This window comes from Phascolarctos cinereus, unplaced genomic scaffold, assembly GCF_003287225.1.
Source record: "Phascolarctos cinereus isolate Bilbo 61053 unplaced genomic scaffold, phaCin_HiC Scaffold_9;HRSCAF=440, whole genome shotgun sequence".
Classification (NCBI taxonomy): Eukaryota; Metazoa; Chordata; class Mammalia; order Diprotodontia; family Phascolarctidae; genus Phascolarctos; species Phascolarctos cinereus.
The window spans coordinates 11,705,015-11,777,103 of record NW_027556402.1 but is presented as its reverse complement, the minus strand read 5'-3'; positions in this window follow the sequence as shown (position 1 = coordinate 11,777,103).

Genomic DNA, 72,089 nt, shown 5'->3' with positions numbered 1-72,089 from the left:
AGCCAAATATAGAGATTAATCTAACTTGGCACTCTAAATTTGAGTACTTTGTCATATGAAATATGAGAAGAGAATACTTCAAGCTTTTCTTTTTATTTTCTCTCTTTCCGATTCCCCCCTCTCACCATGATGCTTTCATATTGTTTGGGCCTCTCTTCCATTACACACCATCACTACAGAAGTGAATGGAAGCTATCCAGGACTGAATGAGGGCCATGATGCCTTTTAACTCTTTCATGGATAGTTAACTATTGCCAAAAAAATTGATTATGGAGTGGTTAAGTTGACAATAGGCCTTTCTGTAAGGCTTCCTCCACAGACATCGGACAAGTGCTTACATCCTGATCATATTTGAGTCCTCTGCTAAAATTCTATTATTTGTGCCTTACTGAAGGAGTAGTAATACTCAAGAGTGGCAAAATACAAATGATTTTTTATCAATAACCAATGAACTCAGGTAGTTCCCAAACAGGCATTTATGTGGGTATGCCACCACCACCACCACCACTTACAAAAGACAGGGAATTTATGGAAGACTTTGTATAGAAAGACAGGATGAACAAAAGACTTTCATCTTGGTTTTAGCTGTAGTAGTGACTATTGCCTGAATCTGCCCAGTCAAATTATATACTAGTCAAAAATATCTACAATGTCTCCATGACTCTCTGTGGCATACCCAAGAGCCATATGAATTAAGTTGCTCAGTGGTTCAGTTATGTCCATCTCTTCGTGATCCCATTTGGAGTTTTCTTGGAAAGATAATGGAGGGTTTGCTATTTCACTCTCCAGCTCATTTTACAGATGAAAAAATAAACTGAGGCAAACAGAGGTAAGTGACTTGCCCAGGATGAATCTTCCTGACTTTGGACCTAGCACTCTGTCCACTGAAGCATCCCCTAGCTCTCTGAATAAAAGGGCTGCCAAGTAGTATTGGCTTATTACATTAATAAAAAACCTGGATTGAGACAATTGAGATTGAAAACTTCCTGTATTGGGTATTATTTCACAGGGATATTCTCAGGGTTTTACTCTCATGAAAACATAAGCTCCCCTACTTAATCTTCATCAACTTTAACAAAACTTATTCATCATGTTGTAGTTACTGTTACGGAGATGCTGCCACAGTGTGGACCAAGGCCCTTCACAAGAGCAAAGATTGCACCTGATGGTCATTCCTCTAATGATGGCTTTCTGAACTTATTTAGGCTGGCATTAGGACAATGACACATGCTTAGGTGCCCTAACTGTACTAACGCCCTCTAGCTTTCAGGTCCTATGCCCTGCTGACATTGTCTTTGAGGCCCAGGGTAACTTTCATGCCACCTTGAGGCCCTTAAAAAGAGTTCATGGCCATAATACAAAGCACTTTTTTTCCTACAAAAATGGGACCAATTTTCTATTGACTGGGGTGGGGTGGGGAGATCAGCATTAGACAGTCGGGTTGTTGAAGTTGAATATAAAGGAGTTTACTGCAGTTAATTCAGTCTTATTTTTCTTACACTCAGGCTGGGTTCATAGATTATCCTACAGGCATAAGTTATTTTGATTGACTAAACTGGTCAAATCCATTAAACTCCTTGCCATCCTCACCAAATAAAAAAGCTAGTTTCATCTTTGTTTATTTATTTGGCTGATAGGTGTGGAGAACACCAAGCAGAGAAGAGATTTACTTGCTTAGCCAGATAATCCAATCAATAGTTAAACTGGTTTGTACTCATACACACCACCTGGGATAATTTTAATCTTTAGAATTTTTTTTTTAACACTTGTCCTCTGATACGGCAATTAATAATGTTATGGACAAGGTAGCTATATAATGAAAATGTCCCTGCCTTGAATTTGTCACTGGGATTGGTTTGTAGACCTTAGGCCAGAACTTAGGTAGAGCTGAAATGAAATCTTCTGCTCAAAAGACCATGTTTCATGTTTGACACTCAACTCTGGATTCCTGCATTAGTTGTATTTATTATGGGGTACTTTAAGGTAATCATAATTGTGCTAATATCACTTGACCTCCTTCCCACACACACAACCAGTGCCAACTCTACTAATACACCAAGCAGAAAGCAGAAATCAAATGGCAAAGTATAGAGTGTCCCAAAAGTCTTAGTGCCATTTTGAGCTTTAATAAGTAGCAGTACAAATGCTACAAACTTAGAACAATATCATTTGAAAATTAAATTATTTATATTCTTTTTACCATTATTTACTTTTGTGAATTTTGGATAATGTATTCTTTTAATTTTTAGTGTAACAACTCAGGGTATCCTTTCATTATGCATATGAGTATTTCTGGGGAAGAGGACAGCTAGATCATGAAATGGATACAGTACTGGGCCTGGAGTCATCTTCCTGAGTTCAAATCTGTCCTCAGACACTTAGTAGCTGTGTGACCCTGGGCAAATCACTTAACCATGTTTGCCTCAGTTTCCTCACCTGTAAAATGAGGTGGATAAGTAAATCACAAATCACTCCAGTATCTTTACCAAGAAAACCCCAAATGGGGTTAGAAAGACTCAGATACAACTGAAATGACTGAACAACAATAACAACAACAACAGTTTCTGGATGTCACTTTCTCAGGCCAATAGGTTCGCCCCCTCAGTCACCTGACCTATCTTTATTAGATTATTTGTTTTTGTGGCTTCAAATCAAAACCCTGATATGTGATCAATACCCATTCTTTGGAATCCCTTAAGGCTAAGACTACAAATACAACCCTTTATTCACTGAAGAATATCTAATGAAAGTTCTACAAAGTTTGAAATTTGGCTAAAATGACGTACAGCACAATGCAGTGTTTATTTTAAAGTGTAATAAGAAACATAAATAATAAGAAGTTATAAAAAAAAACTAATTTTCTTGTGTTTGTAGCATTCACTTTTTTGAAGTTATTAAACTTTAAAACTGCACTAAGACTTTTGGGACACTGTATTTAATTGTGACATACTAGCAAAGGGAAAAAGAAAGGAAAAATCAAGCAAAAGAAACATGTTCAGTCCCCTTCAACACCACACAGAAATGAGTGCTCTCTCTTTACCAATTCATGCCCCAGTTGGAAAGAATTTAATATCTTCTCCCTGAGCAAATGCTAGAAAACTCACACTCATAGGGTAGGGAGAGTTTATGCTTCAGAGCTGCCTAAGACAAGAAGATCTTGCTGTTTTTTGGTTCCATGTCCCACAATTCCTTGGAATTCCAGGAACTCTCTTGTTGTCATTATCCTATTCCTCATTTACTCCCTCTGAGGCTTAAAGAGTTTAGTCCTTGGTGAAAATTTCAGATTTGATTTTTGATTAAGAATCTCCAAACAGGAATATGCCAGTGAAAGTCAAAGATTAAAAATAAATTAAAGAATCCTAGAATCCCAGAGTTTGAAGCTTCTCTGAGTTTATCCTAGTCTAATTGTTATCATTTTACTAATGTAGGAACTATCTAACATCCAGAATGGTTGATTGGCTTTTTCAGGGCCATAGCACTAATAATTAAGAAGGCCAGGATTAAAAACATGATCTTCTATTTCCAAATCAATCCTCTTCTCACAATAACACACTGAATATCCTGGTTATAAAAAAAAAAGGAAAAAAAATCACATAAATTTGTTTTATATCACAAATATTTAAGAAAATTCCAATTTTTTAAAACTGTTTCTTATAAAATTTAGCAACCAGAACTGATGTCTTATTTGGGAAGGGTAAGTGGGAAGTATTATGTCCTTTGATATGAACACGTCCCTTCTTGTGAGATAACTCATAAATATTCTGCCTATAGATGCTAATCTGTCTAGTACTGAAACAAAATTCCCATAACAATCCAGATTCAGAGAGACTAAGAAGAGAAATTCAGACAAGTCCAAGACAAAAATGAACATAGATGAATGAAAAAAAAAAGATTTGGATCGATGGTGGATCTGTGATCTGAAAGACATGAAATCTCCATCTAATTTTAGTGTATGTTCTGCCAAAGCAAACAAGATACTCTATCCAAAAGGACAAAGTTGACGTTCTTGCCTGTAATTCAATAAATTCTTCATAGAGCGTCTAGCTAGCACCCTGGAAGACTTCTGTTTCTTTTAATACTTATTTGATACAAGATCATGTTGAGTTGCCCAGGGTTACAGAGCTAGTAAATGTCTGAGGCCGGATTTGAACGCAGGAAAACGAGTCTTCCTTATTCTATGCACTATGGTGCCACCTAGCTCCTCTGCTGCATCACTGTATATCCATATGTTATTCTTCAGCTCTTGTTAGGTGATTGATCCATCTCTATTTTTGTTCCTAAAAATCTATGATGATGATGATGTCTTGAGAAGGATGAAGGTCATGTTCAGTAATATGCTACATCAACTTATGCCTACTACATGTGTTTCTTTCCCTTCTCCTTTGGGTGGCCTGCCATTCCAATGCTTCGGAGATTATGGGAATACCATGATATACAAGCATATAGCATCACCTGGAAAATACTGATGTTGAAAACATAGGCCTTTTGGTCTAGTAGCATCTTGAAAACTTCGTGGAATTTTAAAATCTGATACAGTGTAGTCTCTGCTGAGTTCTAGAATCAAATAATCAGCCATCTGCTATGCTAATCTAATATAAATGGATTGGGCTTGCTTCAGCAGCAAAAATTACTAAAATTAGAAAGATTAATGCTAAAATTAGAACAATAGAGAGACCTTTGCATGAAGATGGCAAACTCATTAAATGTTTCATAGCTTTTTATAATACTACATGCCTGTTGACAGAGAAGTGTAGGACTAATATGAAGAATGAAACATCTTGCTTTGACCAACGGCAGCCAGGTAGTATAATGAACAGAGCACTTGCCTGGAAGCAAGAAGACTCATTTTCCTGAGTTAAAATCTAGCCTCAGACACTTACTAGCTCTGTGACCCTGGGAAAGTCACTTAACCCTGTTTGCTTCAGTTCCTTATATCTAAAATGAACCGGAGAAGGAAATGGCAAACCACCCCAGTATCTTCACCAAGAAAATTCCAAATAGAGTCACAAAGAATCAGACATGACCGAACAACAAATTTTGGCCAAGGCCAGTATGAAAATTTGTTTTGCTTTACTATGCTTACTATATTTTTAACAAGGAATTTGTTTTTCTTTTTTCTTTTACTTTTTGGGGAAAGAAAAATTACTTCTTGAAAATTGAAAGTAAATTTTAATTTAAAAATTAAAAATATATACTAACTTAATGAGATGATCACTTAACTGTGTGTAGAAAGTATATTCAAACAAAGTGGGTTGGGGCAGGTTGAAATTAAGTAGAAGGGGAAATTGTAAATTGTGTCTATAGAGAGGAGGAAATGGATGGTATGTGGAAATCCCAATGTCACAGACAAAGAGGGGAAAAGATTAACTTCCTCATAAACATTTAATAAGGACCAGCTTGGCGCAACATACTGTTCTTAGCATAGGGGACTTTTTTCAGGGGGAGGGGGGAAGGATGAACCTGACTGTGATTCCATTAGCCTGAGACACTCCCAGCAGGGTATTAGGGAAAGATTGCTTCCTCTGAAATGAGAAGCCCAGACTTTGAATCTCAACTGTCCCATTTCATATCTATGCAAACTCAGTCAAGTTTTTAATCACTTTTGCCCTCTCTTGGCCTCTGCAAAATGAAGGGAAGAATGGACTGCAAGGCCCTTAACGTCTCTTCTAACTCCAACCAATTTCAGTAATGTATATTAGCCACTCCAATGGAACTTGTAGTTTTAGAAGATGTCCTGGGGGTACAGAAAGGTTTAAAAGCTTTCACCTTCGTCACATAGAAAGAGGCAGGTTGTCCCCAAGTTTTCCTGACTCCCAGGCTCTATCCACTGCTCCCTCAAATGTTGGGTTGCTAGGGGATAGGGACTGACTTATGATTTCAGTAGGAAAGGAGACTATTGGATAAAGAAACTCTCTGCCAGTGTGGCCCAGAAGTATCTACAAAGCTTATAGTTTTAAAGACTAGTACTGAAAAGCTCAGTGACTTCCCTGAGGTCACCCAGCTAGAATGTGTCAGAGTCAAGACCTGATATGAGATCTTCCTGGCTCTGAGGCTTGCTATCCATTCATTGTATTCCACTGCCTTTCACTAGAAGAAATAAAAAGATAAACCAGCTGATGATATCTCTGTTTTCAAGAAGTTTAAAGAACACTACACACACACACACACACACACACACACACACACACACACACACACACACAGTGAGAGTCCCAAACGTCTTAAAGCCCTTGAGCTTAAAACTTCCTTAAGACTTTTTTTTAATACTTTTATGCACATATATACATTAATTCTTGCATACATATATGCATGCATACATACATTTTTATGTGAGAAGCAGTAATATAGATAATACTTTGCTTGGAGTTAGCAGACTTGAATTCAAATCCAGCCTCTGACACATACTGACTGTGACCCTGGACAATTCACTTTACTTCTCAGGAGTCCAAGAAACTCTCAATGACTAAAAAGTGTAGAACAATAGCTGATCTTCATGGGTAAAAAGATTTTCCTCATTCGTGTTCCCTACATCAGTGAAATCACGGGTCTGATAAAAACACAAATACAGACACTCACAAAAGATTTATTTCCTCAGATTGCTTTTATTTAAACCTGTGATTGTGTCTTAGACCATGAAATGTTTAGATTACAAAAGAAAATTGCTGTTTGCATAAACATTTTTCACAACTCCCTTTGTTTAAATCCATGGGTGTTTTGAAGTGATTAAAAAAAAAATCTCATACATTTTAAAGCTCTACTTATTATTGTATTTTGAAACAAATTCATTTTCCCCCCAAAGGAAACTGGATTCATTCTGAAGCACTTTAATGCCTAGCACATGCAGCCAGGATACAAATGTATAAAGCTCAAAAGACAGTGGCATTATTTGGTTCAAGTCATTGAAAAGGATTCCATTGAAAGGCCAGAGGTAGGAAGTTGTTCATGTCATATCTTAACAATTTCTGTTTTTAAAATCAAATGGTTTGCCCCTCATTTACAGAGCCATAGTCTGCTCCTTTAAGAATTTTTTTCCTCTGTTAGCTATATTTACTAATGTTTCAAGAATGACATTTCAAAAGGTCAAAACACATATACTTTCTAATCAATGCCCTCTCTGTGCCTCTAAGCTGTACTCATGGCTTCCTACTGTTGGCTGTTTCTATCTATAGTAAACATGTTTCCATGTCTCCTTCACTGTTAGGCAGAAACATTCCACTTTCCACGAAGCTTTCAGACAGGGTTTAGAATGAAAGTCGTATGAGCATGGCAGAGAAACCATGGATTGATTTCAAACTCATAGGCCCTTTATCTGTTGTGGGCTTTGGCATAGGCTGTATAGAATAAACATCTTTTTGGCATATTCACTTCTCAGAGTCCCTGTAGTGCATAGGAGTCCCAGATACCATCAACTACTGTCAGAGGACAAGAGTCTAGCCAAGCTCCCAGTAACCTGAGAGCTCCCATGGGCTTTGGGTCATTCTGTAATGCTCCAGCTGGACTTGTCCACCTCAGCACGACAATGCATGACCCAGAAATCAGCTGGGGTCACTCTTTTTTATGTATTTTTTGCTCTATCAACTCAAGACTTACCAACTGAGAATATTCACTTTCTTCAGAACTTGTTAAAATAGAAATGTAATTGCCTCATGTGTTCCAAAAAGCCTAGAGCCTTTCGTCAGGTTATCCTCTTGTCCAGTTAAGGAATAAATGGAAATTTGGTTCCACATATCCCAAGTATCACTTAAAGACTAGAAACAGCCATCATATAGCTGTCCATCAGGACAGCAGGGGACTAAAATCAGATTCAGGACAGAAAAAAAGAAGGGATTAGAAATATCGAGTTGGAATTTGATGGAGATTTCACTAATGCATTAAATAAAATATATTAAGCAAAAACATCAGCCATCTGTATTTTCACAACTATGCTGGCAAGGAAAGACCTTCACCAATGCCAAGAAGACTCAGTTTCAATGAGTCTTACTAGCCTTTTGCCTTTGATTCCCTGAAGCAGGGAAAGGAAGCATCTAGTATGAGTCTATGTGAATGCCTATGCACCCACCCTTGCTCTGATATTTCACAGAATCAGAGCCCAATTTTGTAACTGAAAACAAAGACTTAGTTATTTGTTCAGGACCCTGACATCTGACACTTGGAGGCAGAGCCAGTGGAGGAGAGAGAACAGCTGCTGCTCAGCTAATGCATCTGAAATCCCTTCACCCTCAGCCTTGTGCAGAATCAAGTCCTTTGAGTACAACAGAATGCATCCTGGGAGTTTTCAGCAAAAGTGGTTGGGAAAGGAAGTGGACCTCCTGACTAGCCTGGAAACATTCAGGTCCAAGCCAAGATTACAGGATTTTCATGTCCTTTAAGCCATCCACATCTGAGCTTCAGGGATTTTCCATCAGCTGTGTATCAATCAGGAAAGCATAGTCATATTTCATGTTTATGAATGCTTTGTCCATCAATTTATTGGACACCAATTGAAAAAATAACACAAATTTTACATAAAAAACATTGTAATTACACAGCTAGTATATTGTTATAAAGACGATGTTGATATGAATTGTGATTTCATTACCATAGGCAATCAATTCCCAGGTGAGGGACCGTCCTCTAAAAATGGAGGTCAGCACCTTCTCTGCAACTTAGAGTCTTAAACAATTACCTATGGAATTAGGTGGCAGAGTAGATAGAATGTTGAACTTGGAGTCAAGAAGACCTGAGTTCAACTCTTGCCTTAGACACTTACTAGCTATGAGATTCTGGCCAAGTCTCCTAATCTTCCTCAGACTCAGTTTGCTCATCTGTAAAATGGTAGCATCTACCTCACAGGGTTGTTGTGCATATGAAATGAGATAATGAGATAATAGTGGTAAAATTCCTTAGATTTGAACAGTCCAAGACCAAGTCACTCCTCCTATTAGTCTTGGACGCTCAACGTTCACTCTTGTGCAGTGGGACAAAATGCCTGCTTTGGGGAACTGAATATGAATATCAGGGTATAAGTCCATCTGCTATGGGATTGTTGAAGGCTTCTTTGGAACTCCTCCAGTGGAAGACAGTACAACAGATATAATATGTACCTTATCTTGTTCTGAAGTAGGTTTAAGTCTCTTCATTTTGGAAGTTTTTCATGCCATATAACTTGGAGGTCATGAGTATTTTATGTGACACTATTGCTCTTAAATAGGAATCCATGTTTTATCCAGGCAGTTGTGGGTAAGAGGTAGCTCATGACTCCACTATTACAGAGATCCAATCTCTATCTCTTCTCATGGCATCCTCTTCTGAATGAGTTGCTAAGCTGTGGTCTGTAAGTCAGTCTTCTTCCTTGCAGTTCTGCTCTAGACTGCCAGTGATAATCCTCTTTTGAATCCATTTGGCTCTCTTCTCTGTTGCCAAAAGTCATGCTTCTTGAAACTAACATTGACTCTTTTGGTTTGCATCACTCTCCCTATTTCCTTAAGGATGTGGTATCTCCTGCTGGGCCGTCAATTCCAGTGTATCACACTGTGACCAATGGGTGGAGGGAGGACAGCAAAATCTGTAACCCTACTGTGCTCTGGTAAAAGGCCAGACTTCACACTCCACAAAACTGCTTCCTGCCTCAAATGTCTCAGGACTTGCAAACTTAGCTTTTTAAACAATACAATGAATGAGGCCCATCTTCAGCAAATAAATGTAAAGCTAGCCTTCCGATTTCATGGAAACAACTTTTTTCACACTTCATGAATGGATAATATCCAAAGTTTCTTCTTAGATTGGAAAAGAAAAAAAATACCTTGAAACAAATATGCTTAGTTAAGCCTAAAAATTTTATGTGTGAAAATGCATGTCTCATTCTGGAGTCCAGCACCTGTCTGTCAGGAGGTGGGTTGTATATTTTATCATCAGTCCTCTAAAATCATGATTGTTCACTGCACCGAATGGGATTTGTGTATTTCAAAGGTGTTTTTCTTTACTGCATCATTGTTATTACTAAACTTATGATCTAGGTGGTATTGACATCACCCGTAACTGTTCATATGAGTCTTCTCAGGTTTCTCTGAAACTTTCCTTTTCATAATTTCTTCCTGCCCAAAACAATATTCCATTACACTCATATAACATAATTTGTTTAGTCATCTTTCCATTTGTGGGTACTTCCATAGTTTCCCATTCTTTTCTATAATAACAAGAGCTGCTACAAGTGTTTTTTGTACAAATGTACCTGTTTCCTCTTTTTTTGATCTTTTTTGGCTTATAAAACTTAGTAGCGATATTGCTGGGTCAAAAAGTGTGCACCGATTAATGATATTTAGAGCCTGATTCCAAATTTCTCTCTGCACTAGACCAATTCATGGCTCTAACAATAGTGTGCTGATGTGTGTCTATCTTCTCACATTCCTTTCAGTAATTGTGTGTGTGACACAGTTTTTGGTCTCAGTTTCTTCTTATTCCTCTTGCACATTCCCAATGTGTTGACTTGGCTTCTTAATGTAACTCTGATATAGCTCAACTTCATGTAATTGATTGTTCTGGTCAAAGGCCTACTACAAGGTACTTTGCTTCCTAGGTGTTGTCTGGCCTTTTCTCTTGCTGTGGCTTAGGCATGGGCTCATTGGGTACTGTCTTGGCTCTTTTTCCTGATGTGTTTTAAGCAAGGACTGCCTGAACTCTGGTTTGAGCATGAACTGTCTGAATACTGGGTCAGTTATGGGCTACCTTGGTGCTTTTCTACCCTTGTCTACTCCTCAGTCTCAGGTGATAGAGGCTTATATGCAATATTGTCTAGGCATTGTTAGTCAGTCAATGAACATTTTTTGAGAACCTGCTAGGTGCCAGGCACTACGCTAAGTGCTGAGAAGAGGCAAAAGATAGTCTCTGCTCTCAAGCAGTTTACAATCTAATGGAGTAGACAAACAAGCTATATACAGGATAAATCCAAACAAATTAACAGAAAAAAGGGACTAGAATAAAGAGAAGCTGGTAAAGGCTTCTTATAGAATATGAAAGTTTAGTTGGAACTTAAAGAAATCCAGGAAGGCCAGAAGGCAGAGAGGAAGAGGGGATGGCTTATATTTAGAAAGGTCACAGGAATTCTTATTCATTGGCAATAAATATATGATGTCTCATGATAAAAAAGATAAAATCAAACTTGCATCAGAGAAGAATATGGTCAAATTTGTTTTGCTAGGAATTCATGCACTAACATAAATAATTATTAACTTTTCAGGAACTGCTGCTTTCTGGTTCTTCAAAGAAACTAGAATTCCAGGAATTTCTCTGGACAAAGTCATTCTATTTAATGGTATAGAAGTTTTCTCTTTGGTGGGCCAACTTATACTCTCACTGTGTTGTCCTTCTTTGACCACAGGGACTTGACATTTTCCATATCCTCTATCAGGGTGCCCTTTCTCATCTAATTTCTTTGATTTTCAGTCCTTGATAGTATAATTTTTGATTGATGCTAAATTATTTATTTTATTATTTGTGTTCCACTGGCTTCTGGTAACATAATAAACTTGGAAATTGTCTTTCAGTTGTTTACTAAAAGCGGCAAAAATTTCTAAAATGGTTTCATTTTACGAGTTACAATCTATATGTCTTTTTTTTTTGCTGCCTTTATTTTGACAATTTGGTAGTTGAATTTTCTACTGAGTATACAAGTTAGTTATCAATACAATCTTCCAAAGTATCATATTCTTCTAAAATTTTCTCAAGCAACTTCTGCTTAGTAATATTTTATTTTTCTTAGGAATTTTTGATATTTTAATTCTTAACATATCCTTTGATGATTTATCAATTGGAGAACAGCTCTTTCTTGTATATTTTCCTTAATTCCTATATATATTTGAGAAATGAGGCCTTTATCAGATAAACTTATTTTATTTCCCCCACAGCTTCCTGCTTTTCTTTTAATTTTGCCTGCATTAGTTTTGTTTGTGTAAAAAAATTTGAATCTCATATAATCAAAATTATCCATTTCACTTCCTATGATCCTTTCTTTCTCTTGCTTGGTCATAAACTTTCCCCCTCTCTATGAGTCTGACAGATAACTTTCCCCATGCTCCCCTAATTTTCTTATATCACCCTTTAGGGTTAAAGGATATACCTCTTTCACCTTATCGTAGTATATGTTGTGAGATGTCTATCTATGCCTAGTTTCTGTCAGTCTGCTTTTCCAGTTTTCCCAACAGTTTGTGTCAAATAGTGAGGTCTTATCCCCAAAAGTTTGGGTTTTGGATTTTATCAAACACTGGATTACTATGGTAATTTACTTCTCTATATTGTGTGCATAATCTATTCATCTGATCCACCACTCTATTTCTTACTCATTACCAGATTCTTTTTTGCAGTCTTGTAAAACATTTCCACATTAGTCATTTTGTACAAGAAGACTTGAATTTAAAAAAAATGAAAGAAAATGAAAAACAACATGCTTCAATCTGTATTCAGACAATATCAGGTTTTTTTTGGAGGTGGATAGTATACTCCAACATTAGTCCTTTGGGATTGTCTTGAATCACTTTATTACTGAGAATAGCTAAGTCATTCACAGTTCTTCATTATGCAATATTGCTGTTACTGTGTACAATGTTCTCTAGGTTCAGCTTACTTCACTTTGCATCAGTTTATGTATGTCTTTCCAGGTTTTCTGAAATTATTCTGCTTGTCATTTCTTATAGCACAATAATATTCCATCAGTCATATACCACAGATTGTTTATTCATTTCCCAATTGATGGGCATCCCTTTGATTTCCAATTCTTAGCCACTACAAAAAGAGTTGCTATAACTATTTATTAAATAAATATTAAATAATATTAATATTAATAAATATTAAAGGTCCTTTTCCCTTTTATTACATCTTTGGGATGCAGACCTAGTGGTCATTACCAGATTGTTTTGATGATTACTACCTTGTAATATAGTTTGAAATCTGGTGCTGCTCAGCTGCCTCCCCCCCCCCTTTTACCATTGGTTCTCTTGATATTCTTGACCTTTTGTTTTCCCAGATAATTTTTTAAAAACCTTTTTTTCTAACTCTATAAAAATCATTTTGGTATTTTGATTGGCATTGCCCTGAATAATTAAATTAATTTAAGTAGAATTATCATTTTAATATTTTGGATTTGCCTGCCCATAAGTATATTTCGACAATTACTTAAATCTATCTCAATTTGGGTGTAAAGTGTTTTGTAATTATGCACATATAAATCCTGTCTTTGTCTTGTCACATAAACTCCCAAATGTTTCATATTGTTTGCAATTATTTTAAATGGAATTTCTCCTTTGATCTTTTCCTTATGGGTTTTGTTGGTAATATATAGAAATGTTGATGATTTATGTGAGTTTATGTTATATCCTGCAACTTTGCTAAAGTTGTTGTTTCAGCTACTTATTTAGTTAATTCTCTAGGGTTTTCTAAGTATACCATCAAATTATCTGCAAAGAGTGAAAGTTTTGTTTCTTCATTGGTTTTTCTTATTCCTTCAAATTCTTGTTCTTGTATTATTGCTAGAGCTATCATTTCTAGTACAATATTGAATAACAGTAGTGATAATGGACATCCTCATTTCACCTTCAATCCTATTAGAATGACTTCAAGTTCATACCCATCAGATAATTCCTGTTCTTGGTTTTAGATGCATACTACTCATCATTTTAAGATTCCATTGATTCCTCTGCTTTCTAGGGTTTTTTTCCTTTTTTTTTTTTTTAGAATACTTGTACTTTGTCTAAAGTTTTTTTCCACATCTATTTGTATAATCATATAATTTTTATATTGATATGATCAAATTGTATTTAAGTATTCTAAACTCTCATTAGTCTAGGCATATATATATATGTATATATATATATATATATATATATATATATATACTATATATATATATTTGGTAAATATACATCTACTTTATTTAGATTGTCAGTTTTATTGGAACATAATTAGGCAAAAAAGCTAATGATTGCTTTAATTTTATTTTCATTGGCAGTGTATTCACACTTTCATTTTTGACACTAGTAATTTTTCCCCCTTTTTTAATCAATTTAACCAATGGGTTATCCATTTTATTGTGTTTCCCCTCTAAAACCAACTCCTAATTTTATTTATTAGTTCATCTTTATTTTTTTTAACTTTTAAATTTATCTGAGAATTTCTCCTTTGATTTTCAGGATTCTTATTTTAGTGTTTAATTGGGAGTTCTTAATTTGTTCTTTTTTTTCTAATTTTTTTAGTCAAATGCCCAATTTGTGAATCTGCTTTCTCTCTCTTTTACTGATATGGACATTTAGAGATAAAAATTTCCTTTTCTTTAAGAGTATTTAAATGCAGCTCAATCTTTTTGTTTATGGTCTTTACCTTGGCAATGGTAGCATATACTGTCATATGCTAGTCTTGAAATGTTTTTTATACTCTTTGAAATATTTTAAAAGAATGAATTGATTTATGATGGTTATAACAGATACCAATCCTTTTAAATTATTACATTTTTGTAAGGTTGGTTTATTAGTGGGACTCATGAAACCAAATTTTAAAAAAAATAACAAAAAATCCACTCTAAGTATGCAACTTTTAAAAATCATTCAAGACATTGGTATTATTTTCACCATCTGTTTTATTATTAAGTAGCACTTCTGGAATTTTCAGCATGTCTCAATTTTTAAAGCCATATGATTTTTTGGTTTTTCCTTTCCCCTTGAGATGTTAGCAACTATTTAATTACACTCAATTCATCAAATATAGATTTAGGAATGTATGTGTATGTAAATGTATACACAGAAATATATATTATATATGCATGTATACATATAATTATACAACATATGAGTATATGTAGATATAAATTCAAAGAAATACTTTGCAGAGCTAGATAAAATGATAAAAAATAATTTGGAGAAATATAGAATGTAGAATACTAAGAGACATTCAAGGTGGGAGGAAGGGTGGGAATGATGGAGGGAATAGCATATTCCGAGCTCAAATTATTATCTTCTCTTTTTCTATTTTGCTAATGTATCCCTTTAGGGAATTTTTTTTTTAACTTCAGCTGGAGGGAGTACTAGGTCTGGAGTCAGGAGGAATACCTGAGTTTAAATACAGCTTTAGATACTTACTAGCTGTGTGACCCTGTATAATTCACTAAACCTCTATTTGCCATGATTTATTCAACTGTAAAATGGGAATAATAACACCAACTACCATTAGAGTTGCCGAATTATAAAATATTTGTAAAGCACTCAGTACAGTGTCTAACAAATATTAGGCATTTCATAGAGTATTGTTTTCTTGCTTTCCTGGGAACTACTTTATCTGCATCTCAGAAATTTTGGTACATTATCTCATAATTATCATTAATTTTCACACAATTACTCATTGTTTTTTATTATTCTTTGTCCCGTTCTTTTTTTTTTTAGAATTTCATTATTTAATTAGCATTTACTTCCACTTCACCTGTTTATTCTCACTAAATTCATTTCTATTTTATTGTGTAATGGTCTTTAAAGGATATGGTAAACATTTCTTCCTTTTATTTTTATTCGCAATATCTTTGTGTCTTTTGTAATATATCAGCATGCATGGTCACTTTTACTGAGGCTGCCAAATGGTACTGAGAAATATATATATATTCTTTAGTGAGTCCATCCATAAGTTGTTATTTTAAAATTTTATATGGCTAAAAAGGTACCATTTAGTTCTATTTTCTCTGGCAATTAATTCTATTCTATACTTTCCTTTTTTGTTTGTATTTCTTTTAGATTTGTCCAAAGCTTAGAAATATATGTTGAAGTCTTTCATTATTATTCTTTTGCTATAAAGCAATTTCTTAGTATTCTTATTTATGCCATAATACATTGTTGTATAACTTGAAGCTCAGGATATTGTTGACAAAAGGCAGTACAAAGATCTTGTCTCAAGCTTGCAAGATCCCTAAGGTATAATGTTACACTGATACTTTATCCATATCCATATATCTAGCTATATTTATATCTATCTCTCCATATAGAGACAGAGACAGAAACACACACACACACACACACACACACACACACACACACACACACACACACACACAGAGACAGACAGCCATAGAAAGAAAGAGAGAGACAGAGACAGAGAGAGTCCATTTCATGCACGCTCATGGACTCATGACTTGCCCACTTTAGTATTTCTGATTTGTTCTGACATAGCTTTTTTCTTATTGTAACAGAACACAAAAGGTATCTTTCTCCCTAATGTTCTATGCTTCAAGCTTGTCATGATGACAAGTCCAAATAGAGTCAGTCTACCAACCCGTACTGTCTTGTCAATTTCTTAAATTTGTAGGAACAATCTCATCATACCGACTAGGATGTTAACCTGATCTGCGGTATTTCCAGAATTAAATCTCCTGATATTTTAGGACTCCTGTCAGACTTCTACAACTACTTTAGCAGCTTCAGAGCATGCAGAGTCCTTAATTCACATGACACTGGCTTTCATTCTCTATTCTGATATTGCCTTCCTTACACCATGACATTTAACTTGAAGAAGTTGTTATTATTATTATTATTGTTATTATTATCATTATCATTATCATTATCATTATTATTTCATTCCCATCTTCATACCTGATGGGGTTAAGACAGAGTTTGTCATGGAACAAGTCATTATCTGACCATCATTATCATCATCATTTTAATTATCATCGTGACAATAGCAAGCCTTATATAAAAATGTGAATAGGAGAAAAGTATTTGATAAAAATGTGAATAGGAGAAAAGTATTTGATACAAAAATATAGTAGACATCTAATAATTTTTTATTAATTTTATCATTTTGGACTAGCGATTTCATTAGTTCAGAGAATACTTCTATCCACGTATATCAGCCATCATACCTCTGAAGTGCCTTGTAGCTATACATTTATGATCCTATGGTATTGCACTTAGCATTTAAGTTACCTTGGGGCAACTTGCCAAAGGCACACAATGAGAATGTGTCACAAACCCATTCTCACTGACTCCGAGGCCAGCATTTGGAAACTCTCCCCACCAAAGTGTATTGGTGACCCATATATGTTAAATAGTCTTAGACAGTTGATTGAGAACTCAGAGTTTCAGTGACTTACTCTGGATTACACAATTTACATGTGTCACACTCAGGTCTTCCTGATTTCAAGACTGATCTTCTGTGTAGTATGGCCTGGGGCCATGCTGTACATGTTCAATGAGGCCCTTGGAGCATACCCTTATTACCTAACAGGGAAGTCCTCCACTTCTCTGAGTTCCCTATCACTTTGGGTGGTAGTAGCCTGTTGGCTGCATAGCCAGAAAAGACTGTATCTTTAAAAACTTCCAGCCTGGGACAGCTCCTGAGAGAAGGGGGGATTGTTTAGGGCAAAAGATACAAGTTCTGTTTTGTAAATATTGAGTTTAAGATGTCTACTGGATATCATTTGAAATGTCTGAAAGGCAGTTGGAGATGTGAGATTAGAGGTCAACAGAGAGATTGGAGTAGGAAAGGTAGATTTGAGAATCTTAGCCTTAAAGATGGTAATTAAATCCCTGGGAATTGAAGAGGTCACCAAGTAGTATAGAGGAAGAAGAGAAGAGGACCTAGGACAGAACTCTGAGGGACACCTACAGTTAGAGGGTGTGATACAAGGGAGATTCCAGCAAGGGAGACAGAGAAAGAGAGGTCAGGTAGGTAGGAAGAAAACAACAAGAAGTATTTTTTTTAAAAATAAAAGAAAAACAGGGATTTATACAAGATGACCACTGTGCTTCTTTACCGTAGTTCTTTCCACATCAAAATCTTATGATGTTATGCATACCCTAGGGAAAGATATTGTTGCTGTTCATCCTTCATTCTTGAAGAGGACCAATGATATCAGCAGAGTACTGTCTTGACTTGTAGGTAAATTGGATTTAAGTGAGGCAGAGCTGTGCAGTCATCAGCTTCTCTCCTCCAGAGTAATTAAAGTCCAGTGGCAAGACATAGGATGTGGGGGCAGCTAGGTGGCACAGTGAATAGAGCACTGGCCCTGTAGTCAGGAGGACCTGAGTTCAAATCTGGCCTCAGACTAAACACTTGACACTTACTAGCTATGTGACCTTGGGCAGGTCACTTAACTCCAATTGCCTAAAAATAATGACATAGGATGCAGTGGGAGACCTTGGCCTTTATAAGGTAAGGTCTTTCCCAGGTTTTATTTTGTCTGAGGCAACACCCATTCGGTGATTAAGGCTAGGTAGGAACTGAGAAGAAAGACGTTCTAGTTTGCCTTCACAAAGGAATCATTCTGGGAGGGAAAGACCCTCAGAGTTTCTGGCCAGAACAGAAACAGTTGCTACTTATACTCACTCTGAGGCATCAAAACCCACATAATGAACAGCCAAGGCTTGGGTTGGGACCTATTATTAGCCAACCAATGAAAGCCAGAGAGATTTGGGCTTAAAGGTATAGTCAAGTAGCTCAATTTAATCATAATGGGCTTTATCAAAATCTGGTTTTCTCGAGCTATATTTCAAGAAATCATAAATGAAAAATACATGAGACAAAAGAGTTAATTGTCCCATTTTTAAAAAATCAATAATAGAATAAATAGGGAAGAGAAAAAAAAAACTAGCCCCCAAACCAGAGGGGGAACAGAAGGAGGAAGAACAGGAGGAGGAGGAAGAGGAGGAGGAGGAGTCAGACTTCTAAAATCGAGTCTCAGGGGTATGACCTTTAGAAAATAGCTTCCCTTATTTTAGGCCTCATCTTCCTCAATTTATAATGAGAGTGTTTGACTATGTCATCTTCATATGATTCTTTCCAATCTTGAAATTCCTTATTAGTTTGAGGTAATGCAGATACAGTAGCACGGAAATAAATTGTAGTTTTGCTAATCAGTACTTTGGCACTAAAATGAAAAGGGAAATTGATTTTTCACTATAAAATGCCAGCAAGTGAGGGTGCACTTTTCAAATCCTATATCCTTATGCCCATCCAAAGCTCACAATTCTTATATCCCCAAAATTATCTCTTACTCAAGCATTGGGGATTTATTTAAAGAAATGTGACTAAGTCACCAGAATGAAAGGAGCTTCTGACCATCTTTTATCAACTAGACTGATGACCCATGAGATAATATGGGGAGAGTTTGGTAGCCCTCAGGGGATCAGACCTGGATGAGACCACTAGCTAAGCAATCCCTAAAAGGAGGAGGCACCCTCTCCAATGGAGATCACTTATCTTGCAACTAACAAAGGTAAAAGGAGGGCTATTCTTCCACCTTTGCACAAGAGCTCATTGCTTAAACTTCACTTTTTATAATGAATGAATCCCTAATATAAATAGCAACCAAGATCTACAAAAGAGTAAGATGTGTAACAGAAGAGAAAACCTAGAATGTCTGAAATGGAAACTTTTTTTCTTAAATTCCTAGTTTTCAGAATTGTTTTTCAGAAATTTTAAAAGAATATTATATATTAAAAAAATTTGTTTCAGTTTTACTTAAACATTTTTATATAAAATATTTGCTTTATGTGTTTTAATTCTTACTTTAAATGGAAAAATTATACTGCTACTCTTATAGTAACTAGAGATATACCAAGGTTGAAAGTGATAGCTCTTGATTTTTTTTAATAAAGAAATAGTATAGTTTTCTTTGAGTACTTCAATACGTGAAAAAAAATTCTTAGAATTCTAGTCCACAAAATAAGTGGTTTTGAAACTGATCTTCAGCTATAGGGTTCCAGCAGCCTTATTTCTCAAAGAAACACTTTTACTTAGCTTCCTTTATTTAGTTTTTTTTTTTAAACTAAAGTGCAAATGACACAGACAAAGAGGAATTTTTCCAAGATAAAAATTTATATGACTTTTTAAAATCTAGAATAATTCAGTTTCCATTTCTGGAACTTTTAACCTCAGAATTCTGTCCAAGTAAAGCCAAAAAAAATCTTCAAGAGGAAGTATAGTAAAATGGAATGATAGGAAACACAAATGATGTATGATTTTGCCAGTGTGGGGAATTTCCTCCATGAATGCAGACAGAAGCCCTCTGTGACTTTATATTTAAATATTTAGGAGTAATTTGAAGAGCATAGAGGTTAAATGAATTGCCTAGTTGTAGTGGGAATAAGTATGTATGTTAAATTAGCAACTTCATTTTACTTTAAGCTTTCATATTGTGACTAAGTTGTTGTTACAGAAAAACAACAACTAAGTTGTAACAAGATAAATATCTGTATATAGGTTGGCAATGGCATGTATATGTCACTCAAATTTAATTTTAAAAAGTTACTGATGATATGTGTATATTTCCCAAATTTGGTTAACAACTATTTATGATGGCTGTTGAATCTTGCAAGTGACCGCAAAGAAGTATGTATTATCCCCTAATCTGGTAAGCAACTCATAAACATCGCTAATCATGAGGAGTATGTATCTAGAATCCATAAATAACAACAACAGTAATTTACATTTGCTAATGATGTTAACTTTGATTAGTACTTTTCTTTTATCATGTGCGTAGGTAATCAATTACCAATCAAAACTTAGTTGTAATTTGTAAATACCCTTAGCCAGAACCAGCCATTAGCTTACTCCTGAATCATAACTAGGATAGACTCCTGCAATCCCTGCACTTGGAAACTAGACCATTCCATGTTTTCTCAAGAGCATGAAGACTTACTAGAATGCTGCTTTGGAAGGAGCCTGGAGGTAGGAACTTTGTCAAGAGCACTGGTATGAGACAAGCTCACCAGAACTTGAAGGACTCAAGTTACAGTTTGTTTTTAGGGAAGTTGAGGGGTGAATTGTTGAACAGTCAATAAAATTTGATTGTCTGCATTGATAAATTTAAGTCTAATTTACTATTAGCCCTAATAAACATAAACTTACATAAATTGGTTTCACACATGCACAGTCTACTACACTTGGGTCATGAGGCTAATAAGTGTCAAAAGAAAGGCTTGAACCCAACTTTTCCTGAATCTAAGCATTCACTTCACTGTGCTATGTGCTTCTAAGATGAAAGCAAACAGTAAAACAAAAGGCAAATACTTCAAAACAGTTTTTAAAAGGATGAATTAATGAAAAAAATATATTTGTTGAACATTTACTGTGCCCCAATGTTATACGAAGCATGGAGGATACAAACACAAGAGCCAAAAGAATCTGTCATCAAGAAGCTTAAATTCTAATGGGAGGAAAGAAGGTAAACACTTGCATTTTTGTCCAAAGAGGATTGTAATTCATTGTCTAGCTGCTTTAAAATGGGTGAAGCTGAGTAGAAAATCACTTAAGTTGCCCATCCTAAGTTGCCATAATTTGGAAAACACATTTTTGATTTTGTCAATAGGAAATTTCATTGAAGAGGCTTTGTGGAATTCCATGGCTGGATGCCACGCAGTAACATCTACAAATAGGAGAATGCAGAAAACCTCACCAGAATCAGGGAATTCATCTTCCATTTGGAAAATGCAAAGGATGTGTCACATGACACAAATGAACACATTTCTCCCTATTTTATGCCTTGCTTGATATTACCAGGGAAGCATTCATTGGAGTAGAATAGTGGGCTGTATCTCATTTATGAAAATGAATATATTTCCAAATGGTTCCAAGATGCTACATCCCAAATACCAGCCTTCTTTTGGTTCTGTCAAAAGCTGTCATGGAAAACCATGATCTCCAAAGAACTAAAACTAGGGTGGATGGGAAATGGAATGTCAAGATGTGAGAAGGCCAAAGAGCATCAGCCAGGATATCATTAAAGACATGTATGACTGGACAGGGACATAGAACAGATAAATATTAAGAGCAAGCAATGACAAATAGCCAGTTTACATAAAAATTGGACAGGCCTCCAATGTCCTGGATAAATCCTTTAGAAAGGAGTTTTAGAAAGGAATAGACCTGAATTGCAGGGGATGGGAAGGCATGATCTGAACTGTCTAAATAACTTACCTTAGTTCACATAGATAATAAGTAACAAAGAATTTGAACTCAGCTCCTTTGGCATCAAATCAACATGGAAAGAACACTAGACTTGAAGTCAAGGTGACATTAGTTCCAATCTGGTCTCCGACATTTAGCAGATGTATAACCCTGAATGAGTCATTTAACTCCATCTCCTTCAGTTTTTTCTTTTCTAAAATGGGGATAATATTGCAGCACCTACATCTCGGGGTGGTTGTGAAGTTAAAATGAGAAAATCCTCGTGCACTTTGTAAAACTACTGTTTCAACTACAGCTAAGAGCACTCTTTCTTATTCCTCCTCAAAACACTACTACTACAATTTTTGTTGTGGTTCAGTTGTTTCAACTCTTTTGGGGTTTTCTTGGCAAAGATAGTAGAGTGGTTTGTCATTTCTTTCTCCTGATCATTTTACAGATGAAGAAATAGAGGGAAATAGGGTTAAGTGACTTGTCCAAGATCACATAGCTAGTGTCTGAAGCTGGATTTGAACTCATGAAGATGTGTCTTCCTAACTCCAGGCCTGAACCTCTATCCATTGTGCTGCTGCTGCTGCTGCTGCTGCTGCTGCTGCCTCAAATCAATTTGAGGTTGAAGTGTGGAATCTAGATTGAGCATGTGTGAAAGAGGAAGAAATTAAAGGTGCAAAATGGGTCTTGCCTCCTTCTCATTGTCTCAACAGGCTACAGAAAGGAACATCTGAGAGGCCAGGTGTTTCTGAAATCCAGATTGACTTGGGAATCTGGACAAATTTTATGATTCCTGGGACCCATCAGTAGAGAATTTTGAGCTAGATGTAGTTACCAGATCAACTCCTGGAAATAAATATTCATCTGCTGGTAAAATATCCTGTGATAGCTTAATTGAAAAAAAAGGAGAGCGGAGAGATGACATAGCTAAGGAATATGTATACATGCATGTATGTATATCTGTATATTCATATATAGTCATATATATTACGTTTGTGTGTACACACACACACACAAATAGACTTATGTCTCTGACTCTTTCTCCCTGCTTTTAGGAAGTCTAAAATACAAGTTTAGGCTATTCTGTCATGGACACATTCTTGGTATAGCAGAGCATTACAATATTTTTCCATTGCTGTGCTGTTGGCTTTCAGTAAACCACCTACCCTGTATCCATAGTTAGAAGGCACCTCAGAGATGGGTGTAGTCCAGTCTGTTCAATTTCCAGATGTGGAAACTGAGGCTCAAGGGGATTAAGGTCACACAAGGGATAAGAATAAGAGAAACAATTTGAATTCAGGTATCTGATTCATAATCTAGCCCTCTTTCCAGTGTGTCAGTCTGCAGGGGAAAAATGTGTGTAAGAAAAAAAAAAGATTAATTAATTTCCATTGGGTAACATAATTATCATATTATAATCATTATATTATTGCATTACATTATAATAATTATACTTGTCATATATCCAACATATCCCCTCCACAAGCTTTTTGTATCCCTAGGAATACATACACCCCAGGCTAAGAATGCCTGCTCTAAGCGCTATTTTCATATGACATCTTTTTTTAATTTTTTTCTTTTCCTTTCTTTTAGATTTGAATACTAAAACATAAATGCATAATAAGAAAATAAAAATCTCTAAGTTTCCATATTGTAAACTTAAATATTAAAACAAATATAAAAGAAGAAAAGAAAAAAATGTCATGTGCACAGGGGAACATAAGAGAAGATTCAAAATACATAACAAGAAATTTCCATTTCGAGAAAGTCTATGCATTAAATGCTAGGAATTATGTTGAAAGCTGCCCATCTTTTCTTTACTTCCTTGTAGGTTTTCTTTTGTTGTTCTTTTCCCCCATGACATCTATTTTCTTGGTTTGAACTTCATAGATATTTTCTATGGTTTGTGAATGTAAAAGAAAAGTCAAATGTTAGTTAAAATCACACACTAAGGAATCAATGAAACATATTACTTACTGAAGGTTATTCTTGTTGTTCAGTCATTTCAGTCATGTAAGACTCCTCACAGACCCATTTGGGGTTTTCTCGGCAAAGATACTGGAGTGGTGTACTATGTCCTTCTCCGGCTCATTTGACAGATGAGGAAGCTGGTTAAGTGACTTGCCCAGGGTCACACAACTAGTAATTATCTGAGTCCAGATTTGAACTCAGGTCTTTCTGACTCCAGGCCTGGCACTCTATCCACTGTATCACCTGGTTGCCCATTTGAAGATACTCTTGCTTCAATTGGCATTTTTCTGGGCACAGTAGCTAGCCAACCACACTGTAGTTCAGGCCCCAGGAGAAAGTGACCTTTAACAACCCCTATCCATTATCTGCTCTCGTGTTTTGCCTAGAGACCTCTTGAAGCTGGATGGCACAGTGGATAGAGTGCTAGGTCTTTAGTTAGGAAATTCAGCCTCAGATTCTTACTAGCTATGTGATTCTGGGTAAGTGACAGCCTCCATCATCTGTCTCAGTGTCTGGCTTAGTTTCCTCATCTATAAAATGAAGGTAATAATAGTACCTATCTCAGTGTATTTTTTTCCAATCGGCCAATTGTATTTTTTAAGAACTTGTTTTCTACAGTTAATTTTTGTCCTTCTTTTCCTAGCTATTGACACTCTTGCATATCTCTCATTTCTTTTCCCATTTTTTCTTCTACCTCTCTCATTTGACTTTTTAAACCCTTCTTGAGCTCTTCCAAGAAGGCTTTTGGGGCTTAGACCAATTCATAATCCCTTTTGAGGTTCCAGATGTGGGTTTGTTGACAATGTTTTCCTCTTCAGAATTTCTGCCTTGATCTTCACTGTCCCCATAACAAGAATCTACGGTATGTTTCTTCTTGCTCATGGTGTTTGCTTATTTCCTGGCCTTTAAAAAAAAATTCAGGTCTCCTGCTGTGGAGCAGGGGGCACTGACCCAAGCTTCTTGTGCTGGGAGCCCAGGGCCTGGTCACTGGCTTTGTGTGTCGGGGCCTCAGATGATGGCAGTTGGAGGCTGTAGGGTTCTGGCAGCTTACCTAGTGTTAGGCTGGAATCAGCAACACTGGAGCTCTAGGGTTAGGGGTGGGTAGTCTGGCCCCTGGAGGTTGCCTAAGCACCCAGGTCTTTTGCTCCTTCCTTTGGCTCCTTGAAGATGGGTGTTTTGCTGCTGCAAGATATCTCTCCACCTGTGGCTTTCCCACTTGGAGCTATGCTTCCCAGAGTTTTGCTAAGGCACTGGCAGACTTGACTGCCAGAGAATGCTGTGCCACATGGTATTTTTCTGCAACAGTTTCCACTGGTTCCCCTGCCTGTACTGAGGTACTAGGGGGTCCTGGAGTTGGTGCTTGCCTGCTCTACCACCTAGGGTTTAGGCTCTCCCCCTGGTATGCTTAGGTGGGGCTTTCCCCCTAGCTTGCTGGAATGTCTCCAATTCTGTACTGCTCCCCCTTCCCAAGGGCAAGAGGGTCCTTTCACATTAATCGTTCCATCTTCCTGGGCTACAGTACTGCTACATCCCATCTTTCTGCTGGTTCAACTGTTCTAGGGTTTTTCCTGGGGTGATATTTTCTGGGCTTTCAGAGTTTAATAAGGGAGAATAAGAATGACTTACTTTTTACTCGACCATCTTGGCTCCTGGAAAAAAAAATAATAGAAGCTATCTCTTAGGGGTTTTGTGAGGAGAATATTTGTACCTAGCATGGTGCCTTTCACATAGTAGGTGCTTAATAAATGTTATTTCCTTCTTTGCAGTCGGGGTGCTCCTTAGCTACTTCACATTTCATTTACATTGAATGTAGCTTAATTCAAGCCAACTGGGCTCCATTTCACTAGTTCCTTTCTGTGGAAGTGAGTCTTACCTCTTAACTAGTCTACCTAAGGTGCTGTTTCTATCATGTCACACCCATTAGTTTGGTGCCTCTAAGGAAGGAAGTGGTATGATGGAGGTAAGATGGTAAGTACCTCAAAAGGTTGTATAAAGAAGAAGAAGAAGAAGAAGAAGAAGAAGAAGAAGAAGAAGAAGAAGAAGAAGAAGAAGAAGAAGAAGAAGAAGAAGAAGAAGAAGGAGGAGGAGGAGGAGGAGGAGGAGGAGGAGGAGGAGGAGGAAGGAGGAGGAGGAGGAGGAGGAGGAGAGGAGGAGGAGGAGGAGGAGGAGGAGGAGGAGGAGGAGGAGGAGGAGAGGAGGAGGAAGAGGAGGAAGAAGAAGAAGAAGGAGGAGGAGGAGGAGGAGGAGGAGGAAGAGGAGGAAGAAGAAGAAGAAGGAGGAGGAGGAGGAGGAGGAGGAGGAGGAGGAGGAGGAGGAGGAGAGGAGGAGGAGGAGGAGGAGAGGAGGAGAAGAAGAAGAAGAAGAAGAAGGTGATGATGATGATGATGATGATGATACAAAGGCTTGGTGCCAGGTGCTCTATGCACTATGGCACCATCTAGCTGTGCCAATTGTATATTGTATTTTTTAAAATAAATTTTTGTTTCTTCTCTGTTACGATTTTGCCTTGCCCTTTTTATATTTTGGCAGTTAAATTTTCCTCTCTGTTTTTATCTAGCTTATCTTTTTTATTAGTCTTTTCAAAGAATCCACTTTTAGGTTTTTTGGTCTTCTATTTTCTTTTTGCTCTCCCCTCTAATTTTTAGAATATCTTCTTTTCTGCTTATTTTGAGTTGGCTGTTTTAATTTTTCTTTTCTAGGATATTAATTCCCTTTTTTCTTTTTTTTTCTGTTTTGTAATGTATTTTTCCAGAGGGTTGGAGTTAATATGTTGAAAATGATACTGTAAGATGGACCACATCTTCCTCTTCTGCAAATGAATGAAAGGCCATAGAGAATCCACAATCTCATGGGGCTTGGTTGTTGATTAGGGGAGGGTGGGCTAAAGCATTTGATCGAATAGATCCAAACACAGCCTTAAAAGCTTTCTTCCAACAAGGGATCTCCCATCCATATGTTCATTCTACAGCCTGGGGAGGGTGGACCCTCCTCCCTTCCCGTCAAGGGGCCCCAGGTCCAGAGTCACACCAACAAAGTCCGTGTCTTGGTGGTAAGAGCATAGTCTTTTGTGTACTTTCTATATCCTCACGCCCTCACCCATGTGGTAGAACTTTTTTGGGGGAAAATAATCTCTAAATTAAGACTCTGAAGTGGCTCATGTTAGGGTTTCCCCAAAGGGATTGATAAAGTCCTTTCTAGAAAATTGCTCAGTGTCCAATGTAGAATAAAAACAGTCATTTCAAGACTTCTCAACAAATGCATTTTTTAAACACAAAAGATTCATAAGCACCCAATGCCATAATACTTAAAATATGAAGCCATAACCCCTCACTCCTCTTATATTCTCCTGGAAGGTAGAAAAGACTCCTAGGAGATTTATTTGTTCAACTCTTGAACAGGCTTTTCACTTTCTCCCTTGGGCCATGCTTTCCAAGCAACTCACAAGCCCAGAAATCCTGGCAAGGCAGGGCATGGCTTATACCCTTTTGCAAGGAACCAGAGGACAAGGTTGCTTTCTGCATCCCCCCAAGTCTCCAGTCCATCAGATCAATGAGATTTCACTGATTAATTCCATTTTATATACATCAAAATCATTTGTTTCCCTGAAAAATATTACAGTACTAAAAATCTTGTTCTGTCTTCTTCTGATCACAAACGTTAGATGAGGCATACAATAAGGAGATGTGTCCCCACTGCAGATGTTTACCACTGGGATAAAATATCTGTGATGGGTATGTCAGAGTCCAACCTAAAAAGGGATTCTTTGTTAATAGTGAGGTTCTTCAGATTCTCCTGTTTGGAAAAGATGTTCCGATTGCATCAGGCTCTTGAAAGAGACACACAATGACTCAGGAGAATTTGGCTTGGCCATTCACAAAAGAAAGACCATGTTGATGAAGAATATCTATTTTTGGAAATTATAATATGAAATTGGGTCAAGCCTTTTACATGTATATTTTGATCTCATAGTACAAATGGACAACAAGTTAACCACAGAATTAAACAGGAGGAGGGGAATGGATTGGATTGCCTGTAGGAAATAGCAAAAACTCTTTTAAGAACCCTGAAAAGAAAAGAAAAAATAAAGCTATCATTTTAATAGCAATCTTCTTCCAGAGTTACCACAGACTCCAAAAAATTAAAAGTTAATATTCTTTAGTGGGTCATGGAGAGCTGCATGCTGGCTATAAGCAGGGTGCAAGAAATAACAAATTAGGAGTCATGAGGAGCAACTAGAGCAAAGGATGTCATTGAAGAAATGCATGATTGAAAAAGAAGATGAGCTGGTTATATGCCAAGAGTGAGAGATAATAGGTAGAGTCAAATGGTCCCTTTCTATTCTCGCCTAGTATCAGGGTTAAAAATGGAAGACATCCAGAATGTTGGGCTGATCTGTGGCAACGTTTATCAGAAGGCTTGGACAGGAATCACACCTAATGGCATGGATATGCCTGGCTTCCCATCTGCATCATTGGCGGGAACATCTGGACAAATGAGAATGCAGACGCATTAGAGGCTTTGGGTCTTTGCTAATGAAGTTGTGCTGTACTCGTTTCTAAGGGTACCTTAGGAATAGCTGTTCAGTTGGTTGCTAATGGCAACAATGATCAATGTTTCCCATCCAAATCCCCTTAGCCTTATCTTGTAATTGGGAGTGCAGCTAATTCTCTCCTTCAAAAAGCGTGTAAAGAAGGATGATATGGAATTGACTGAGACCATTGACTTCTCTTTATCTACTCTGCTGAACTCAGGAAAATGAAGACAGGAGGTTATAAGACAGTACCTGTATCGATTGTGAAGCCTGAGTAGGGATGAGGACAAGGACCAGAACTGGATTTTCCATTTCATTGATACAAAGAAGGGTGGGTAAACTCCCAATCCCCATACAGGTTGGCAGCCTCTCTGCCACTTAGAATCTTAAAGAGTTGCCTAGACATATGTGCTTGTTTGTACGGAATTTTTGCTTGCTGTCTCCCCCATTAGACTGTGAGCTCCTTGAGGGAAGGGACTGCCTTTTGCCTCTTTTTGTATCTGCAGCACTTAGCTCAGTGCCTGACACCTAGAAGTGCTTATTAAATGTTTATTGGTTATTGATTTACTGACTAAAGAGGTTAGGGGACTAGCCCAGGGTCACATTACTAACATGTGACAGAGATGAATCTGCAACGTTAGGCTTCCTGGTTTTGAACCAACTAATCACAAAAATACCTGCTGTGTGTATCTTGTTTTAAGTTTTGCAAGGTGTTTTACGTGCATCATTATCTCATAAGATCTCATCAACAATCCTATGGGGCAAGTGCTATGAATGCTATTACCTTCATTTTGCAGATTAGGAAACAGAGGCACAGAATGGTCATGTGACTTGCCTTGTGTCACATAGCTGTAAAGGGTCAGAGGTGTTATATGAATGCAGTTTTCACCAAGCACCAGGCAGGTTAAGACCTCTTCCACTATACTCCATCAGTTCTACAATTATACACATACCCCCACACTCTTCACTTGACAAAGGCAAGTGTCTTTTTCCCTTGTGATTCTGTTCTGAGGAAGAAATTATAGCCTCTTCATGTCTTCATGTAATAACCAATGCATTAAACATTAGCTAATAGTTGACCAATTTGGTTAGCTTTTATGGAAAACAACCTTTTAGTTTTGCTTCCAGTTTCATCATCTGTATTTGTAATGTCATCTGCTCTGATTTTCAAGATTCTTTTCTCTTTCAATTTGGAGCTGTTCATTGCTTGGTAGCATCTAGTGGAATTGCAAGCTCAGTTCTGTTTATTGATGTATTCTTTTCATTTTCCTAATACACGTTTTCAGAGTTTCCTCTGAGAACTGCTTTAACTAAAATCCTTCAGTTTTTCTAGGTTGTCTCATACTTGTCTTTGGAGAGACAGCATGGTATTTTGTTATTGTTGTTATTCAGTTGTATCTGACTCTGTGACCCCCTGGACCATAACACACCAGGCCCTTCTATCCTCCACTCTCTGTCGAGGTCTGTCCAAGCTCATGTTATAGTTGCATGTCACACAGTATAGCATAGTGGTGGGGAACCTCTGGCTTCAAGGCCACATGTGGCCTTCTAGGTCCTCAAGTGCAGCCCTTTGATTGAATCCAGACTTCACAGAAGTTACAGCGAATAAGCTGTTGGTTTGGAAATCCAGAAGATCTCACTTCAAATTCCACCCCAGATGCTTACCTAATTTGACCCTGAGCAAGTCTCGTAAGGTTATTTGGAGTCAGGTGTAAACTGGTAAATGTTTAACACCCAGCTCCCCTCCCCCCAAAAGGAGTACATGTGACACACTTTAAACTTAATCTGCTTATTAACATTTTCTCCATCAATTCCTTAAGTCTAGATAACAAGCAGAATAAGAAATTAATCCTTGATCTGTAGTATTTTCCGATTTATGAGGTATGAGAGTTTTCCCCAAAAATTTAACAATCAGCTCAGAAGAGCTGGTTCAAGCTGGTTGCAGCATATCCCACATTGAAGAATGTTGTCTCTGTGATCCTTTCTAAGTCTAAATCAATAGTCTTTTGATTTTTTATGTAATTATATGATTTAAAAGAAATAAAACATGCTAAGAGACACTCACAGTTCCTTGTAAAATCTCATTCTTCTAAGACTATTCAAATGTTTATTTTTCTTAGTGGTTGTTAAGTTTTCAATAAAAAGAAATAGATTTGAAATACGTATTTTTTCTTTTGTTCCTTGACCCACTTATAATTAATGATTTTTTAAATTAGATTCTATTTAGTACTGCTTTTTACTCATATTTCTTTTTGTGATTTTTAATTGAAGTACTGTAATTTTATTTAAGTATTATAACAATTACTTAATTAATTGTATAAATTACTGTCATAATTTAGTGATAGTCCAAAGCCCATTGGTATAGGCCTTTCTCCTTACTGGCAGAGATGAAGGGCCTGCTCTGTGTGAGGGGAAGGGTGGAGTTGATGAGAGGAGAAAGGGCCTTCTTCAAAGCCAGTCTCTGGGAAGACATGAGAAGAACTGGCAGTTTCCATCACGTCTCTTTCTCCAGAGTCTTTTCTTTCAACAACCTGAGGTGGGGTGCACCTTTTTCATCTTCCTTCATGAAGCTGGAAGCCTGAAACATAAAGTGACTCTATGCTTGAAGACTGGAAAGCTAGATGAGTCCAAGGAAGATCTTGAAGAGTCTTGAAAAGGACAGGCCTTTTGGATGAAGTTGGAGAGCTCTCTCCTCTCACCAGCTCCACTCTGTCTTTTGCACAGGCAGTCATCATTCCACCTTTAAGGAGAATGTCCCATACCAATGAACTATGGACTGGGATGACATTATCTTCTGGTCTGTAAAGAATGTGATTATTATATTTGCCTTTTGATACTTGTTTGTGATTCCTTTATGTCTGAACATATGATTATTGCTTTTCTTGAAAATGTACTATGGGATGCCATGTACCATGGGGTATATATATATATATAAACAAATGTTCTTTAATGTTATCATTCACAATTTTCCACAAGCCATTCCTAATTTTTCCAATGATTCCTTTAGTTCATTATTTTCCTTTCTGCTTTTATTTCCATTAAGTTTATCTGTATCCAAATTTTGTCTCCCCAAGTTCAACCTTTAGCCTTTGTCGCAAGTTTGAATCTTTCCGAGGCACTTACATGGAAGATCTGTCAACTCATTTGGCTTAATTCTTGTCTCCCTTCTCTTGCTTCTGGTTCTAGAACTTTGACCATAGGAACTGATAGTGATTAGCCAATAGGGACTCACTTGTCAAACAAGCATTGGCCTGACCTGACAGTATAAAATGAGCAATTTGAAATTTTGCAGAGATAAAGTACGTGCAATGAGCTATTGAATTTTTGTTGGCCACGACCAACTCTTTGTCACCCCATTTGGGGTTTTCTTAGCAAGATTCTGGAGCGGTTTGCCATTTCTTTCTCTAGATCATTTTTTACAGATGAGGAAAATGAGGCAAACATGGGTAAGTGACTTACCTAGGGTCCCACAGCTAGTAGGCCTTCCTCAGGTCTTCCTGACTTCAGGCCCAGTACTCTATCCATTGTGCCACCTGGTTGCCCATGCAATTGAATTAATGACTTTAATAATAACAAAACCACTGAGATATTAAGTTAGAGACACTGTTGTTTCAGTTCTTTTCAGAATAGCAGATCTCTTTACTTTCTGTGGAAAAGGACACTTTATGAAACACTTTGTAAACCTTTAAATACTCTCTAAACATCAGTTAGTAGAATAATATTGTTATCTTAAAACAGATCTGTTACCCTCTTCCATAGAGTATAACTTTCATGTCATAACACTTCTTATTTTAAGCACCTTTTTTTTCTTTTAAAACAAACAATATCATGTTTCTTTGCTTCACCTCTGTTTCAAAGATAGGAAGAGCAGCTGGAAAGAGCCAACTAAACTCAGAGGTTTAGATATAACTAACAACTAAATCCACTAGATATAGCCCAGGCTCTCAGCTGGCAATGGGTGATCTCAGCACTAAGGATGACCCAACCAGATTCTGATGGCTGGGTGTCTTATTGTAGGTACAACGGTACTGTAATTTTAGCAATATGCTTGTGGACAGAGCACCTTTAATGGCAGCACTGTCAGTAGTGGAAGGTAGGTGACACTAAGCAGATTTGGGTACCACCCTGGAATGCTATCCGCTGGCAAGCGTCAGTTGACTGTTGAGAGCCAGTAGCTTTTGGTTTTCCATCTGAGAAGAAGGTGGCACCTGCTCTTTCATGATGAAGAAGACAAAGGAGTCAGAGGATTGCTGGACCCAATCAGGTCCCACCTTCTACCTTCCTCCTCCCCTCATTGCACACACACACAGATACCCTCATGGGGTCATAGATTTAAGAGTTTTCATGTGACTTTTGACAAATGTCCTTTTTATCTGGTTGAGGAAATCTTTATTTCATTTAGAAGATGTGTCTATTTGGATAATAAAAGATACCATTTCAGGGGAGTTAGAATTTTTGTACCTGATATATGACTTACCAATTGTATGAAAGTGTAGCTTAACCTAAACCTGCGTCTTCATCTCTAAAATGGTAATAATGATATTTGTACTCCCTATCTTCCTAAGAATATTGTAAGGATCAATTTAGATAATTAATGAATGCAAAGCAGTTCATAGCTATAACTGACTAGCTAGATGTAGATTAAGCAAATAGGCAGTTCAGTGGACAGAGTATTGGACTTGGCCTCAGTAAGACCTAAGTTTGAATCCTCCTCAGACACTTACCAGCTTTGTGACCATGAGCTAGTCATTAAACTTCTCTCAGCCTCACTTCCTGTATCTGTAAAAGGGAGATAATCATGTTACCTCCCTCACTGAGTGCTTGTAAAGATCAGAAGTATTTTGAAAAATTTTAGAGCCTATTAATTGACAGTTATTATTACGCAAGTACAATTATCAGGTTTTATCTGGCCAAATATTTCTATTTCAAAAATCATTTGCATTCTAGTAATAGAAATGACATTGGCCCAATTTTCCACCTTATGAGAATGAATTATTAAAGTTAAGGTAACTATCTAACTCTTCATATGGCATAGTATTCAAATGATGTCAATTAATATTCATGATGACCCTCAGAATGCAATATTTCTCCCAGTGTTGATCCAACAGATGGTCAATACAAGGAACAAGAAAGCCAGTGTAATTCTGTCTATTGTACTCTTTCACATTCTGGTTGACTATTTGGAAAGCAATAGGAAGTGAAAGAGGACCTTGCAAATAGCAGGCACTTAATGAGAACTTGCTAAATGAATAAAGACTGAGTTAATGAAAGAATGAATGGATGAATGATGTAGCTGAGTTCAATGATGGCCCCCAACAATTCATATCAGGGAAAGAACATATGATAGAAAAGACCAAGGCAATAATAAGGCTATTCAATGTTTTTAGATAAATGGATGCTGTTTTTTTTTAATTAGCCAAAGGTAATGACCAGGGAAAATTTAAGATAAAATTAATTACAAAAAAAAAGAAAAGAAAGAAAGGATTGTCCTGAAGTAGCTAATTATCAACAAAGGAGAGCAACCAGTGGGAGAAATTGAGTTAATTGATGGATGAACTGTGTTTTAGAGTTGTTTAAAAATCTTGAGATTGTTAAGATAAGTGGGCTTTCTGATATCATCTTAAGATCACCTTTCAAACTGAGTTTGCATCTTTGCATACCTGATTTCTACATGCCCCAGAATGCAGTTAATTAGTTCATAAACTGAGTGTCTGGATTTCTTTCTTTCTTTTAGGAAATAAAAGCGGGACACATGACTGAGGAATCCTGCGCTCTGCCTCATCCCTCACTGGCAATTACTCCTCAGATGAAAAAATATATTGGGAAAACCTCTACATTATTTTAAAGAATGAGTGATAGGGAGAAGAAGAAGAAGAAAGAAAAGGAGGAGGAGGAGGAAAGAAGAAGAGGAAGAAGAAGAACAAGAACAACCACCACCACCACAACAGCAGCAGCAGCAGCAGCCTCTGCCTCCCAATGAACTGAGTGCCTTTTTTTTGTTTTGCTAATACTGAAGTAGTGAATCCCGTGGGTTGTCTCTCACTCTTGTTATAGGATTATGTCATCTTTGTCAATTATTCATTGGCTTCTCTGATGAGACACTTCAAATCACTCCTCTGATGCATTTTTTCCTAATAGCATGGTGCAGCTTACTGGGAATGGACTTTTGCCAGCTAAAAGAGAGCAGAAGGGGCACATCAGACAATCTGAAATCAGCATGCAAGTGCTTTCTGTGTTCTGCCACATGGCCCGAGAGGGAACTTTAAGCCAGTGGCATTGCTGAACCCATGCCTCTCAATTAGAGGAGACAGCATATGCCAGCCAGCTTAATTTTGGAATCTAGTCTTCTATCCAGAAAATGAAGTGCTATTTCATTCATTCATTCGTTTATTTATTATTGTTTATTTTTTGGGGGGGTAACATTGACCTTGGGGTTTTTCTTAACAGCTTAACAGTTTCCTCAAACTTAAATGCAAGAGTCCAGATTCCTGACATTCTAGAAAGAGGGAGTTTCTGAGCAATGTGCTTCAAAGAAAGAGAACTAGAGTACCCACATGGCTTCCTGAAGCTGGAAGATGAATAAAGGATCAGAGGCACAACATGGGTAATGCTGTCTGAGGTTGACATGAATTATTCAAACAATACAGGTTTCATGGGGAAAAGCTTGCCTGTTTCCCATTTCCAAAATGTGTTTTCCCATGAGGGAGAATACAAATGATAATTTTTTTTAAAAAAAGGTGGTTCTATGGGTCAAAAGTGAACTGTGGAGGACTCTAAGAAATATGGATTTCATCAGAATTTCAAGAGATTGTCTTAGTGGCCACTCCAAGTTCAGTGCTCTTCCAAGGAGGAGCACAGACACCATGATAGCAGAGTCAGAAGAAATTTAAGACTTTAGTGGGAAAGAGGGATATACCAAAGAATCAGGTGAATAGTATTCTGAAGGGTTATCATGAGTCTCTTGCTACCTTTCATTTGTTTATAAGTTCTAGAAATTCCTTTGGGTCTAACTTTTTTTTCTTTTTAATTTAAAAACTACACACAGGATTTTATGTTGTGAGTACTTATATACTACTTACATGGAAAATGAGGACCTTGTTACAATTGCGGAAAGCTAAACATGAGTTATACAAAAATTATATTTGAATATTTCCTAGAAAAAATAGTGAATATGGGAAGGGAATAAGCATTTATATAATATCTAGTATGTACAGGCAATGCACTAAGCACATTGCGGATGTTACCTAATTTAATCCTCATAACAACCCTGAGAGATAGATGCTGTTACTATTCCTACTTTAGAGCTGAGGAAATGACGAAAACAGAGGTTGAGTAACTTGCCCCTGGGTCACATAGCTCATAAGTGTCTGAGGTCAGATTGAATTCAGGCCTTCCTAGCTTCAGGCCTGGAGTTCTGGTCACTGTACCAACCAGCTGCCTAGAGGGCAATAACAAAATGAAAAGAATTTCACACCTTTGGAGTCAGTCTCCAAGACTGGAATTGATTTATGTGAACCTAGAGCTTATGGTGGTGGGGGGGGGGGTTTGTGTCCCAGATTGTATTTAGAATCAATTAACTTCTTCCACCAGAAATGTTTGGGGGCACATTCCAAGGCCAACCAAGATGATGATATAGTCCTATAGATTCCATTGTGTTTTGCTCATTAACAAGGCAATTGTTGCTGTGACTGCTCAAACTTCGTGTTTCTTATACCAAGGCCTTTTTATCCATGAGCTCTGCAAGGCAATCTCTTTTTAAAGTTGTGGAATGTTCTATCAGTCTAGTCAGGAATTACCTTAAGAGAATTTGAAATGAACAGAGGGAAACACTTTTTTTAATTCCATATTTTTACTTAGTCCAAAGTAAACTCTCATGAATCCAAGGTCATTTCATTCTGAATACTGACTAATCTGATGAACTGTTATTTCCATGATTGGCTAGGTGCCCTACTGTTGTTTAATGAGAATGTCATAGTGTCAAAATCTGATTCATTCAAAATCCATCTTTGTCCCAGGCCCTTATGATTTGAATTACCAAGTTTTCTGCAAAAAAAAGATACAATCTTAAATATGCCAGCAGATGACAGTAAAAACCTCCAGAAGATAAAAGTTAGTTGGCATAGGAATGGATTAGATCAGGGCTAAATCTCAAGTTGTCGCATGACCAGGACTTGACTTTTCACAGAAGCAGAAAGGCAGTTATGTCATGGAATTTTCTTGGGTGCAAATTTAGAAAAATAGAAGTTGACTTCTGAAGGCTAAAGGGGAGATGAAGAGTTTACAGTTATAGTTCGTCTACCAACCAGACTCCTAGTTGCCATATTTCCTTGTGCAAATCATCAGCTGATACTTAATTTAGTGACAATCATTTGTATTCATTAGCTAATCAAATGAAAATTCATTGTTTGACCACTAGCAGTTTCTATGTCCAGACACTGAGATACATAAAATATATTTTAAATATATAAAATACATAAAAATAGCAGCACTATTAGTTAGATTTTACTATTTTTCACTTATGTTCACCAAAATTATTCCAAATGGAAAAAGAAGACTCATTTCTTTTGCCACCTTCAATCTAGATCAATCCAAAAGTAGTTATTAATTCAATTCACCTTAACAATCATTTATTAATTTTTTTTTAATATGAAGGAGCACTTCACTGTTATGTTCAAGATACTGTAGATAAAAAGTCCATGTTTTCAAGAAGTTTGCATTCTACAATCCTATTATTCATTGAGGCTTCCAAGGCTCCCATTTCTTTCTGATCTTAACTCCTCTAAAACTCTGTTTTGTATAGATCTCTTTTGCTGATTCCAAAGCTCCTGACCTCTCCCTCTTACAGACCTCATCTGCTGAATATTTGTACATTTAGTTAATGTTTTATGGCTTTCACAGCTAGGTGGCACAGTGGATAGAGCTCAGGAAGATCTAAGTTCAAACCTGGCCTCAGATATTTTCTAACTGTGTGACACTGGGTGAGGCACTTAATCTCTCTCTGTCTGTTTCTTCCACCATAAAATAGAGATAATATTGTCACCTACCTTCCGGGGTTGTTGTGAAGATCAAATCACATAAAATTTGTAAAGCAGGTAGCACACTGGCTGTTACATAGTAGGTGCTTAATAAATGTTTATCATCATCACCATCATCATCATCATCATCATTACATTTATCTCAGAAGTTCACAGTTTGAGAGATTTGTTCAAGGTCCTACAGCTACTGGCAACAGAAACAGGACTTTGGCCATTTTCATCTGTCTTGTGATTCCTGGACCTATTCTCAGTCCAATATACTACAATGATGCTTATCACCCAAGGCTGCTTCATAGCCCTACAGGTCCATGAAGCTGATATTCACATTGCTATCCATTTGAGGCAAACTGATAAATATTTCTAGAAGAACTCAGTCAAATATTCAGCTTGTTAGCACTACACAGCAAACATAACTATTCATGTGGCTCAAGTCTCCATGGGATTGGAGAAAAAATGTGCCATGACTCTTATTGCTTCTAATTATATTATCAACATAAGCCTAGAGCTAGATGGGCATCCAGTCAGCTAGTCAATCTCCCACATTTTATATACAATCCAGGGATATTTTGCCTCATTTTTTCTTCTGCCTCCAAGAATCACTCATGGGATCATGATGATTCAGAGTCGGGCTAAGTAGATAAAGTTGTGAGACCCTTTTACTCTGAATCAGGTTGTCCTGGGGTAGTGCTAATTTCACTGTGGCAAAGGACAGACTAAAAGCCACAGTGCCTTAGTTTATGGGATGGCTTTATCTCTCTCTCTCTCTCTCTCTCTCTCTCTCTCTCTCTCTCTCTCTCTCTCTCTCTCTCTCTCTCTTTCTCTCTCTCTTTCAGAGTTTCTTGGGTTTAGAAATGAATAACACACCAGAACAGTGGGCACTGACTGGATGCGGTCTATACAGAGAGAAGACATCATTCTATGATCATTTAAAATACAGAGTTTGTTGAGGACTGTGTCTTGTCAGCCACCAGTGTGGTGAGACTTGACTTCATCAGGATTCCATCTTCTCTAAGGAATAATGTAAAAATCCTTCTCACCACTCTCTACAAAGCTCAGATGTGTGTGGAAACTTCCCAACCTTTGACAATTACCACTTGTGTGGCCTTAAGAGCCTAAAGACACTAGACCTCAGTTTCCTAATCTGTATGATGAGGAGGAATGGACTCTATGACCACTCAGGTCTGTTCCAGCTTTGAACCTATGACCCTATCATTGGATGAGATTCCTTCTATCCCTAGAGATGATCCTCTGGTGTCTTAGCATAGAACATGGGGGAAAAAAGGAAGAAAAATAAAAGAATAGCAACGCCCATCTCTGTGTGAGTATAGAAGAGTTTCTTTGTTTTCTTAATCATTTTGACTCCAAATTTATCAGAATGGAAGTGACCCATATGGTATGTGTCGAATTTAATGAATGCAGATAGAAAAGACAGGATGTATACTTTTCTTTGAGGGAGGATGTGTGGGAGATTGTGGAAGTTAGAGGGAGGGCTCTCAAGGTATATTAAAAGCAATATCTACCATGTGTGTTTGTTTAATTCTTCTTTAAAAAGTATTGAAAGCATCCTGGAGAATTACTGTTATTTGCTTAGGGACCTAAAGCTCAGTTCTTTAATATGGCACCCTGGTTACGCACAGCTTGCAAAGCAGCTGTGCCCAACTGAATCAATGCTTTATCCTTGTTGAATATGTTTTTTCCCTGATATGACTAAGTAAACTTCCTTTGGTTAACTGTCTATGTCTATGAGGGTCTCATTTCATTCCAATTCCATACCCGAAGCCCTAGACCATTCTAAATCAGGCCCAGCCTACAAAACAAGGCATAGTGTCTGGAGACAGAAGTTCTAGTACTTATTGTCCTAAAATAATAATATTTCACACCCTAGACCAGCCTAAGGAATGCACAATTGTCAAAGGGTCGAGATTCTTCTGAGTTATTGCCACTCTGACAAAAGCCACAAAATGCCATTGTAGGGTAAGAGCTCAGCCCACATAGCTCAGCTTCATGATTTCTTTTGTAGTGGAGCTTTGCCCATGCCTAGGTGATAAAGACATCCATGTGGGAAATGGCAGGGACCTACTACTGGGAGAACACAGTCTGTGTTCCTCTGACACATGGGTGAAAGCACCCTCTTTCCATTGGTTGTGTAGGTGGAATTGGCTGTGCCTTCAATGCTACCAGAAAAGGAGAATCTCCCTCTCACTGGCCGCATCCAGCTCCCCAGCTTGTTCAGGCTTGGAGCACCTTCTAGGCACTGGAGGGGTTTACTGAAGTTCAATGTTGATAGCTCCATGCAGGTCTTCCTAGGAGGGAATAGCTGCTACGTCACTCACTTATTCCAAATTCTTTGACTATATGACAAACACTTGTTCCATGTGTAGGTGAGGAAAGTGAGTCTCCCAGAGGTCCAAACAGTCAGCTGGCAGAGCGGAAAGCCAGGCTTTAAGCCCCAGTCCTCTGAATCCAAATCCAGCCATCTTTCCAAAGGGGCATGGCAATTCTCATCTGAAGCCTCATCCTCTCATCATAGGGACAATGACAACATAGCATGCTTCAAGCATGTCCAACTAAGCTGGAAAGACATTGAGTATTGGCCCGGTGATGGATTGCATGTTTGCTTCTGGAAGTCCAGACTCACTAAGCTCAGAGATGCTTGGCACAGGCTTAGCTGCAGGGTGAATCATCTTCCAGCCACAGGAGACTTCAAGGATGACCAAAGAGAACACCCACATCAAAATGTAGCAGTTATTATCCTGCCCCTTCACAGCCTGAAGGCCAGGTGTGTTACATTTTACTCCCTCCCATCCCAGGTTCTCCAGTGGCTTTAAAGGGAATGGAGAAGAGGAGGTAACTAGTCCTGACCAATAGCATTCCCTCAATTTTAGGGGACATCTAGCACCCCATTTAACCATTTAACCATCTAACAGATTAGCTTTTACATAGGAATATTTACCTCAAAGGCACACCAAAAACAAACATACCAATAATTCCCACCCCCTTGCCCTACTTTGTTACAGCCCCACACATGGGCATGGTATCCTCTTATACCACCTCTGTCTTGGGAAAGGAAAGGAAATTAGGTTCATATTTTAAATCACTTCCTATGTGACATCAGTCCCAAGTTCTAAGTCCAAAGTCCTCCTGGGCTTGAGTCTTAGTACCCAAGGCTGCCCTGACGGGCTGGCAGCATCATCCAGCCTGGAATCCTGACTCCAAGGTTTTGAGCTGGGCCTAAGGACTACACAATGGTTTTCTGCTCTTAGACCTGAAAAAAAGACAAATTAAATAGACCAAAACCCAAGCCTGATTTGGGGGACCATCAAACCAAACAAATAAAAGAAGGTGGACATTCCTGTCATGCCAGCTTAGTTCATGGATACCATTTTATGGATGGACTTTCACCTCCTGAATGCTGCCAGAAAGAGAGAGTGAGAATTCCCCAGTCCAGTAGTTTTAAAATGCCTCCTATTATACCTACAAAGGCAGTACAACGGGGCTGCTCCTACCTGGCAGCAGAAGAAAAGAAAATGTCTTCTCCCAGGAGCAGATGCCCCTTATGTCCCACAGGGGCACCTCTGTCTTAGGTGATCTGAGCACGTGCAAAGCTTTAGTTACAGAAGAAATCATGGAATTTTGAAGTTAGCACATAAGGAGCTTCTACACATAGTACTAGGCATGGGCCTGACCTCAACTATTTTTTTACAGGCTCCATCATTTTATTTCTGATTCAGGCAAGCTGACCACCTCTATATATAAAGGAAACTGTTCTTCATGTTCCCTAATCATACCACTGGAACTTATCCAGACATTCTCATGAGTAGAACCAGAGGGACCTGAAGGTGGGGTCTGGTATTCCCTGAAGACATGCAGCTTCCTTTCATTCTGTTTACCTGGCAGTGAGTCTAGTTTAATTTGAATAGTCAGCTTTGTGGAGCATATTCTAGGCAAAAGATAAAAACGAATTCCCATGAGGATAATAACCTTGAACAAGAAAACTTATCTGTTCACTCTATAAAAATAACATCTGTTGGAAAAGATTCTTGGAAAGTGGATTTTAAGACAGTTTCACATTCTTACTTTGGCTTCACCAAAAATAAGCATCTGTGTTCTTCTAATTTCCTTTGTTATGTAAGTCAACATAATTTTTGTATGCATATGGAACCCCTAGTTAAATAGTCCCTCGTGGAGAGACTTTGGACATTGTTGTGTTTTTAAGAGAAAGCGAACCCAATCTTACTGGGCTAGAGGGGGCAGTTACCTGATATCTTTGAGGAAGTCAGTGTGAGACATTCAAAGACTAATAGAAAGTTTATTCATGAGGAGACCTGGTGAGTTAACTGCCATGGAGAAAAAGTCCGGGAGAGACTACAAGAATTAAGTGTCATTTTTGAGATTTAAAGAAACATATTGATAGAACTAAGTTTGCCTTATTCTGGAGGCAATGCATTGGAAATACATTCTGAGAATTCCTGAGGGACTTGATCAAAACTTTGAGCCAATCAAATTGTTAGATTTTTGCTCCAGTACTCTAAGGAATAAGCAGTTATAGCTCTTGATGAGAAGTGACCTTTCTCACAAACAGTCCGTTCTCAAAATAGTCCTCGATATTTCTGTATTTTTGATTATAGTTAATAAAATATATGGCTAGCAATACTAATGTCCTAAACTATGAATTTGGGTTTTGAGATTTTTCTTTCTTTCTTTCTTTTCTTTCTTTCTTTCTTTCTTTCTTTCTTTCTTTCTTTCTTTCTTTCTTTCTTTCTTTCTTTCTTTCTTTCTTTCTCTCTTTCTCTCTTTCTCTCTTTCTCTCTCTTCTCTTCTCTTTCTTTCTTTCTTTCTTTCTTTCTTTCTTTCTTTCTTTCTTTCTTTCTTTCTTTCTCTTCCTCCCTCCCTCCCTCCCTTCCTTCCTTCCTTCCTTCCTTCCTTCCTTCCTTCCTTCCTTCCTTCCTTCCTTCCTTCCTTCCTTCCTTCCTTCCTTCCTTCCTTCCTTCCATCCTTCTTTGCATCCTTCTTTCCTTCCTCCCTCCTCTCTCTTCTTCTTCTCTCTCTCTTCTCTTAATAAGCTGGTAAAATGAGGTTGCATTTAAAGTGAATTGATGAGTCAGTTTTTGTTTTTAATTTTTAAGTCATTCAAAAGGAAATATCCAAATATCCAAATATACCCCCTTGATGACTATTAAATTAGAGTGGTAATGATACCTAGTATTTCTCTAGTACTTTAAGCTTTGCAAAGTGCATTATAAATATTATCGTATTTGATCCTCACAACAACCGTAGGAGGTAGGCATTGTTGTTGTTATATAGATGAAGTAGACAGAAATTTAGTGACTTTCCCAGGGTCACATCTAGTAGGTATCTGAGGCCAGATTTGAACTCAAGATTTCCTATCTCCAAGTCCGGGGCTACATTCACTGCATCATTAAGCTGCCCTATCAGACCCTAGCCACCTCAGGTGAGATAATTAATAAAGTAACAAGATAGCAGTAACAAGATAACCACTGAGTCATGGGGGCTTGGTGTGTTTGACCCCAAGGGCATTCAAGAGTCATAATTCTCCCCTTAGACTGAGAGCTCCTAGAGGACAGGTTCTGTCTCTTGTCTTTCTTTGTATCCCCTTAGACCAATGCTTGGCACAACGTAGGTAGTTAAGCAATGTTTATTCTTTGGCTGTGACAGCTCTGTTCTCTATATCATGATCCAGTCGGATTACCACGTTTGGGAGTGTGTTTAGTAACTTAGCAAAAATATGGCTACCCAACAGGATTTACACAGTGTTACATGTGAGGGTGTAATAGAAAGCCTGTTATACATATTTAGGATGAATATTTGTATACTGGAAAAACTCTCCATCTCTGTCGCATGCCAGCCAAATTGGCCTGCTTGCCATTCCCCTAACAGGACATTCCATCTGCCTCTGGGCCTCTGCCTCGTCTGATCCCCATGTCTGGAATGATCCCCTCCCTCACATCTGCCTTTTAGAATTCCAGTCTTTCTTTAAGGCTGAGCTCAAGCTGCAGCTCCTCTGGGAAGCCTTTACTGATCTCCTCTCTTTCATGCTCTCAGCCTTCAGAAATTACTTGGTATCTACTTTGTGTAAACTTTCTATTTGCTTCTCTATGTCTACATTGTTATCCTCTTAAAGAATGGAAATTACTTGTGGGTAGAGACTGATTCAGTTTTGTCTTTGTATCCCAGGTCTCTAGCACAGGGTCTTACATAAATAAATGTCTGCTGAATTGAATGGATATCACAAAAAGAAATTGTAAATATTCTCAGTATGGCAGGAAGAAAAAAAAATCTGGTCAGGTCATGTTCCAGTAGTTATCATGATTTTTTTTTTTTAATGAGGTACTTGACTTATCCTGGACCTATTTTAGTTCTTCCTTGTCAAGGTTTCTAAAATTCTTCCAGTGAATAGAACTTTCATGTGAGTAAGAATCCCATTTCTTTCTTATTCTTTTTCTTTTTTGGTGAGTCAGATAATACTTATCTGGGTAACCCAAGGTTCCATAAATATGGAATGTGATTAAGAAGAAACAAGGCTGAGTTCAGCTGTGGGGGAGTCAGCAGCTGATCTCCTTGAGCAGGTGTTCATGTGACAGGGGGAAGACAGGAGAGGCAGCCTTGGAGTTCAGGGAATATGAGCCATCAGTTTAACATACATGGACAGAATAATAAATTATAAGCAAGCATGGAAACATGATATTCAGAAATGGATAAGGATAAGATATCCAGGCTGATTTCACATTAAAAATATTCCTAACTGCCACTGGAGAAGGAAGTATTATTATTATTATTATTATTATTATTAGCATGAGCATCAGCATTATCAACATCACTTTCTTGTCATCTTTTTTTATTGGTGGGGTACAGATAGAAGCAGTCCTCGGATGAGTCACCATCTTACTATTATTCTTTTTATATTTAATGTTCTACAAACTACAGCAAGGCTACTATAACCACCACTTTTTTTATTTGAATAAAAAGTATTAAAATGTAAGTTCATTCTCTAAGCTCATTAAAAGCACCTTTGGCACTAGCCTAGCGGGAGACTGAACAATAGGGTGTCTGATGCCATGTGTCTCATCTTGTCCCCTCATAATTTTAATTTTCTGTCTTAGGGTTAGATGTTTTGTTGCACACAGCTTGGGGAGATTATGAGTTTTTGGTGTGGAAACATCTATTAACAAATATTTCCTTTTTTTGAATCAATCTTATGTCTGAGCAACAATGGAGAACAATTCTGTTGGTCAATGAGTCAATAAGCATTTGTTAAGCACCTGCTATGCCCTACTACGTGCAAGGCACTGTGTTTAGTGTTGAGGATACAAAAAAAAAGGAAAAGACAATACCTACTCTCAAGGAATTAACATCTTAATAGTGGAAAATAACAAAGGAAAGTGAAAGGGGGTAGAGACGTTAAAATTTATTGAATGATTTCTCCAGAGCATTTTAGGGACCACATCATAGTACAAGGATTTCTCATTTACCAGTCATTCATATCCATAGCAACCTTCTGGTAAATAATCTAGCCACTATCTATTGCAGGTACTATTTTTTTTCCAGCCAACAGTGATAGGCAACAGTGATATCCTTTCTTTCCACATATTCTCCAGGCTCCTTTATTATATCTATTGACAATGACTTGGCCTGGAATTGTTATTCTACACCCCTATTTCCCACATGCACATCTGTGTGATGCCATTTGTTTGATGCTTCTTTGTTGACATGTTGTTGGCTGAGTCCATGCAGATGTTGCCCATGGAGAGTCTTTTGATTCCCCTCTTGGATCTTAATCATTTCTTACACTCTCTCTGGAGGTAAGCCACTTCAGCAACGGTTGACACACACAATAGCATCTACCACTTGTCAACTTTTATCATTGCTTAATGGATAACCACTTATCCCCAAAAGATTCTAAAGGGTTTTGTTTTTAACCACTTTATCATATGTTATACAAATACCTATCAATCATTTTCAATGTATCTTGGTTCTATTTTTTATTTGTTTTAATATCAGTTATAATTTCTAAAAATTGTATAATAGAGATTTTCAACACCTTTGAGTCTTTCTCCTTCAGATTTTAGTAGCTCCTCAACTGCAGCTCTTATTTTGTCCAATCTAGGTTTGGGGACAAAGTTTTGTTCTATTTTTAATGATTGTCCAGAACAGGACAGCAATATTTTCTTGTGTGCCTTAGAGGTTAAGATAAAGTTGAATAAAAGCAATGTGAATCCCTTGTTTATAATTCTTACAAATATGTTTCCAAATCTGTTACAAGACACTATTGGTTTGTTGTTGTTCAGTCATTTCAATCACGTCTGACTCTTCATGACTCCATTTTGGGGGTATTTTTGGCAAAGATACTGAAGTGGATTGTCTTTTCCTTCTTCAATTCATTTAACAGAATATAGAACCGAGGCAAACAAGGTTAAGTGACTTGCTCAGGGTCACACGGCTAGTAAGTGTCTGAGACCAGATTTGAACTAACAAAGATGAGTCTTCCTGATTCTAGGACCATACTTTACTACCTGATATAGATATAGATATAGATATAGATATAGATATAGATATAGATATAGATATAGATATAGATACAGATGTAGATATAGATTTAGATATAGATATAGATAGTTATTTTATTTCATCTTCTTATAATTCTTGAAAATAAAAGATTGGTCCTCTGTGTCCTCTGTGTCAAGATGTTAATAATAATTGCCTGAAAATAAGACCAGCCTACAACTCTCTTCCACCTCACCCATAATTAGATTCATAGAATCAGTTTAATCACATTATATAAGGCTTTAACTCAATTAGTCATACTTTCAGAGTCCAAATTAGATATCATTTCAGTTTCTATCAGACTTTCGCAGATACTATAGGGCTCCCAGAACACACAAAGACTCATCTATACATCACCCTGATTGTCATTCCCTTACAATGTGAAAAAGAGCAAAATCATAAGAGAGGCTTCAATGTAACTCTTTCAGATCTAGACACATCTAATAAAAAGAGGAACAAAGTAGAAGTCATGGCCCTGAATAGAATTTTGGAAAATGTAGATATGAGAGATCTCTGGTTATTACTAAATAAGAATATAAAGAAAGATACACATTTTAAGCTGAGCAAAGTGCCTTTAAAAGACCAATCATGTTTTATGGCATAAGACAGTATAAACACATGCAAAAAAACCCCCAGATATATTAAACAAGAGTTTACTTACCATAATGTAAAAACAATTATAATAAATAAAGTGCTCTTGAATAAGTTAAATTTAAATAAAAAGTGAAAGAATTGTTGGATCAAAGAGTAAATCATGGTAACAGTTGACAATTTCATAAAATAAAATTATAATAATAGGATAATACACTTTTTTTTGCCTAGAGTCAAAGCAGTCCCTTGGGGAAAATTTAAATCTCTAAACACATTTATCAACAAAAGAAAGGCTAAGTCAATGAATTTGACACAAGTCTTAAAAAAAAAACTAAGAAAAGCAACAAATACAAATTCCAATTGAATCGTGAAATGAAAATTCAGAAAAATCAATGAAGAGATATACAAAACTGGAAAAGTATAAATCAATTAGATAAATAAAGAGGAGAGGGGAATCAAAATGCCAAAACCAAAAAGAAAAAAAAGGAGAAATCATAACAATTCGAGAGGAATAAAGATAATTATTAGAAACTATTTTGTCCCAATAACGAAACTGATAACTTTAAATGAAATATATGACTATAAAATCATAAAATAACCAAATTTTCAGAACAAGAATTAAATATTTTAATAAACCAATCTCATAAAGATAAATTGAACAAGCCAAAGGGCCAATTCCTATCCAAAAGAGCATTGGTCTGGTAGTTTCTTCTATTTGTGGAGATGAAGGCTCTGCTCTGTGTGAGGGTAGGGGTGGAGTTAACAAAAGGGAAGAGCTTCAGTTCTCAGCTAATTCCCCTTTGGGGATTCTTGAAGTAGGAATCTCCCTTTAGAGACTTTCCCAAAAAGAGTCTTCTTTGAGCTTCTTTCTAGCTTTGAGGGAGAAGATTGAAGAAGCTTACCCCACTTCACGTTGCTGAAGGAAAAGCCTGTAGGAAGGGATGAGATGAGCAAGAAGTCTCCATCTTATTCCATTTCCCTGATTGCTACTCTAGAGACTTCAGGGAGTTTCACCTTGGGTGAGATCCAAGACCCTCTCTCTTGGTTGAGCTGTTACCTTACTCCCAATGTGAGACTTCCTTCAACTTTGTATTGTCTAGTAATCTCCTATGTATACCTTCTCTGACTTCTGTTTTGCCACAATTTGGATAAATGAGTTTCTTTGTTATTTGCTATTTGTACTCATTGTTGAACTGGTATTAGGTGGGGAAGGAGTGAAGACTTAGATATAGAGCTCGAAGTTCTCCTCCTCCCCTCCAGAAAAAGTGACAAAACTATCAAAGTTAGATGGAACCTAATCATATCCCCTAGATGAGCAATATTTAAAGGAGGTGAGAGCCATATTTCTAGCCCAGCTCACCTCTCTCTGCATATAGCAGAGTCATGGCCTCTGGCCCCAGCCTCCTGCTTCCTCTCCTGGTAAGCATCCGTTGGAGGAGGGTCAGGGAGAAGTGGCTGGAGAGGCCTATTCTGCATTCCTTTGAGCCACATAAGGACAAGGCTTAGTGTGCACCTCTCTACCCATGTGGGGCTCACTCTTTTCTTACTACACTAATAACACAAAATAATAAAAAAAAACCCCTCAGAACCATATGGATTTACAAGTTAATTCTGTCAATCATTTAAAGAAAAATTAATATCATTGTTTTTACAAAAATTGAGAAAAAAGAGATCCTCCAAAATTCTGCTCATGAGATAAGCATGGATCTGATACTTACATCAGTTCTATCAACAAGCATTTATTAAGCAGTTATTATATGCTGTGCACAGTGCTTAATACTAGGAATACAAAGACAGGTAAGAAACAGGTCTTGCTCTCAAGGAGTATATATTTTAATAGGGGAGTAGGAAAAACAATATAGAAATAACTAGAAAATATTCCAAACTGTACTTTCTTCCTAACTTCCCTATTAGCACTGAAGGTACCACCATTCTCTCAGTCACTAAGGATCCAGGTAGGTGACATCCTCAAATCCTCACTCTCTCTCAACTCCCATATTTAACTTGTTCCCAAGACCTTTTGATTTTACCTTTTTTAGTCCCTTACAAGGTCTCATTTCTCCTGACTCTGCCTCCACCGTGGTACAGGTCCTCATCACCTCATGCCTAGACTAGGCCAATGGCCTGCTGTTTGAGCTTTTTTTTTGAAGTTTCTCCCTGCTCCCTGCCATCCTTTATTCAGCTACGAAACTGATCTTTCTAAAATGTAAGTCTGACCATAGCACACCCCATTCAATAAATACTAATGACTAATGACTCCATATTACCAAATCTTCTATTTGGTTTTCTTCACTAACTTGCTCCCTCCTACCCTTCATTTATGGTTTTCTTACATTTTAACTCCTCTCCCCACCTGCTATTACAATCCAGTGACACTGACCACCTTGGTTTTAATTGAACTCAACACTACATCTCTTCACTGAGCTTTTTCATTGGCTGCTGCCCATGTCTGGAACTTTCTTCTCTATCTTAGTTTTGCTGTCATCCTTCAAGTCTCAGTTAAAATCCCACCTTCTACATGAACCCTTTCCCATTCTCCCTTAATCATAGTGCCTTCCTTCTGAGATTAAGCCCGATTTATTTTATGTGTATATATATGTGTGTGTGTGTGTGTGTGTGTGTGTGTGTAGATAGCTAGATATAAAATATACATTTATACACATCTATATAGATATACATACATACACATATAGTTGTGAATGTGTGTGCATATATATACATATGTACATAGTTTGTATATAATTGCATATTGTTTTCCCCATTAGACTGTAAGCTCCTTAGAGCAGGGACTATCTTTTCCTTTGTGTCACTCAGTGCTTGGAACAGAACAGAACCTAGCATGTGTTGACTTGATATTGACTTGAATTGATAGGGAGAGTTTCCTCATCCAAGAGTTCCCTACATCAATGAAACCCCAGGCCCAGACTTTAGCCTTATTCCTATCCCATATTCATCCATATCCCTTATTTCTTATCCCATAAAACCCTCATAGAAAATACAGTTAACACTTGGGAGGTCTTTCTCTGAGTCTCTTTTTTTCTCCTTCAGATTCTGTGGATCCAGAACACTCCATCTGTTATCTCTCACTCTCACAAAATGACAGGTTCATGTCCTCCAGTCATTCATATCACTAAATACATCTTTTGCACCACTTCCAACACATTTTATTAGCAACATACTGCAACCCTGTTTTCACTTGAAGTTATAGAAGATGAATATGTCTTGGGATAAAGATAAAGTGGCCTAGTTTGGACATGGTGAATTTGGGATCTCTCTATGACATCCAGTTTGAAACGTATAACAGCACTTTGAAATGTGTGAATAGAGCTAAAGAGAGAACAGGGCTCAGAATGGGGATGTGAGAATTATGGACATAGTGAAAGACATTAAGAAAATTGAGAATATGCAGAGGAAGGTACTTCGAATAATTGAGAGCTATGAACCCATGGGAGTTCATGAAATCGCCAAGGTATGGAATATAAAAGATGGATCCCAGCACAGAGCCTTGAGGTATATTCCCTTAGAGCTCAGGATATAGATAATGAGCCAACAAAAGTGACTGAGAAAGAGAAAACATTTTTAGATTTTGACATGCATTTTGATCTCATGATCATTGATTTGGAGAAGTATGGGAATTTAAGAATCATTGAGTTCAACCCCCTCATCCCCTATCACAGTTCCTGTAACATAGTAGGTCCTTAATATATATTTATTAATTTTATAGTTAAGGGAACTAAGACCCAGAGAATTTAAGTGGCTTGCCCAAATATATGGCTGTATTTGAAATGCGATTCAAGGCTAGTGTTTTCTGACTCCAAGTTCAGTTTTTGCATTAGATTACAGACAGCTTTTGTCTATCTGTATACTTTTTCTGCATGCACTGAATATAGGTGAACCATTAGCAAGTTGGAAATGAAAGGTTCAGGCTGGATCATATTTGAGAGAACAGGTTTTGTTTTCAAAATTTCCAATTCACTCATCATCATTGTTCAGTCATTTCAATTGTGTCCTACTCTTTGTGTCCCCATTTGGGGTTTTCTTGGGGAAGATACAGGAGTGGTTTGTCATGTCCTTCTCTAGCTCATTTTACAGACGAGGAACTGAGACAAACAGGGTGAAGTGACTTTCTCAGGATCTCATAGATAGTAAGTGTCTGGGGAGAGATTTGAACTCATGAAGATGAGTCCTTCTGACTTTAGGCCTGGGCACTCTATCCACTGAGCCACCTAGCTGCCTTTTCCCAAGTCACTACCTGCTGAAATGTCCATCTTCTTAATACCAATATTCTCCCAGAAATGTCAGTGAATCTTGAATTCTGTGATCTCAGAAAAAAAAAAGCTGACCCTCAAGGCAATGGTTGTTGTTTGTTCTTCATTCTCAAAGAGGACCATGGCATCAATGCCATGATATGCAAGTGATTTGGATTTAAGTGAGGGAGAGTTGTGCAAAATCACCAGCCTTACTTTCTCCTCTGGAGCCACCTGGGTTCAATAGTGAGATATAGATGAGGATGACTGCAGATGGACCTGGATACAGTGGGGGGGGCGGTTTGGCCTTTTTAAGCTAAGGTCTTTAACAGGTCTCAGTTTGACTGAGGCAACACCCATTCAATGATTAAGGCTAGGTAAGAAATGAAACAGAGAATGGCCTCTTTGACCTAGTTTTTTTTTTTAAATCAGTCTGGGAGGGGAAGACCCTCAGGGTTTCTGGCCAAAAAAAAAAACAATTGGTATTTATATTCACTCTGAGCCTTGGGTAAAACAAGTCTTTTTTCTTCCTTATTAGCTGACCCAAAAGGCAATGGAAAGATATGTGGAAAAGAGGTGGGAGGGGTGATGGATGGAGAGGGTAAGATACAAGTAGACTGCAGCATATTGTCAAAGATTCTTTGGCAGGAGGATGGACTTGATTACTGAGGGTTAGGCAAAGGAGATGGGCCAATCATTTTAGTAACAATGAGGAGCTGCGGATGGATACTTCAAGTGCTACACTGATTTCAGTGAAATATTAAAAGAATGAATGATATGTAAATCCATGGAGGATTTACATAAAGTTAAGGAGAAAGACACTGTATAGCAGAGCTAAGAAGACTTGGTTTCAGTGTTGGCCTCTAACAAATACAGAGCATGGGATCTTAAGCAAGTCACTTCAATTCTCAGTGCTCTAGGAAACTGTCTAAGACTGTAAGTTGCCAATATTGTGTCAGCCTCCATTTCTAGAGGAAGCATCTCACTTGAAAATTCCTTAGACCAATGAAATCACATATCCAGTCCCTATTCCTATCCATACCCCTAAATAGAAGCATGCCATATTATCAGAAGTGGTAAATAGGTAGGACAGGGGTGGGGAACCTGTAGCTTCAAGGCCACATGTGGCCCTCTAGGTCCTTAAGTGTGGTCCTTTGACTGAATGCTGACTTTGAGACTACAGGTTCCCCATCCCTGGTAAATTCTGCATAGATATGAAGTACTCACATTGATGAAATCATGGGTTAATTTACATATCACATGACAAATCCCTGGAACATACAAGGATTCTCTAGAACAGGGCTTCTCAACCCAGGCTCCATAGCCTTTATTTATTTGTTTGTTTGTTTGTTTGTTTTTTATAACTCTACTTCAATATCATTGCTTTTCTCTGTAATAATAAGTATTTTATTTTATGCATTTGGAAACATTCTGAGAAAGAGTCCATGGGCTTTACCAGACTACAAAAGTGTCCATGACACATTGAAAATGAAGATGGAGAACAGTGGAAACATTTCAGCATGACTCAGCAAACAAGGAAACCTTTAGATCAAGCATGGTGGCCTAAAGCAAAAGAAAACTTGTTTCCTTGACCCTGGATATTTTGTGTTGTTTCAGCTCTGTCAGTAACCTGGGATCCAAGGATTCCTAAGAACAAGAATTTGATTGGATATTCCCTGGGGTTAGTGGTTTGGAAGAGAAGAAAAAGCTCATAATGCGGGCTGAGGATACCCCAGCTGGCTGAACCACAGGATCTTGGTGTTCAGGAAGGGAGATTTAGAAATATTAAACTGTATGGGGCTATTGCTACATTAGAAATCACAAAAATGGTGAAATTTGATGAACCAATGAAAACTAGCCCCCATCAATATGCAATCTAAAGTAAAAACACCAAAGCCCAAACAATAAATACTATGATTTTCTCCATTTCTTCAGTTTGGAGTTCTGGTAAGAGTGTTAAAAGTACAAGGCAATGCTAGATTTGGCAGGAAAATAATGATGGACAGGTGTAAAGGAAGCCTGGAAAGGACTAAAGAAAAGAAAGCCAGAAAAAGGAAATGAGCTCAACTCGAGAAAGGCTAGCCACAGCAGGCAGGGACATTGGGCTGGGACAGAAAACAAAGTCTGTCCAGAATATGGAACATGAACTCCACTGGGGACACTGGGGAGGCCAAATGAATATGAGTGAGCTTATTAGTACCAGACATGAGACAAAGGAGGTAACCAGCAAAAGATGAGGACCCGAGCATGATGGAGAAAAAAAAAATTATCACAAAAAATTCCAATTTCCTGCAACATACAAAACACACATGAGTGTATATGCACACTCACTCTCACACACACAGTAAAAGGATCTAAATGTTCTTTTAAAGAAAAAAAATTAGAAAAAAAATTTCTGGAACATTTACCTCAAAGAAAGACAAGTTTTAATGAAGGTTTTCTTGGATTTCTTCATTTTGCTGTTTTAGCTTCCCTAAACTTCACATTCAAGAATGGGATGAAACAGGAAAGGGAGCTGAACCTGCCACTGCTGTCTATACTTGTAATAAACTGGCACATAGAGCATGCCTAGCTGGTAATTTTTATAATACAAACTGCTCCAAAAATTATTCCAAAGAGGTAATGATTAGGATTTCTGTTAATAATAGGAATTGTTCAGTTTCACCAGTCAGGATTGCCTTGATTATCTTCTAAGAATCAGAGAAAATTATAAAAATGTATGATTCTTTGAATTTTTAAGTAATATCATACTTCAATGAGTGCTCAATAGCCACCACCATCCCTCCACAGTTTTTTATCCTCTTCCTTACAAATGGAAACACAACTTTTAGTTGATTAAAGCTCTATTTGAATTTCAAATGGATGATCCTGTGTAAAATCAATGTTTTCTACCAGTACTCCAAGTGCACACATCAATTCTCAGTTTCACAGCATTTGAAGCTGCAAAGGACTTAGAGCTCATCTAGTCCAAGCTTGTCATTTAAAGGAAGAAGAAGAAGAAGAAGAAGAAGAAGAAGAAGAAGAAGAAGAAGAAGAAGAAGAAGAAGAAGAAGAAGAAGAAGAAGAAGAAAGAAGAGGAAGAGCAGGAGGAGCAGAAGAACAGAAGGAAGAAGAAGAAGTGGAAGAAGTAGGAGGAAGAGGAACAAGAAGAACATTAAAAAGGAGGAGGAAGAAGAGAAGATGAAAATTTGTATCTATAATGTACATTGTCCTTAAAGATACTGCTACATTCACATGAAGCAGCTTAATGGTGAAAAGGACAGGAAAATTATTTATACATGAATGAAAAGAGTTGTCAACTACAAAAGGATTTAATGTATTTTGTCTGTTATGGCTGAAAATTTTGATGCCTAAAAGGAGTCAAAAAAAACACTCTGTTTTAATAACTTAAAAAAAATTAAAACCTGCTAAAGTATGCTGTCTTTGGAACTGTATCTCTTCCATTGACACTTTCCCTAGTGGTCTTTTACAGTGAGCTTCTTATATACACTCAGGACTTAAAGGTTTATCACTTTGCAAGTGATATAGTAAAACCTTAGGCTGTCCCTTGTCAGGAGGCCTATTACTAGCCTTTTCTGTCAGTTCAGGCCTACTCTTTGGCTGGCCTCCTGGCCCTCACCAGACACAACATTACTACCTGTTGCTAAATTGGACTTTGAGGGAGGACTGAATTAGATTACACCTGAATGGTCCAATCACCCAACACTATCAACATACTTCTTTCCAGCCACTGCTTTTTCACCTAGACTCATTCTTCGATGTTTTTGCATAATTCTGCTGGCTCACACTCTCTCCACCACAGAAGCATAGACCCCATTCCCAACTCACCATACCTCACTCTCATCCTTCTTAGATCTAACTGCTCCATCCTCCCCAAATGTCCTATTACACATCTACCCACCTCTGCCACTGTGCTTTCTATAGTGCCTGTTCAATACTTAGCAAACTTTATTTCATCTTAAATATTTTCCTTTCTTACTCCTTCCATATTTTGGTAGTCACTTTTTGTGAGTCTCTCCTGCTGATGCAGCTTCCTTGAACATCTTTTCAGTCCTGGTTGCACTTTCACTAGTACTCCTTGACTCACTAGTCAGGGTGAGGATGTCATAATACTCTTTGTTTCTCATTACTATGTTAAGACTCTCTCCTACCATCATTTTATTAAAATTTATCTCCCGGTATAAACACTGGGCACTCACATCTCTACGTTCACTTCTTCTCTATTCTCGCCATGCTTTTTGCTATGAGGGCTATAAATTCTGCTCTTGTAATTCTCATTCCTCATTTGAACCACTCAGGACCAGCACATTGCAGTACCATGTTCTCCTCATATTCCGAAGATCCTGTGTCTCATCATTTTCCTTTATTTTTTGCTGTGTTTATCCATCGATGTCTGAACTCATTTATTATATCTAGAGGTCACATTCCCTTCTGAGTTAATGCTTTCCTCATTGATTGATCTGCTTATATTCAAGATCTCAGAGTTTTCTTTTTCTTTACATCTTTAGCAATTTTGTTCCCCCCTCCCCGATTTTCCTCTATTCATTTTCGGACTCTGTCCCCTCTGATAGTGATTTCCTCAGTTACTGAATCTCAAAGCTCCTTGACATTCTTCCATACAGAACAATTCATAGTTCACCAGATGAGAACTCTGCCTCGGTCACTTTTGGGTGGCCTTGGCTGTATGCTGTGCTATTTACCTCAGCTAAATGGGGTGCTCAATAGCCAACCCCCCCCACACACACTCACACAGAAACACATAGTGTCCTTCCTGGAGTCCTATCCAGCTCCCTCTGGGCAGTTCAGAAGGCTGTCACGGTGGTGCTAAGGCCACCCCCAGCACTGGTAGCTGAGGGGTTAGGAAGTGCTCCCCTCAGACTTTGGATCATGAAGAGGTGCAGGTGTTCTAGATGTCTGTGGCAGCCTAGGTAAACTTTGGAAGCCTGGAGTCAGGGTCTCCTCAGCACTGGAAGGAGGGATGTGGCAGTGGGGCATGGGGGGAGTCTGGTTATGAGCCTATGTTGGGACCTTTGGTTCAGCCCGTGCAGACTTCCTGTGGATAGAACTGACAGCTGCAGGTGAGGGGAGGGTGTGGTACTGCATGCGCTCAGGGTCAATGATGGTGAATTCATGTTACTTTTTTTTAAACATTCTTTTGCATTCTAGGTGTTTAAGGACATGGAAACAGTTGAAGTTGTTTTATTTTTAATATATCATTTCTGTTTTGGTGTGGTTTGAGAGGTCATGTGGATTAGAAAAAAAATGTCTCATCCTCTATCATGTTACTCACATGACTCTGAAGTCTGTCAAATTCTTTCTTTTTTTTTGCTTTTTCCATGAGGTAATCAGGATTAAATGACTTACCCAGAGTCACACAGCTGAAAAGTGTCGTGTTTCTGAGGCCTGATTTGAACTCAGGTCCTCCTGACTCCAGGGCCAGTGTTCTATCCACTGTGCCACCTAGTTCAATTTCTTTTCAGTATCCTTCACTCTGTCTTTATCTATGGCATGCCCACTAACTGAAGGTGATCTCATTAGCTTCCCATGGATTCAATGCATATTCAGGCCTAATCTCTATTCTGACTTCCAGTCTTGAATTACCATCTGCTTTTTCACCTCTTGAACTGGCTGTGCTGTTGTCATGTTCAGTGCAATGTCCAAAACAAAACTTATTATGTTTTCCCCAAACCCTCTTCTCTTCCAAATTTCCTTATTATCATTGAGGATACCATCATACTCTTACTCAGGCTCACAAACTTAGAGTTATCTCCAATTCCTCTCTAGTACTCATTCCACATATACAATAAGTTGACAAATCTTGCCATTTCTCCCCTACACATCCCTTCCCTGTATGTCACTTCTTTTTACTCATCAAGCCATCATGCTAATATAAGATCTTCTCACCTCATGCCCTGACTATTGCAATAGCCTTCTAAAGGTTTCCCTGCCTCAAGTCTCTCTCCATTTCGATCCATCCTCCCACTCAGCTTCACAAAACAGAAGTCTGATCATGTCACACTGAAATTTAATATACACCAGTGGTCACCTTTTATGTCCAGGATCAAATATAAAATACTCTATTTGGCATTTAAAGATTTCCATTTAATATAAGGCATTTTAACCTCATGAGTCAATTCTAAACTTTTAAGTAATTTTTTTCCTGGGAATCTAAGGAGTGCTGTTTAGAGCCAGAGACAAGGAGAAATAGAGCCTGGCAACTCTGTCTATAGGCTAGACTACCAGAAGACTGAACATGGTCCAAGCCCTTAGATCCAGAGCAAGGGGCCCCTCTAGTGGGAGAAAGAAAGGGAGAAGATGAGTAACCCAGCCCTTCCTCATGGACTCGGCACTGGTTTATGTTGCTATGAAATGTAAACAATATTCTTTCATATTAGTGGTGGGGTAAGTTTAGTTATTTGCTCTCTAGAACCATCATGAATTTTCAATTAGTCAGAGTTCAACTTCACTTCAGTGATCTTTTCAATGACATTGTTGTGGTCATTTTCTTCATTGTTCTCTTGGTTCTGCTCATTATATTCTTCATTGGTTCAGACACGTTATATACTAATGTGGAATTCCTGAAATTCATCATTTCTTACTGCATTATATAATAGTGCATTATATTAGTATACAATAGTTTTTTTTCAATCATTCCCCTATAGAAGACCACCCACTATTTTCCAGTACTTTGCTCTTTGAATACGGTTGTACAAATCGTTGAGTTAGAGGCAGTGCTGAAAAGTCTCTTGGGTGAAGACCACAAAGCAATCAGCTTATGAATATGCGCTCTCTCTCTCTCTCTCTCTCTCTCTCTCTCTCTCTCTCTCTCTCTCTCTCTCTCTCTTGCTTTCTCGCTCTCTTGCTCTCTAGCTCTCTCTCTCTCTGTCTCATTTTCCATGATTTTGTCTGTCTTTGTCTCAGTCTATCTCTCTATCTCTTTCTCCCTTCTATATGAACAACTTGTTAGCTGATCAGCCAAGCATTTAGGCCACTCAGGAAGAGTTATATATTTCTTGGCCATTAGATGTTGATGTAGCCACCCCAAAATATCACATTCCCAACCCCCCATTTACTTCATGCTGGTGTGTTTCTCTCTCTGTCTCTCTGTCTCTCTGTCTCTCTGTCTCTCTCTCTCTCTCTCTCTCTCTCTCTCTCTCTCTCTCTCTCTCTCTCTCTCTCTCTCTCTCTCTCTTCCCTGACCACAGTGTGGCAGTACCAATGTTATCTACAGGATATTGTCTGAAATAAACAGAGAAGTCAGAAATAAGTTAGTACTGTCTTCTCACTTAGATTGAGTCTCAGTTTTCTGTGGGTCCCAATCATGACTTCTGTTTCATAGGATTCAACAATTTAGTCTTAATGGTCATTCTTTTTTTAAACATTATCAGATAGCATAAAAAACAGAAATGTTAAATGCTGTTTCGAATAGCACACTGCAATAATGTAACCAGATTGAGTTTCTAATCTTCTCCATCATTCTTCCCCATCCAGATTGAGGGGAAAATGGATTGAGCATGTTTAAAATATCAATAGGAATTTCCCAGTCACAGAAATCTAAGGCAGTGGGTAGAGAAAGAAGCTATAGATTAGAATTCTGTTTGCTCTAATCAGAGACAATTGCTAGTACTTTTGTTATTGTTCAATTGAGTCAGTTATATCCAACTCTTCATGACCCTGTGATCAATGGGATTTTCTTGGCAGAGGTACTGGAGTGGTTTACCATTTCGTGCTCCAGTAAATTAAAGCAAACGGGTGGTAAGTGATTTGCCCAGGGTCACCCAGCTAATAAGTGTCTAAAGCTGGATTTGAACTCTGGTGTTTCCAACTCCAGGGCCAGTGCTCGATCCACTGAGCAATCTAGTTGCCTCCCACTGTTAACATAGCACCATTATATTGTAACCTGCTGGATTCAGCACTGTCCATGTCAAAGATATTTTCTAATTTGTTCTCATTGTGCTTCTAATCTTTCCATTCTTTTCTTCTCCTCTCTATGAAAACTCCATAAAGAGATTTCTGTTCATATCTTGTATTTTCCTGTGTGTATGCAAAAGAGGTTGTTTATCTGCCTCATTCTCTGTAAGATGCAAATCAGAAGCATGGAGATTAGGGTAACTGTCTCCTTTTTTGTCTCTCCCCACATCAAAAATGCATCGCAACAATTTTTTTCAAGGCCAAAAGAAAACATAAACTGAGAACTCTGGGAAATGTATGCTTGCACATGTATCTCAGCTTTCTCAATCTCTTAGGAAGATTCTGAAGATCACCTGGCAGGATAAGATACCAGGTACTGAGGTCTTTTCTTGAACTAAACTGCCAAGCATGCAAATTCTACTGCAGAGAGTGCAACTGTGATGGACTGGCCACCTTGTTCGAATGCAAAATGTATACTTGCTGAAAAGATTATTTTATGGAGAACTCACACAGGGCAAGCATTCACAAGGTGGTCAGAAGAAGCAATACAAGGACGCTCTCAAGGTCTCTTTTAAGAACTTTGGAAAGAATTGTGTGACATGGGAGACACTGGCACAGGACGGCTCAGCACGGCACGCCCATATCAGAGAAGTTGCCGTGGTCTATGAGCAAAGCAGAAAAGAAATAGCTCAAAAGAAATGCAAGATGCATAGATTTAGAGAATCCACTCAAATGTTCCCATGGACTATTTGAGCCTGACAAGTGGTAGAGCATTCCAAGCTCCTACTGGTCTGATCAGCCACAGTCAGACATACTGAAACTTAGCTCTAGCAGAGTGATACCAGTTCGGTCCTCTTCGAGAATGAAGGACAGCAGTCGAACAACCAGCCAAGGATCCGTCCCCGGACTTCTTAGTCCACAAGTCCATAAAGAAAAGTGCTCCCAATGTGCGAGGCACTGTGTTCATTGCTGGGAATAAAAATGTAAGCGAAAGAAAGGCAGTCCCTCAAGGAGTTTACATTTTAATGAGGAAGCAACACAGAAAATTCGAGTGTGGAGGGGGAGAAGGTACTTGGCATAGAGGTAGAAGAGCATGAACTCAGAGCAATTCAGCCTAGTGAGAAATGAAGAGCTGACTGCTCTGGGAACCCTCTTTAATTGGAAGTTTTGGGAGAAGTCCTGTAGCCCCCGATCAGAAGAAGGGGCCCTGGGATACATTACCACATTGAGTGCTATTATTCACATTTTGAAACATATGGGACATTTGTTTCTGTCTTTTTTTGGATGGGAAATATGCCTAGTGTGGTATTCCTAAGGCAAAGGGTATAGAAAATTTAGTCAATCTTCTTATATAATTACAAATTAAAATCCTGAGTGGTTGGACCAAAGATCTGTTTTTGTTGTTCATTCATTCAGTTGTGTCTGACTCTTTGTGACTCCATGGACCATAGAACACCAGGCTCTTTTATCCTCCACTATCTCCCGAAGTCTGTCAAAGCTCACGTTCATTGCTTCCATGATAATATCTACCCATCTCTTCCCCTTCTCCTATTGCCTTTGATCTTTTCCAACATCAGGGTCTTTTCCAATAAGTCCCATCTTCTCATTATGTGCCCTAAGTATTTAATCTTCAGCTTCAGTATTTGACCTTTAAGTGAGTAGCCTGAATTTTTTTTTTTAAGTATTGACTGATTTGATCTCCTTCCTGTCCAAGGAACTCTCCAAAAGTCTCTCTGGCACCATAATTCAAAAGTCTCCATTCTGCAGTACTCAGCTGTCCTTATAACCCAATCCTCGTAGCCATACATCACTAGTGGAAAATCATAGCTTTGACTATATGAACTTTTGTTAGCCAAGTGCTAGATGTCTGTTTGTTTTTTTTTTAATAAGGGGTCCAGATTAACCATAGCTTTCCTTCAACAGAACAAGTGCCTTTTAATTTCATGGCTGTATTCACCTTCTACAGTGATCTTTGAGTCCAAGGATATAAAATCTGACACTGCTTCCATGTTTTTCTTCTTCTATTTGCCAGGAAGTAATGGAATCAGTTGCAGAGATCTTAGAGTTTGTTGTTTTTGCTCTTGTTTATTTGTTTATTTGTTTTTTGCTTTTAGGCTTTAAGCTAACTCATAAACTCTCCTCTTTCACCTTCATCAAGAGGCTTCTTAATTCTTCTCTTTCTGTCATCAGAATGGTATCATCTGCATATCTGTGATTAGCAATATTTCTCTTGGCAATCTTAATTGTGTTTTTTTTTAATTTTGGTTCATCTAAACTGGCATTTAGCATAATGTACTCTGCATATAAGTAAATAAGGTGACAACATACAGCCTTGTTGTATTCCTTTTCCCCATCTTAAACCAATCAGTTATGCCATGTTCAGTTCTGTTGTTTCTTGGCCAGAATACAGGTTCCTCAGGACACAAGTAAGATGATTTGGTATGCCAATCTTTTTGAGGACTTGACATTTTTTTTGGTAATCCACTCAGTCAAAGGCTTCAGTGTAGTCAATAAAGCAGAAGTACATATTTTTCTGGATTTTCTCCATAAACCATAGATCTACCAACAGTGAATCAATAAGCCTGTCTTCCTACATCCCTTCTAACATTGATTATTTCCATGTTTTTGTCAAGTTTGCCAGTTTATATAGTGTGAGGTCAAACCTCATTGTTGTTCTAATTTCAATTTCTCTTCCCTTTAGTAATATAAAGCAAGTTTTCATGTAGTCACTTATAACAATTTACAGCTCTTTAAGAACTCTGTATAATAGATCTTGGCGTTATATATTAGGAACAACCACCAGAATATTTTGGGTATCATATTTTTTGGTAATTTTTAATATGAAATCCCCTACCTCCATTCATCTTTTTAATGTCTAGTTCAATCTCTATTGATTTTATTTAAGTAGAATTTTTAATTATATGTAATAAAAAACATCTACTTTATTCTGTAAGAATTCTCTTATGCCTTATTTGTGAAAAACAGCTGATCGTAGTGTCTTCTAATATTTTTATCTGGGGTATGGCTTTATATAATCAAGTTGTTGATCCAATTTGAAGCTCTTTATGTTAAGTGATAATCTCTTAAGCAGTACTCTAGTGCCTCATGGTAGTATGAAAGTTATCCTGGGCTCTTGAAGCCGTTTCAGAAGAATATAGTCTTGTAGGTTCTACCATACTAGATATGATTCTGGTATTCAGGTATGGCTTTGTAACAGGGCAATTCTGTTTCAGAGAATATGGAGAAGCTCATTACTAGCAGTTTGGCTAAATGATTAGGAACTCTTTTGTGTTGGCAATCTATGAAACAAAAAAGAAAAGACAACATCATTCTCATTAGTATCTGCTCCCCCTTCCACATCTGCAGTGATAGTCACAGATCAAGAGGAATAGGAGAAAAGGGTGCTAAGCATTCCATGGCTTTCTTTTTTAATTACCCAGAACCTTAAATTTTAACTTACAATGTAACTATTGAAACTCAAAAAGGGAGATACCCAATGAGTCAAGTTTAGAAAGCAGAATAATTATAATCTTGACATTGTTTCTATGAATAAAACAAGAAAAAAAAAACAATGAAATTAAGTAGATGGATGACTTGCATGTATCCCTTGGAAAGGCAACCAAATGATTTGGTGGAGTTTGGTAAAGATTTAGTTTTATCTTCTGCTCAAAGGCAACAAGAAAAATAATTTTATCATCTTCTTATAGTACAACACTCATAGTATTTGCATGAATATTCATCCTTAAAAACAATTTTACTGTATATACTGTCATCAGTTACAGAGGTGGAAAGGGGAGAAAAATTGTATTAAGAACTTAATAAGACCCAGGAAATTAAATCAACACATATTTTGATGCACCGTGACTTTATTGCTAAGGTTAGAATAGGTGATGATACTAAGAAATATGTTAGAAAGTCTGGTTGAAGAAGGGATGAGAGAAGCCAAAGACTAGCAGAAGCTACATGCTTTTAGGTCTTCAAGACTTTGTTTGAGAGAATATTGAGAGTCTTTGTATATGGTGAGCAAGAAGTAACATCATAAAAATGAAATAGATTACATTTTAACAGTGAAGAAAAGACTGATTATCATGGAAGGTCCTGCTGAATAAGCTGGTTCTGCAGTCAGACCACTGACTTGTCAGAACAGAGATCAGTTATTAAAATTAGTATTAATATTGGTGAAAAAAGGATTTAGTGTGCAATTAAAACAACTCACTCCTGAACTATTTGAACAAGTAATTTATCATTTAAATGGGTAATGGACAACAGAAGTGGCATGGACATCGAGTATAATTTTATACAGGCACTTGATATGAATCAATTAGCTAAAATAGAGTGACAAAAAAGAAGTGAGTCTTGGTAAGGAGAAGTTTGAATTATTATGTCAAATAGAGACAGAGAGGCTAAATTCAATAATGATCTAGAACATAAGGTGATTTGTAAAATCTTATGAAGCAGGATGATGGATGATTATGAGGAAGATAATTTCATAAATGAGGGAAAGGTATGAAACACTCACAGATCTTATTTATACTCAAATAATTTGGCCAAAAATATCTGAAATTTACTCACACATTTGCTTACTTTATAATTAATGCAAAATCTTGATGAGACGCATGGGCATCTGAATGGAAATCATCCTTGCTTAGTTTATTAATAGAAAATAAGCAGGTTTTTATGAGCGATTCTGTATGATGAACTACATTTTATTTCTCAGTTTCCTGAAAGTTGTGAAGAATATAAAATCCAATCTTGTTATTTGTTGATAACGAAAAGGGATTCGATTTGGGAGAGTACACGTTAGAGATTTTTTTCCAATAAGATGCCTTTCATCCATCTACATTAAAATCATTCAAGATTCCTTGAAGGATACTATTACCTAAATATCTCTATTTCATGACTCATAAGTTATAAAATAGGAAAATTATTCTTGTGAAAGGTGTTCATCATTTGTGACGGAGGCGATCTAGTTCAGAATCCAAGTTTAAGAGGGATTCCCTATGGTTAAAGTCCTTCTTACACACTCATTTTGGGGATAACACTGAAATATTTTCATTTTGCTCTGTCTCATCGAAAAGACTCCTGAAAGTGATCCATAATCATTCAAAACAGTTTGGCCTGACCATCCACATAGCAAAGACAAAGTAGATAGAAATATAGGTTGCCTAGTTTATTGGCAACTGCACAGGAAACCTATACTACTTATCTATCAGTATGTACATCTTGAATAGTCAGTGAAAATGGAAAGTGAGTTGGATCCAGAATTTTCCATGAGGAGATCTGGCTAGATTGTCTTCAGAAAACTGCAAAGCTTCTTTAATGACCCCAAGATTCTCTCAGAAACAAAGACTCATCTTTAATAGCAAGCGTTCTACTAATTTTGCTGTACAGCTCCAAGACATAGAACACAATCATCTCTGAAGAACTGAAAATAAATATTGCTCAGAGGGTAATGAGACATTTTATCATAGATGAGTGAATGGGATGCAACATTTAACAAGTGAGGAGCTTAAAAATTGAACAAGAAAAAAACCATTACATCAGGGAAATACATAATAGGAGAAGTAGATTTGTTGTTCACGTAGCAAGATTTAGAAATGACTGCTGGACAATTAGAGTCCAATACTGATATCCTCACCATGAAAGGAGGAAAAAAAAAAGCAAAGCTTCTGCCATATCGGGTAGAACTAATTTGGCAAATTTGTGAGAGAATGTATACAGGAGTCATGCAAGATGGGTGGATGTGGATGGATAACAATTTTCCTCTCTGACGGTAACAGCTGAATTGCTGACATAACAGAACTATCAGAATAACTAGTGAATGGTATAAGATAATGACCTAAACCCAATGTCTATCAAACTAATTTTCTGATTTTTCAGTTGTTCTTTTCATAGTGAGTGTCCCCCCTCAATAACACACATTCTTAGTTTTATGGACCAATGTCAAGCAATTTATAGTTTTCAAAAAACCTTTTTTATATTTTATTTATTTATTTATTTTTAGCAAGTGTTCTGTTTAAGCTCTCAATTTCTTATTTGTTGGTTTAGGTATTTTAGAATTTTATAAAAACTGAACAATTTCCTTGGAATCTTTGGTTTTGCCAAGGCTTAGTTATTTCTGATAATGCTTCTTACTTCTTCTATGTTTTGAATTCCTTTTTAAAATTTTGGTAATTTGTTTTTTCTTGCTTTTTTATAATTAGACTACTTAATGATTTATCTATTTTGTCATTTTTTTGTTTTCTTCTTTAATTTTTGTAACCCCAACCCCTCTACCCTTTACTATTACTTCACCCCCAACTGAATAACAACCTCCCAAAAAAACCCTTTTAGTAAATGTGCACAGTAAAGGAAAACTGTGTCCCAAATTCACTGCATTGACCTTGTCTGAAAATGTGTATTTTATTTTGCAATTCTAGTGCATCTTTTGCCTGTCAGGAGGGGGCTAGTATAGTTTATCATCAGTCCTCTAGAATCAAAGTATGTCGTTACATTGATCAGAGTTCTGAGGTCTTTCAAAATTGTTGTTAAAATACATTGTCATTCTTGGTTCTGATCATCTCACTTTGTGTCAGTTCATACAAGTCTTTCAAGGTTTATCAGAAATCATCCTTTTTATAATTCTTTACAGTACAATCCAAAACCATTGCATTTATATACCATAATTTGATCAGCCATCCCCTAATTGATTGACTCTTCCTTAGTTTCCAATTCTTTGTCATAGCAAAAAGAGGTGATATAAATACTTTTGTGCATATGGGTCCTTTTCATTGTGGGATATAGGCCTAGTGATAATATAACTGGGTCAAAGGGCAAGTTTAATAACTTATTGGGTATATTTTTAGATTACTTTCCAAAATGGCAGGACTAATTCACAGCTCCACCAACAGTTTGTTCATATGCTTCTTTTGTCAGCCTTCCAACATTAACCACGTTCCTCTTTTGTCATCGTGGCCAATTCGATGTGTGTGAAGGGGGAATTTGTATTTATTTGGAGCATTTTTTCACATGATTGTGGACAGCTTGGATTTCTTCCCTTCAGTACTTTTTCTTCACATCTTTAGGACACTTATGAAGTGGGGTCTTTTCTTACAAATTTCAATCAATTCATTACATATTTTACAAGCCAGAACTTTATCAGAGAAGTTTTGGACAATTATTCCCTGTCCCTGCCACCATTTAACACATTTTGTTCTCATTCTAGCTGTGTTGATTATTTCATTATACTTAAAATTTCATTGTACTTAAAAAAAGGTCTGCTTTTCCTTAGTTTATAGTTTGTTTTAAATTTTCAACTTCAGTTCTCATGATTTCTTTTTTGTTCTTGTTTTAGAGTTACAAATTTGTTTATGTTTTAGTCTTTTAAATGTTATAATTAGTTCATTGTTTCTCTTTTTCTCTATTTTGTTAATATAAACATACAGAGAAAAATTGGTCTGAGGTCTGTCCTGTGAGGTTTGGCATATTGTTCTATTTTCATCATTGTTGTTAGCATAATTGTTTCTTATTTCTTTGTTTTTATTTCTCTTTAACCCACTCAGTACTTACGATAGCATCACTTTTTTCTCCACTTGAAGGTTATCTTTTATTAATATTTCCTTTATTCATTACTATTTTATTTACATATTTATGATATATCATATTAAATAATAAACATATGTATGCAGTTACATAAAATAATATGTTTATATATTTGCTTATACTATTTTTATTGTTACAATATGAGAACACATGTTTGTAATATTTCCTCTTTTATATTTCTTATGATCCCTTTATGCCCATTGTAAAGGTATTGTCAGGGATAAGAAAAATGTGAATTTTTTAACATTAGCATTCAGAAGTCACCATAAACACAATCTTTTTTTTCCACAACACTTTTCTTTAGTTGTATTTGCCTTCTTGTGTATCTTTCTGTTGGACAAAACCAGCTTTGAGAGAGCAATATTAAAGAATCTTGTCAATATTTTGTCACTAATTTTTTGTACATTTCTCCTAACTTTCCTTTTAATATTTAGCTATTATTCCACATGTGATATTGAATATATGTGGTTATAAACATATCTTTGCTATTTTTATATTTTCTATAGTTCCTTTATATATAAGTTCCCCCATTTAATCCTCCCAAATTTATGAATTTTTTTAATGTTCCCTTATCTGAGCTCATGATTGCAATCTTTGTTGTTGTTTTTTAAAAAGATTTTCTGAAGCATAAAATATTTTGTTTTCCCATTTCTCATTTTCATGGTAAAAAAGTCTTTATAATTTAAATGTGTTTCTTGTACACAGGAAAATGGGGGCTTTAGCTCTTTTTTAAATTACAAAATTTCATCAGTTACATTTGCAGTTATAAGTTTGAATTTTCTTCCTTTAAATACATATTTTCATAAATGTGCAGCCATCTACAATATTAGTATGTTTGCCTCTTTTCTGAGTGCTCACATAGTCTCTGCCATTTGTTTTGCTTGCAATAATTTAAACTCAGCCTCCTCCCACCCCCACCCCCTTCTCTTCTGTTATTCTGTCCAATCTCAAGGTCTTTTGGTTCATTTTAATTGTTCTTTATCTTCTTTTATTTGCTTTATTCTCCCCTTCCCAAACTCAGATCCCCAATTCTTACACCCTCCAACCCCCATTCATACTCAATGACTCTTGTGTTCATATATTAATTTGAAGGCCCCTTTCAAAGATGTGTTGTAATTTATCCTCTCCCCCTACTTCTTAGTTCTTTCTCTTTTTTAGGATTGGAGTGCACTGAGAAATGTTTTCCTTTTTTTTTTTTTTGCATCTTGATACTTTTTCTTTCACCTTTGAACCCAGGTTCAATCTTTCTGAGCTGTGCCTTCTGAATCCCCAATCATTTCCTTCCTGAGGTGAGGGAGAGTTGAAGATACATGACCATGATATCCATCTCTTATCTATCTCCTTAAATGTCCAGCTCCCTTTTCATCACTGTGCTTATCCCCCTTCCTGGCTCTATGAGCTTACTTTTTCTGGGGTCAGTATTCACTTTCTGCTATCTCTGTACACTCCTCTTGCTCCTACTATAATCTGCCCCATAGGTTTTTAACCTTATTTTTCCTCTACTCCCCAAAAGACCTTAACTTAAAAAGGCCAGGGTCTCCCACTGAATCCAGTGCCATCTCCAGTCATGCTCACCTATGTCTTGCCACTGGATGCAGATGGCTCTAGAGGAGAGAGTGAGGCCGGTGACTTTGCACAGCCCTTCCTCACTTAAATCCAATTCATTTGCAAGTCATGGTATCACCTGCCTGATGTTCTGGTCCTCTTTGAGAATGAAATAAACAACAGCGACAACAAAACAAGAGGATGAAGGGAAAAGTCACCCACTTCTCTTCTAACATTCTAACACGTTACCCGTTTCCCTGGCTCGTACTCTTTTCTTCCTGTGTAAGATGTTTTTCACTGTATTTTCTTCACACTTGTACTATTGATTTACTGAATGAAATCTCCCACCTCCTGAAATATTAATCTACTTCTCACATTTACTTCGATTTTTCCCAGTATAGCTTTTACTTTATCTTATTTATTCACTCTTTGCCATCTTACTGTCCCTGAAACTCGGTAAGAATTTTTGTCTTTACAAAAAAATCAAACAAATCAGACACACTTCCCCCCTCCACCTTATTCTATTCTATACACATTCTTCTTTACATTCACAGTTCCACAAGTACAGTTCAGGCACTCATCGGGTGACATCTGTACTACTCCAATCTAACTGGTCTTGCTGCCTCAAGGCCCCTCCAACTGTAACCCATCATCCACTCAGTTGCCAAGGTGATATTTCTAAAGTGTAGCTCTGACCAATCCCACACCCACCCACCTGATTGAAGTCCAATTTTATAACCTATTACGTTGAAAGTCAAGTAGTTAAAGTTCTTTATGACCTGGCCACTTTCTACATTTCCAATCTTCTTCTATCTCTCTCCCCAATCTGTTCACTTTGTGATGCTGCTGTATTGGTCTACTTGCAGTTCCTCAAATGTGACACTATCTTTCATCTTGCATTCAGTCTTTCAGCTGGCTCATCCCCCATTCCTGCAATATTCTGTCCTCTCACATCTGCCTCTTAGTTTCCAAGGCTTCCTTCTAGCCTCAGTAAAAGCTCACTTTAAATAGGACTTTCTCTGCTCCTCTTGCCCACTAAGGCTTTCCCCTTTCAGAGTCACTTCTATGAATCCTGTTGTATATCCCCATGTTAGAAGAGACTGTGTGGATTTTTGTTTGTTTTGCTTTTGCCAGGCACATTGCAAGGTCATAATAAATACTTCTTGACTGACTGATTGTCTAGCCTTAAGCCACAGGAAGACAAACACCTCAATCCTTAGTCTTGTGTTACTTTTTTTTAACATTCATTTTTAAAATTTTTGAGTTCCAAATTCTCTGTTTCCTTCCGGTTCCTCCCCTATTGAGAAGGCAAGCAATATGATAGCCATAATACATGTGAAGTCATGCAAGACGTATTTCCATATTATCCATCCTATAAAAAAAAGCAAGCAAAATAAAGTGACAAAGAATGTGCTTCAATCTGCACTCAAAGTCCATCGGTTGTCACTCTGGAGGAGGCTAGTACATTTCATCATGAATCTTTTGGAATCATCATGGATCAGGAATCCAAAATAGCATGCCACACACTGCTGTTGTCTAGAGGTATATCTAGATGGCTTATTTTTAGTATTTAGCAATTACTATTTACTATTAGTACACTATATTAGTACAGCCAGAGATATATGCCCAGATTGAAACAGAAAACAAAGGAAAGGTACCTTGGTTATGGGATGTAACTTTTCACCACTGCTAGGTAAACATGCTCAAACAAGGTATGAGATGTTAGGTATATATTCATGAATGTTGATTTTATAATTTTCTCCTAAAGCCAACCAGCCACTGATACAGGGTGTCGGGAAGGAAGAAAACTGTAAAGTCTGGCCCTTGATACATATTAAAGCAAGAAGAACTGGAGACAAAGCAGATGCTCATTAACACACTGTGGTATAGGAGTGGAAGAGTATAACATTATATCATAAGAAAAGACAAATATAAAGAACTAAACGTGGAAAGACTTGGATGAATTAGTGTGGAGTAAAGAAAACATAATGAAGAAAACAATATAAATAGACGACAATAAATTAAAAGAAAACATTAAAAGACTTCAGTATTCAAATGATGTAAAAAGTAAATGACTTTAGAAAATTAATGATAATAAAAATAATCTACTCATTTTGTAGATGAGAAAATGTAATCCAGAGGGGGAAAGTAAATTTTCCAAGGTCATTCATCAGAGCTGCAATTCAAGCTTATATGACTGCAATAACAGCATATAAATATATACACACACACACACACACACACACACAACACATATATACATATATATGTATGCATGTATATATATATATATATGTATGTGTATATATATATATATATATATATTCATTTGAATTGATATTCCACAAATAACAAGTCTCTGAAATTATGACAAAGAATACTGTAATGTTATATTATATAGTTTTAAATTTATTTTTGCATATTAATAACATTTGCACTTATAGAAGTCTACCAACAATGTATATGTTCAGACTGATCTGGGGAAAGAATGACTAAAAAAAAATTCTGAAAGCATTCTGTAGGATCAAAATATTATTTAAAGAAAACAACTTAATATTTGAGAATTTTCTTTGGTCATCAAAGTTTAATTACTGCTGAAAGGGATAAGAAATCTTTGCTGATTTTTAGGAATGCAGGTATTTTATAATCCTTGCCTGAAAATCACCTCTGTTAAACACGAGGGTGGCATTCTCCCGATCATTATTTCTTTCTAATAAGGCAGTCATTGTTCCTTGGTGGCTCCCACAGGAAGCATGAAGGCAGCTTTCTAAAAACACAGAAGTATTTTGATGTTTTATCAGATAAACATGATATGGTCACCTGATTCCTTTAATCTACATCTTGAAGGCCGAACATAAGTATGGAAACCTAATAAGGTGGCAGGCAGAAACCAGTAAGTTGTAGATGACATCAACAGAGAAAATTCTTTATGTAGAGAGACTCCCTAGACCTTGCTGGATGGTCTAAGCTTTTTAAAAATCTCTTCTCATGGATACATGGTGAACTCATTGGGTGCAGCACCACCCCTGCCTATATTATCTACATCTCCTTTCCCAAGGACACTTTCCAAACAGCTTTATCCAGTCCACATGAATATAAAGGAAGAAGTCATTACACATAGACTCTTAGCATTGGAAGGTACTGTTTTCCAATGTTCTAATAATTCATAGGATTGGGATAACAGCAACATGCTGCCATTACACTCTGCCAGGATGGGTTCACTCTAGTTCTGCAAACCAGAGATGGAGCCAATAATAAGGTGAAAACAGGGCAAATCTTCTGAAAGCATTTCTGGTTCTTTTCTTCCCTGGGGAAGGCTCTGTCTCTGTGTTTGTTCCTGCACTAGAAGTATCCCCAATTCTGGAAGATTTTACTAAAAATCCCTGCTGGTTCATTTCATAACCTAGAGGCAATGTGGATTAGCACCTGGAGTATGGAGTGTGCATTTAGGAAAACTGGGTTCTGGTACTAATGTGTTACTGTGTAAAGCCCTTGAACCTCTTTGTGCATCAGTTTCCTTTTATGTAAAATTGAACCATAGTACTTACAATATTTCCTTCAAAGGACTGTTATGAGGAAAGCACTTTAGAAAACTTAAAACAATCTAAAAATAGTGGTTAGTCTGCATTGTCCAAGGATTGCACGCTCTAAACTTGGCCTCTCATCTTCACTTATACTCAAATAAATCATAATGATTTATTTGATGCTGCTATAGTCAGACAGCCAGGGACCTAGTTGTACATCATAATTTTGATAGGTTCCACATTAACCTGAACCAGACTGCTGAGTTTTGAAAGAAAGAATAGCTATTTGAAAGAAGAGAGGCAGCTCCAGACCGGAAGACCTGGATTCAAGTACCATCACAGACAAAAATGAGCCCAAACTATGGGCAAGGACATTTAATATCTCAGCATCCCAAGGACCTCTTAAAGACAAGACTTGCAGGTGAATTTCCAAGCCGCATCAGTGGAGGGGGCTGATACAATGCAAATTCCCTGTGCCAAAGTAACCAGAAATCTGAACCAAAACCTCCCCCCCAAACAGAAGCTCTTAAAGAATAATAAGCCAGCCAATGACATGGACTATAATTTTGGTGTGTACAATTAGGAGGTAAGTAGGGAAACAATAATTTATTAAATGCTTAGTTGTGACCAGCACTGTGCTAACCAAATTACAAATATATCATTTGACACAACAATCCTGTGCCTTCTTAGG